Raw genomic sequence first — 72,089 nt, forward strand, 5'->3', positions numbered from 1 at the left:
TTTTTAAACAAAACTTCTGACCAAACTCGTCAGCCATATGTCTGGGTGTTTTCTGACAGCAACAGCATGTGGTTTTTCTGACCTATTTTCACATTAGCAAGTGTGAGTTTTTATACATCTACATGTATGTTCTGTACAAGTATAACATAGTCTTTGTAGCCACCATCACTTTTTCATCCTCTGAAACATTTATACTGAAAACAACACAAATAGTAGAGAATATTTTAGCAATGTTCTTTTACAGTTATGAAGCGTTCTTTCAGTAACAGAGTGTTCATTCATAGTTGTCTCAGTGAGAGGTCCATCTGTTTTTTTTTTTTTTTTTTAATTAAATTTCTAAACTGTTAGCAAAATCAAAAAATGAATTAATCCCTTAACATTGGTATTACCAATAATAATAATTATAATTTTTTTACACTGGATATTTTGAATGTTCAGAGAACATTAAAGGGTTAGTTCACCCAAAAATGAAAATCCTGTTATTAATTATTCACCCTGAAGTCGTTCGAATACCCGTAATACCTTTGTTCATCTTCAGTTGTTTACATATAGCAGAAGTGTGTGCATGTGTCGTAATGTCTCTAAGTTGTTATTTTTGTTTTCTTTGCCCACAAAAAGTATTCTCCATAGCTTAGTAAAATTACGGTTGAACCCCTGATGTCACATGGACTATTTTACTGATGTCCTCACTAGGTTTCTGGACCTTGATCATGGTAGTACCCTTACTGTCTATGGAGGGTCAGAAAGCTCTCGGATTTCATCAAAAATATCTTAATTTGTGTTCCGAAAATAAGCGAAAGTCTTACAGCTTTGGAAAGACATGAGGGTGAGTAATTAATGATGGAATACATTTTTTGGGGGTGAACTATCCCTTTAAGAAATAAAGATTTTATACCGTTTGCAAAACATTGTCAGCTGTGATGCAAGATTGATTTTTCAGAATCCTATTCTTCTTGGACCTGTGACTCTTTTGACTGAACGAATTGTACAGAACTTCGGTAAAATGTAGGCCTAATTACAAAAATAAATGATTGAAGATTTCTGTTATTATGTCTGCAGGTTAAGCCTTCTGAACTTATAAGATGATCAAAGATTTTAAAGAGCCAGTAAGATGAAATTCTAAGTTTCCTATCACTGTTTATAAGTCCTGTACATTAGGTTTAAATCCATCCAAGGTTAAAAAACATTGTCATTTTGTCAAAAGATCATTTTTAAATTACCTAAATTCTCAGAGATCCCCAAACGGTTCGCGCGAAACTGTTAAAAAGATTCAGTTTCCTTAAACCCCACCTTTCGGTACAATACTGTGTTCTGATTGGTCAACTAACATAGTCAGTTTTGATTGGTTGTTCCACATACAACTTCATGGTAAACTATGCATTAGCATCTGTTTGGGGTGAATTATGTCTTATTCCTCTCACCGCAAAGCAAACAGTAAAATAAAAAACTTGAACAGTCTCGCTGCTTTTTCTTCTGTGTGGGTGTATTCAAGGTGCGTGCTTCAGTTTGAATCTGAATAGTGCGTTCAGCGCGGGGGCGTGCTCACATTAGATATAATGAAGGGAGACATGAAAAACAGACATCGCGTTGTTTTGATATGGATTACTTTATCACAGAATATCTGTTTTCAACAGCACTTGTTTAGTTTTAAAGTAGACATGTCAAGCTTTCTATAGATATCTCTCTCATGTCTCTTTGTTGAGTATTCACAGAGTTACACTTCATTTTAATGACGTGTTTGTAAATGAAGATCAGCGCAGAGAAAGGCTGCAGACAGCACACATACTGATAAGATGCTCGGGAGAAAACAGACAGATAACTTCATAATCATACTTCGCGTTGTGATTCGGAGATGCTCGTTGGTCCAAATAAAGTTTGTAATGAACCCTATTTTATGGCCAAACGCTTTGAAAATCCCGCCGTATTCACCGAGATTAGAAAAGCAGTCATCAGTGAAATGTTGTGAAATTATGTAAGAAATTGCACAGTAAAATATTCTTAAAAAAGATATACTAAAACGTTATTTTAAGGGAATATCACAGAAGTTTTCATAGATGTTTTAATTTAAACTTGCCAAAACAATAACACAATTTTTTTACAAAAACAATTTCTGAAAGTACATTTGTATTTGTGCCTATAATGTTTATATGTTTATAATGACAGATGAGAATGGGGGGGGATCACAGTATACACACTACAAAAAAGACTAGGTCTGACATTTGTTCTGTGTAAAGTAAGCTACAAAAGTTAATATAGCATATGTATATATATATATATATATATATATATATATATATATATATATATATATATATATATATATATATATATATATATACTATCTATCATGAAACATAACTGTGACTAAATTCAGTATATGTCTGCCATATGTTGCCACCCCTGAAAAATTTCTGCCCCCTTCTTGACACCCCATCAATATTTTTCTAGATCCGCCCCTGGGTCCCAGCCCTCTGGAATTTAGAATCAATGACTACAAAGTATTTCAAACTACTGTCATAACTGTGCTTGACAAGTAACAGGTGATTTGATTGGCTTATTGTGGCTATGGTGGGCGGGGCATTCATTCTTATCAACGTAAGTAGCCTGGCATACCAAATCTAACTAAACTATTATAATCACCTTGAAAAGCCTGCAACACCCACTATGGTGACCCAAATGACCCTAAGGCTACTGAGGAATGGGTAAAATGTCATCCATGTTCAGCCTGGTTTCATGAGAGCTGTGGTGAAGAGAATGGTATCTGTGATGACGATTTCATTTGTGTGTGTTTGAAAAATGTTTTCATCACACACACACAAATCAGTTATCAGTTATCAATTTTCAATGTGATTTTTTTTTGTTCACACACACACCACTGACATCAGTTCACTGATCTATGTTGTTCTATGTTGGCTTTTTTAATTGCACATTTGAATATGTGGGTTTGCACCCAAAATGTATATTGTTTTAATGGCACATATGAATATGTTTGTTTAATTCAGTTTAAATGTTATGTGGCTGTATAAGCAGTTATGTTTTAAAATAAAAATTAATGATAAATTACTATTTCCCTTTGCAGTTTGACTGGCCCATTTTACCTGAAACTGATCATGCAAAAAAAGTTGGCACAACTGATGTTTCAAGAACTGTAGGGCCTAAATAATTATATTTTATTACATAATTTCAACACAAAATTATCAAAAACAGTCATTTTTAATCATAATTACACATGGAAAAGGCATATATGGTATTGTATTATTGTCCCAAACGATTTACCAAAAAGTGGCCCAATTTAGCTGATATCACCCTACCAATGTATATATTGGCACAGAAATGGACAAAATAATAGCCTTCAAAGGAATCAGGACCGAACTAAACTAGTGTAATTCGAAATAAATTTGGTGTATTGGTGTATCTAAAAAACATAATTTCAATAACATCATTTGTTAAAAATATAATGTAGTCTAAACTATTTTATTGATAAACCTCAGGTTTGCCTCATCAAACTGTGCTACTGAAATCAGCTGATAGAGGGCGCGGTCAGCATTTAAAGTCACTTTTCGATGCTGAACATTCAGAGATAATTGCTCTGTTTGTGTAACATATAAACAAACATATAAAGAAGATATCCAAGTCGACAAACATGAAGGTACTTTTCAGTTAAGAAGCAATCCACGGTTAAAGGAGTAAAAACACGTCTCACACAGTACAATAACATGACTTAGGTACCCTTGAGCAAGGCACCGAACCACCAACTGCTCCCTGGGCGGCATAAATGGCTGCTCACTGCTCGGGTGTGTGTTCACAGTGTGTGTGTGTGTTCACTGCTCTGTGTGTGTGCACTTTGGATGGGTTAAAAGCAGAGCGCAAATTCCTAGTATGGGTCAACATACGTCACTTTCACTTTCACTCATCATGTCTAAACTGAAGCAGACGACAGGTGCGTCTGTGAGTCTACAATTTAGAAAATAACTGTGCCTGTGTATAATAAATCATTTATTTCTTCTGTGGAATACGAGAACACATTGTGGGCAGAATGAGAGTCTCCATCACCATCAAATTTTACTGTAAATGAATAGTGACGGATACTGTCAGACAACATTGTGCTTATCCTTTTTAATTGTGTTTAATGGAAGAAAGTAAAATGGGGTTGTATTAACACAAGGGTGAATGAATGATGACAATTATTTATTTTGGGGTGAAATAATCTTTTAATTTATACTCATTTATTGAGTATAACATATAATAATAATAATAATAATTAATATTATTCACACCACTAAAACAACTTTTAAACATTTAATTATTAAGAATTTAATTTTCAAGACAAGAACAAAGAGAAGCCAAACTGGTAAAAGCTTGAGAATTTTACATACAGATCTACAAACACATCAAGTTGCAACAAACAAGCCAAATTAGGCTAAATATATTTTTATTCAACTGTATAATTTACACTTCTTTGTGTTTGTGTAGGTTTTTTTTGTTTAGGGATTTTTTAAAAAGAATCAAACTGTTGTTAGTCGGCAGGACAGACAAAACTCAACTGAAGCAAACTACAGAATGGATAAAATAACAAAAATCCATCTGTCTGTGTGTGTGTATGACAATATTCTGCATGAAGTACAAAACTACTTATTCTCAGTTCTGTCTGATAGTGATTTCGAGCAGCTTCTGTTAAGAACAGAAAATACAAAGGTTTTGTGTTTTGAAATTTCAAACATGCAAAAATATTGCATAGAGCTCTGATAGAAATAAAGGATAAATACAAATATAATTCATGGTGTGCATTATAACCACTTTAGATCATAGATATATCAACAGATCAAACTGATTCCTCAAGATGATTTTTTAATCTTTTAATCTATCGTCATAAAAAGATGCTGCAGAATATAACATGAAAGTTCTCAGTATCAGCAGCGGAGCGTCTGTCCGTTTCTGGAAAACCCAATAAATATCTCTTACACTAAACAGACTAATCAGTCTAAAGTCACGTTTGCCCTTAAATTCAGTTAAACTCTCTGTAGTTTGACACACCAGCAGACCTGTGAAGATAAAACACAGATCAACTTTTAGAATGTAAAAATGTTAACCGATCCAGCTTATAAAACTATATTCATTAATGACAAAATCATTTAAGTCATAAAAACTGAGTAACTTACCAAAGACTAAAAGCTGCTCTGTCTTCATTCTGTGCTTGTTTAAATGATTGGCAGTAAAAGTTAAACTAATCTGAGCAGAAAGAATTTAAAAAAAAGGAAACCAGCAAAAACACTTTATAGTGTTTCACAGTGTGTGACTTTCACAAAAACTTGAACCAGACCAGAGTTCAAGACAACAAACCCACAGCTGTGAGAAAACAGACCATAGTGAGACAATGAAGACTTTAAATACAAAAAACCAAAAGACTCACTACAGCACACAGCATTACATAAGTTTATATGCTGTCAAATACAGTAGGCCTATTTAGTGACATTGAAATATGTTAATAAACCCTAAAAACATTAACTTACAATTTGGATATTAACATCACACATAAACAAATCTAGAGCAAACAAATAAGCATTTACATTTATCTTACAAGATAAACAAGCAACCAGTCCAATCATGTATATTCTCATATAAAACAGTTCATTGAAATTATACTTTCAAAAACGAAAAATAAAAATCATAATTTTACTTGATTATTTGCATTATTATGAAAACCCTAAGTCAAAGAATGAAGCCACTCAAAATAAACATACAGAATTAAGATTTATGGATTTTATTTACGAGACTTAATTATCAAAAGCAAATAATTCATGCTGAAAACATTTCAATTTTGTATTACATACATGTTTAGGTTACAAATATCAGCTAACAATATTATACTAATTATTTAGCATATGAAATAATCTAGATTATATTTGTCTAGATTTTGTCTTTGTCTTTTGAAAAGGAACAAAAGTGTTGTTGTTCGGGTGAAACAGATGAAACTCCACTTCAGAAAACTACAAAACAAAAGAGAAATGAGTTTCTAATGTTCTTGAAGAAAGATTATATTCACTAAATTTTAGCTGTTGCCTGAAATTTTTGGAAACATTTTGTATTATGAACTTAAATGGTAATTGAATAGCAATATAAGTCTTACCTGTGTGTTGTTTAAGTCCTCGATCTGTTCTGGATGCACATTCTGGGCTTGTTGTCGTCTTTTTCTAGGCTTCTTATGTTTGAGCATTAACAGACCTAAAGTAAAGCGCATTATATTTTAGTTAAGTTATATTGCCATGAAATCAATGTGATCGTGAAACAATACTTGTGTACACTTCAAAGAACATTTTCATAAAGGAATGCTCTAAACCTAATTTACCAGGCAGTTTAATTTGAACATATCATCATGTTCTTCGTCAAGTTTTTGTACTTTCAATGTGAATATATGTCAGAAACCTCACCAATTATTGCAATAATCAGCACAAAATTCAGCAGGATGGATGTAACATTCAGAATCATGTGCATCTCCAATGTTTCCTCACATGACTGTTCCTGATGTTTCTCTTCTGGTTCATTTTGATCTTGGGCCGATTCTGTTTGATTTTGATCTTGAGCAGATTCTGTTTGAGCAGAAGAACTTTTATCAGTTTTATGTTTTATGGCAAATATGATTAAACACCTCTGATAGACTTCAGTGTTAAAGCATACATTTAAAGCAGTAACACAAATAATAATTTTTTATAGTTATAAATATATTAATTCTTTATTTGTGTCAATTGTAAATGTGATTTAGAAATACTTACCATTGAGGTAAAGTCTGGTGCCATTGCCGATCTGTAGAGATGTTGTAGCAGGTTTTACACAATAATATATTCCTAATTCATGAATAGTTATATTAATAATAAATAAACGGCTCTTAGTTAGTGATGAATATTTGTCTTTCAGTCTTTGGTCTTGTATATAAGATGATGTAGAATCTGATGTGTAAGTTCGCAGTAACAGCAGCGGAGAGTCTGTCAGTTTCTGGAAAACCCAATAAATGTCTTTTACATCAATCTGACAGTCTAAAGTTACGTTTCCCCCTAAATTCACCGGTTTATCAGTTAAAAACGCTGTAGTTTGACACACCAACAGACCTGGGAAGATAAAACACACAGATCATTCAGATTATTCTGTAGAAGATTGTAAATAGATTCACCTTGTTAAAATATCCAATCATGACAAAGTTGATAAAATCATAAAAACTGAGTAACTTACAGAAGACTAAAAGTTGCTCTGTCCTCATTCTGTGCTTGTTCAAGTGAAATGCAGTAAAAGAGTTCAGACTAATCTGAGCAGAAATGCCAGAATAAAAAAAAAACAGGAAAGCAGTAAACACACTTGATAGTGATGAAGTGGAACAGATGTAAAGACTTAGATATCAGAGGCCCATGCGCTGATGTCTTCCACGATGTGTGACTTTACACGAACTTGACTTATGAACCAGGCCAGAGTTGAAGCCAACTAAACCACAACTGTAGAAAAAAACTGCAACCATAAAGATACATTGAACAAACACAGAAACCAGTAGACTGTATACAGCAATTGGGATTACACAAGTCAAGTTTTATTCATCAAATGTGCAAAACAGCCTATTGATTGACAATAAAATACATACATCATTTACACAGTTCATAAACATACACCACACACCAACACACAAATGTTTTCTTAGCTATCCAAATGGGGACATTGCATAGAATTTTATATTATTTATATCTACAGAACAGAAAACCATCAATTCTTTTGCAGTTGTTAAAATACTTAATTTGACCTGTGTTTTTAAACCATTTTTACAAATGATGATTTAAAGGGATAGTTCACCCAAAAATGCAAATTTGATGTTTATCTGCTTACCCCCAGGGAATTTTTAACACAAAGAGTTGCAGTCTGTCAGTCATATAATGGAAGTGGATGGGAATCACTTATAAGTGCGATATGCCATAAAGCAAGAAAAAGAAGAAGACACCTCACGCACCTCCTTGAGAATGCGCTCAGGAGAGTTCTAAGGCCGGGTTCACACCGCAAGCTGCAGCAGAGCAGAAGCAGCGCGTATTTTTTTCGGTGCCTATGTTAACAGATGAGAGCGTTCACACCGCACGCAGAAGCTGCGCGGCAGAGCGTTGCAGAAGCAGAGCAGAAGCAGCAGTGCCGCGATCGTTTCGGCGCTGGGTCTATTTCTGCAGCGCTGCTGACGCTCAGTTAAAGTGAAAGTACACCTTTGATGGACAAAATAAATATAATTTCACACAAAAAGTGCTCTAACTGCACAAAAAAACCACATCTAGGGTGTTTTAACAAGAACTAGAGTATGTTATGAAAAGGAAATTAATATAAAAAAATATGTATAGAAGATAAAGTGACCATGGCCAAAATGATCATTATCATGGCCAAAATACACATGTACTTAAACGAAAATTTGCCCAAAATTTGCATTAATGATATCTACTGTGTTCTTAGCAAATTACATAAAAAATGTATGATATTTAAAACCACATATGTTTCTATTTTTTATTATAATTTTATTTTTAATATTTTTTATTTTTTTTTACAAAATCTGTTAAAGTACTTACAGTTCTATCCAAAAATAGACTTTTTTTGCCGAAATACAAAAAAAACTTTAAATAATTTATATTGCTAGCTTAGCCTTGGAGATTTATTTATTAGTAGTAGTTGTCCTATTCTTTTAACTAGGCCTATGTATTGGCAGAAGAACGGATGTCGTGCTAACAATCATAAACAACAGCACGTGGTGTCACAGGCGGTGGTCTTCAGAGTGCACCTGGAAAGACAATAATGGACGACACTCGTCTCATTGTGGAAGTTGAGAAATATCAAGTTCTTTATGATCCACACAATGTACTTTATAAAGACTTGCAGGAGAAGGAAAAAGCATGGGATGAAGTTGCAGCGGCTCTTATTGCAGATGGTAATTAATTTTATAGTGTTTTTGACGCTTTCGCTGGCACACGAGCAAACAACTCAATATTTGATTCAAAATTGATTCAATTGGAACCATTTATTTACAATTTCTAAATTACACATAAGCACACAAATAACAAAAGCAGGTGATACATGCATATATAATAAACAAGTAAATGCTGATTTCAAGATGAGCAGGAAGTCAAGGCTGTGAACCATTTACAATACACACAATTTAAAACCGTTTATTAAATTGGTTTTCAGGGTGTTTTTTGGTAAATTTGATTGCAAACAAACCCAGTGACAAGATGGTAATATGCACCATGTTCTCTCCTACGTCGGTTAATGGGATGAACCCAAAGTCTGGGTCTTTTTAGTCTCCTTAATAACAAATATAGCGCGATGGCCTTTCTTCTATCAACAACACGTACTGCACGGAAAACAAAGACAGCAAAACAAAGATCCAACAAAAGTAACAATTAAATTATTAATTAAAAAAGCTTCTTGCCTAGTCTTTTTATTTAAATGTATTTTAAATGGGAAATAAAGCAATGCGAACGTACCCATTATAGAGCACTCTGACCAAAATCTGCTGTTCAGTTGCGCGCTGCCTCCGCTGCCGGTGTGAAAGCAAAATAGGCGCGCGCTGCTTCTGATCTGCCTACCTGCTGCTAACGCGCTGCGTCTGCTCTGCTGAAACTTGCGGTGTGAACCCGGCCTAACAGTTCATACACTGCGTGAATCAGAGGTTAAAAAACTATGTAAATGCTGTTCAGTGTCTTTACGTTTTTATTTTTTTTTGTTTTATTGTATGTTTTAGCTGTGATTCCCATCCACTTCCATTATAAGACTGACAGACTGCAACAGTTTTCTTGGTTTGAGTTCTAAGAAACAAAGTCACCTACATCTTGGACGTCCTGGGGGTAAGCAGATAAACTTCACATTGAAATTTTTGGGTCAACTCCATTTAAGGTTTTGGGAGGTTTCATCAGATTTAATTAACTTCTAGGGGAAAAAATTGTCCCCAAAATATGGTAAATTTAGAACAAACAAATACAAATGTATCCTGCACCTTATTTTTAGCATAAGTCATTTGTGACTTTAATGTGCCAGGCTTTCAGTTATTTAACCTGCACAGGGCAAGTGTGCCTCACACATCCTGAAAAGTGAAGCCTAAACATTTCCTGTGCCATCTGGTAGCTATGAGGTGCCGCATACGATTCAAATCAAACTTCGCTTATGAATACACACATAAAACACGTGGATACACGGCTATAAATTACTCACATATACATGCATACTATTGGATTTTCAAAAATACATGTATGAAATACACGTGCACACTAATATGAAATTGATACCAATACATATAATGATAGCAATGCATGCATACACACTTGTGAATAATACATATAAGCTTGACACGTACATACACCTACAGACACTCGCGTATATGTATAAGCTCGATCCATGCATATACACCTACACACACTCGCGTATACATATAAACTTGCTGCATACAAACACACCTGCACATACTCGCATATACATATAAACTTGATCCGTGCATATACACCTATTAAACACCCGTACATACATAAAAAACTTGATGCGCGCATCCGTAAAACACTCGCACATACATAAAAAAATACAATTTACTAACGTATCCAGTTCAGATAAGAAAGACGTATGTTTTATTTGTGTACACATATATATGCAAATTATTTCATATGTGGATGTGCATGAACTTTTCAGTGCAAACAGAAGGCAAGGCATTTTAGGAAGTCGCTTACACGTGAACGGAAGTAACCTGTCTATATACCATGAACAATCATGGAATCATGAACAGTGATAGTGCTACAACTGAATTAATTAGCATTTTGCGAAATGTTCTTTCTTCGCCCACTATTATAAGAACAATTACAGATTCAGCTGAATCGAATGTGTTGCCTGCTCAACTGCAGTCAGAAACACATTCTGAATCACGCACTTTGTTTGGACCTTTGACCACTGATATACAAGCATCAATAACACGCAAACAACGCCAACATCATCCGCCGGTGAAGTTCAGACACCATGATATCACACTTGCCAGCAAAAGAAGGTGAGGAAAAGGTGAGAATTTCACAATTTCACTTCTATGCAATCTTCATGAAATAGCTTCCAAACGCTATGCAAATTCCACACACAGAGAGAGTAAAATGTCCTGTCGTTATAGTTACAAAATGTATATATATATATAAAATGGGTTCCCAACTAAGTCCAGTCCCACTTGTGAGCTTAGCCATTTTCAGAATTAAGGATGTAAAGTAATTTAAATGTGGTTAAAGTTTGCTTTTTGTTAAGCTGTGTTTGTTTTTACCAGCCAAGGACACAATACCATTGGACTTTTAATAAGGATGTTATACTGTTGACCCACACCATCCAAAAACCCAGCTACATCTCTGATTTGACTCCCACTCCGTGTAATGTAAAGTAGAGAACAAAACACATTCAATGAAAACTGTAGCATCTTAAATTATGAATAATGTCCATGGCCCCCTCCTGAAACCTTTCTCGACTTGGTTCCAGATATAAAATGTTAGTTTTTTGGCCTAATAGTACTAAATAATATATTACAAAAACAACAATATTAATAGTACTAAATAATACAGAACTATTTAGTACCAATACAGTACTATTATTATAGTAATAAATAATACAATAGTACTGCTGTTTTTAGTTCTTTCACATTTAAATCTGTTTGTGCGTGTACAAAGTTCGCCGACGACGTCACCAACGTCTACTCAAACAACGCGGTTGTAGAAGTGGTGACGGTGAAGACATTTGAAGCCCCTCTGACCAGGAAGTCCCGCTCCATCCTTCAGATCGTAAGTTAACTGCAATAAGCTTTTCTGAAAGCAAACATTTTATATTGGAGCAGGTCCACATTATCAACGTTATTCTTATTCGTCAGGGTACGAGAAGAAAGAATTGTTTCAAGACCCCTTCTGTAAGACATTCAATGTGTAAATTGCTGTTTAGCAAATAGTAGCGTTTAGTTTCATCTCACACTAACCTTTCCAACTCATGACCTTTTGTTGTTGTTCAAAAACAAAAAGACGGTTACAGTACAGTAGCGACCTACTTTTAAACGTTGACCTACATGTAACGCTAACATGTGGTTGTTTCAGAGTAACCAGGGCAGTCTCTACAACCTGGCCTACAAGTACGACTACGATTACGCCGTGGTCTTTAACATTGTCCTATGGCTGATGATCGTGTTAGCTTTAGCCGTCATCGTGATCTCGTACAACCTCTGGAACATGGATCCTGGGTATGACAGCATCATCTACAGGATGACCAATCAGAAGATCCGACTGGACTGATGACATCACTCCCACACCCCACTACATTTTGTGTTTTGTATTTGAGTGCATTTGAAGGTGTTTTAATTTTGATGTGGGTACCACAGAATTGCTTTTGTAAATACTTCGCCTTTATGACGCAATCAAACACAGATATACAGATTATTTATTGATGCCTGTTGATAGATGGACCAAGAAAATTTGTTTGTGATCTTTCTTAATTGATGTATCTTGTAGATTTGCATAATGTGAATCTATTAAAGAGGAAAATCTAATGTTGGGATGTAAAGAATTGAAATGAAACTCTATTTATTGTTTGTTGTTTACGCCACTGTGCTGTTTTCCTTCCCGAATGCTAGATATAGTGTAATTGTTCCATTCCCATGTACATTTGATCAATTAAATAAATGCCATTTTCATTGAATATAACTATATAGTAGAAAATAAGACTTTTATGTGTGTCTGTTTGTTGTGTACAAGGCCATAACCATTTATTGTGCATTGGGGAGACTGTTTTTAATAAAGTAGATAAAGAACAGTGAAGGAAATAGAGCTAATAAATCTAATTCTAGCAGGGAAGTGATCATTTTGAACTAATTACATATAACATTTTAAAATATGCACACCTTTACTAACTTGTACATTACAGCAACTTGTACATTTCGCCTAATATGGCGAAAGCACAAATCGTTTCTTGTCTCACGTTCAATTTGAATTTCCATGAATCAAGTAAATGATACAAAAATTCATATTTGAGAGAAAAAAAAGTCGAGTAGTTTGCATTGCTGATAACTACGATCAGTCGTGTAACTGCTGTAACATTTTTATCACAAACAGATGTCAAATATTAAATGTTTCGCTACTTCTATCTTACCGTGCTCTCTTTAGGGGCCGTTCACATATCGTGTCTTTTGCGCGCGCAAGTTCGTTATTTCAATGTAGGCGCGGCATGCGCGCTCATAATGGAAGCGATGCGGTCGCAACGCGCACGCGCCCTTACGAAAATTAACCATGGTTTTACTACAAATTAAACCAAAAAACCATGGTTACTATAGTTAAACCATGGTAACCACAAATTAACCATGGTTTTGCTATATTAACCATAGTTTAACCACGGTATATGTAGTAAATCTGTGGTTAGACAAATGGGAGTCAATACGCCAAAAAACCATGGGTTACTACAGTTTTACTATAATAAAACCATGGTTATTTTTCATAAGGGCGGTGCGACGCGCCCGTTTTTTCCAGGCACGTCCGCACCGCATCAAGTTAAAAACATCTCAACTTTTCAGAGAGCCGCAAGCGCACCGCGGGTCATGTGACAAAAACTAACCAATCAGCTTCATCCTTTCCCGTAACAACAAAACTCATCTAAGATGAAAGAACTGCTGTTCATAGTTGTTTATGGATTGCCATTTTTAAATAAATTTAGTAGCAGCGCTACTGCGAGCGATTTTAGTGCTGCAAATCCATTTATCCTTTGCTGAAATTTCCGTGTCATCATGGAGAGGGCACGTCATTGTTGCTTAGCAAAGGCAGACGCCTCAGGGGCGCTTCTGCCCGAGCGCTTTGGAAAGAAGGAAAAAAGCGGCGCGCCTAGCGTTTTCCACGCGTTTTTAGGCGCGATATGTGAATGGCCCCTTAACTGTTAAAAATGGTGGCGCTGGAGTTCGCACGCTGCTTCTGTTAAGAGTTAACCTCGCCTAGTTTGTAACTTACATTACATTTACATTTATTCATTTAGCAGTAGAGATGTTCCGATACCCTTTTTCTCTTCCCGATACCGATTCCGATACCTGGGCTCAGGGTATCGGCCGATACCGAGTACTGATCCGATACCTGGGTGTATATCTGTATATACAGCTGTATATACTACTAGCCCTGTGTAAATTGCTAGAATTTTTTTATGGTGTGCTTCAGACAGATCCCTCAATAAAACATGAACAAATACATGGTGAACTACTGTATTTATTACAGTATTTTTATTATCTAAAATGAATTTGACAGTATTATTTATTTTCTTATGCAAAAAAGAACTTCAAATGCAGCCAAAAATCTAACACCGCAAACTAAAAAAGCTATTTAAGTTTTACAATATAACTGTAAACAAATAACAACAAACTGCAACAAATAAGTCTAGGAATATAAAAAAAGATCTATTAATCAGATAATCTCTAACAAGTAAAAAACAAGTAAAAAACAAGCAACCATCTAGGCATAATTATTATTATTATAGAGATGTATTATTATTACTGTAGGCTACAACAGTAGCTTTATATATTGTCAATTTACTCATGTAAACCAAACATTTATTTTAATGGGCTGCCATGAAGATCTTTGAGTGTCTGTGTTTATGATATGACAGTATTCTCAAATGAAACGGTAAATTCTCATGAAGTGACGGTTTATGCGTTCGTGTCCTCATGACACACAGCAGAGACTACAAAACAGCGAGCTCTCGCGCATCTGTGCCAGTCACCCACAGAGATGTAGATTTTGCGGGAGTAATATTTAAATAGTATTTTGCAGTTTAATATTCACAGACACTAGTATATATTCGGCTACTGTCTGGAGCCCTGCGTTTTGACTTACACGGAAGCGACTGAACGCAGTTGCCGGTACTGAATATACTCGAGAGTCTGTAACTACCGGTACTACAGAGACATACTGCTAACCACTGATCTATAATATAGTAGCGGCTTCACTGTCTTTTGGCAGTTTAGAATGTGATGAGTGATCCAGTCATATATAGATAAGGTCTGCTAACGCGTTTTCATTTCTTCTTCGCTGCTCTAAACAGGGGTTGCTTGTGGCAACACAGCACAACTTCCTGTGTTTTCAATGCATTTTGAGCAGCGAAGAAGAACCGTGCAGCGGTTAGGCAAAGCTTGCGGTCATAACTAGGTCTTTTTTAAGAAAATGGTATCGGATCGGTATATGGGTTCATGTACTCGCCGATGCCGATGCCAGAATTTGTTGTGGTATCGGAGATATTTCCGATACTAGTATCGGAATCGGAACAACTCTATTTAGCAGACGCTTTTATCCAAAGCGACTTACAGATGAAGACAGTGTAAGCAATCAAAAACAATAAAAAGAGCAATGATATATAATTGCTATAACAAGTCTCAGTTAGGTTAACACAGTACACGTAGGATGGGTTTTTAACTAATATAATAAATAAAAAGAAAACAGATAGAATAAAAAAATAAAAGAATAGATCAAGCTAGTTAGAGGTCTTTACACATACAAACACACACATACATATACAATTGCATAATAAATGAAAAGAAAATAGAATACAAAAAGATTAAAAGGTAGTTAGATTTTTTAAAGAATAGAATTAGAATAGTGAGTGTTAAAGTTAGAGGGTCAAATAAAGATGGAAGAGATGTGTTTTAAGCCGATTCTTGAAGATGGCTAAGGACTCTAATGACTAACTTAATGTTATAATGGATACATATCTGGTTTTATACATACAGTGTATGATACAGATATGTACAATCCTAACAGACTTGTTTTCCTCAGTGTCTATGGTGGTTACGGCCCTGTGTGTATAGATGTTGTTAATTCCAATGAAATATTGTGTTATCATACAAAATATAAAATAACTGTAGGCTAACCCAAATTATAATAAAACACTCCATCCATCTCTTTAAAAAAGTTTTAATGTCTTTATGAGTCACAAGTGCATGCTAGAACACTTTCCTGAGGAAAAGATGTTCAGAAAGTTTAAAACACTTGCCTTATGTTTTTCTGAAGCAACCCTTAAACCTTTTAACTAGTTTTTGACCTTAATGCATGAAGACATTTCACTGTTGTTCTCTAGTTGTTGTTTTTTTTCTGACCTATTTTGATGGTTTTTGATGTGTTTTGGGTATTTGTTGGCTGTCCAGATTTGGGAAACCAGCTAAACACCATTTTGGCCAGTCTGGGGACAAACTACATCATCCTAATCCAGCATGGTTAAACACATAAAATCAATTACAATCAATACAATAAAACTTATATAATATACTTCATAATAGTTATGTTTATTAACATGAATAAACATTAACCAGGATTAATAAGTTTTTTCCATTGTAATTTAATGTTAATGCATTGAACCTTATTGTAAACCGTAACCACATTAATCAAGATAGATATGTTAACATGTCTTTATAACATCCAAATTATGCATTTTATAAATAAGCGAATAACATGGTTTCATTCAAAGAGTGACAGAAATACACTGACCTTTATAAAACTCACTCATACCGAAAATGATACTCCCAGGGAAGGTGTCAGACCTTATTATAAACTTCGCATGTTTCACGATGTGATGATATCTGCATGTGTTGATCCAGAACGTGGCTTTGGATTCTGAAGAAGTGTGTAAGTGCCGTTTATCTGAATCGGTTTTTCTCTTCGTGAACATGTGGGTAACTCGATTTCAGAATACTACGAGAACAATAACAATGACATTAGCCTCTTTATAAACCTCTCCGTCACACAAGTGAACACATTTTTAAATTTGTAGAACATCTAGTAGAGTTATGTTAGCTAACTGTATGTGTTTCACAGTTACTAAAGATGTTTACATTTCACAACTAATGAGTTTACTAGAGAAATAACAGAATAACTTGAGATGTTTTGTATTATGAACTTAAATGGCAATTGAATAGTAATATAAATCTTACCTGTGCGTTGTTTAAGTCCTCGATCTGTTCTGGATGCACATTCTGGGCCTGTTGTCGTTTTTTTCTAGGCTTCTTAAGTTTGAGCATTAAAAGACCTAAATTAAAGCGCATTACATTTTAATTACGTTATATTGCCATGAAATCAATGTGATCATTATGTTTCAAAGAAACTTTTCATAAAGGAATGCACTAAACGTAATTTACCGGGCAAATGAATTTGAACATGCCATCATGTTTTTTGTACTTTCAGAGTGAATATATGTCAGAAATCTCACCTATTGTTGCAATAATCAGCACAAAATTCAGCAGGATGGATGTAACATTCAGAATCATGTGCATCTCCAATGTTTCCTCACATGACTGTTCCTGATGTTTCTCTTCTGGTTCATTTTGATCTTGGGCCGATTCTGTTTGAGCAGAAGAACTCTCATCAGTTTTATGTTTTATGTTTTTATGCCAAATATGATTTAATGCATCTGGTAGACTTCAATGTAAAAGCATACATTTATAGCAGTAACACATATAATAAATTTTAAGATTATTTATAGTTATAAATATATTAATTCTTTATTTGTGTCAATTGTAAATGTGATTTAGAAATACTTACCATTGATGTAAAGTCTGGTGCCATTGCTGAACTGTAGTTGTTTTGGATCAGATTTTACACAATAATATATTCCTAATTCATGAATAGTTATATTAATAATAAATAAACGGCTCTTAGTTAGTGATGAATATTTGTCTTTCAGTCTTTGGTCTTGTACATGAGATGATGCAGATTCTGATGAGAAAGTTCGCAGTAACAGCCGCGGAGAGTCTGTCAGTTTCTGGAAAACCCAATAAATGTCTTTTACATCAATCTGACAGTCTAAAGTCACATTTTCCCCTAAATTCACCAGTTTATCAGTTAAACGCTCTGTAGTTTGACACACCAGCAGACCTGGGAAGATAAAACACATGGTAAAACACACAACTCTCAACCTTGAAAACTATTCATGTGAAGATCACACAGAACTTAAACTCAGTAACTTACAGAAGAGTAAAAGTTGCACCGTCTTCATTCTGTCTTTGTTTTGCTCATATGAAGCAAGATGGTAAACTTAACTATGAGTCAGAGAGGAAGTGCTACCACACGCCCTTGAAAAAAGGATATCGACGCTGAACTTGCTCTGACCTGACTGTTTACTGATATTAAAGCATTTTACCCTCTATGGCATAGTGTTGCCCTCAGACAAAAAATTTTTTTTTTTATTAAAAAATATATGCATATAATATCACCTGACATGTCTGTTCGATAAAACGATGGGCTGAAGTGGGTGTAGCCTTTTGTTTGGGGATGGAGCAGTCATTTTAGGAAGCAAAGCTCCAGGGAACACAGCGCTACAAATTGGTAAAATAAATAGCACTGTTTAACATTTAAAATGAATATATCTAAAAATATATATATGTATATACATCAACATGTAAATTAGTATGACTGATTATTAAAATACTTATATTGTTCTTATTTCTAAAATGTGACATTAGACTGTCAGATTGATGTAAAAGAGATTTATTGGGTTTTCCAGAAACTGACAGACTCTCCGCGGCTGATACTGCATGATTCTATATTTTTAGAAAGCACAATATCACTTTTCACTGTTATGCAGATGATGTACAGATTTATTTGCCTGTCAATACTAATAACAAAGCTTCGTTTCTTTCATTACTGAATTGCCTGAAAGATTTAAAAATATGGTTGGATCAGAACTTTCTTTGTCTTAATGAAAATAAGACTGAGATTGTTGTGTTTGGTCGTCCTGGGGATTTAAGTGCTTGTGTAGATGCACTTGGTAATTTAGGGTTATATGTTCGTCCATTTACCAAGAATCTCGGTGTGATTTTTGACAGTGCTTTTAAATTTGAAAAACAGATTAGTTCTGTTGTAAAAGCCAGTTTCTTTCAACTAAGACTGTTAGCTAAAGTAAAGCCCTACCTGCCACGTAAGGAGTTTGAAAGTGTAATTCATGCTTTTATAACATCTAGACTAGACTACTGTAACTCTTTATATGTTGGTCTGGATAAGTCATCTCTTCAACGCTTACAGTTAGTCCAAAATGCAGCAGCTCGGCTTTTGACTGGGACTAAAAAGTATGAGCACATTAGCCCTGTCCTAGCTTCACTACACTGGCTTCCTGTCCGCTTCAGGATTGATTTCAAGATTTTATTGTTTGTTTTTAAGATCTTAAATGGGTTGGCGCCTGCGTATTTATCAGAGCTTTTACATGTCCATGCCCCCGTTAAAGCATTGAGGTCATCCAGTCAGGTGCTCCTCAGTGTTCCAAGAACTAAGTTAAAAAATAAAGGTGACCGGGCTTTTTCAGTGGTGGCACCTAATTTGTGGAATAGTTTACCTGTACACATAAGAACTGCTCAGACTGTTGGAATTTTTAAGTCATTTCTTAAGACACACTTGTATTCCTTGGCTTTTATATCAAGCTGAGCTGTGACATTGGTATGTTTTTACTGTATTTGTTTTATTTGTATGTGACTCTCTAGTTTTCTTTTCTAGACATTGTTAAGCACTTTGGTCAACCATGGTTGTTTTTAAATGTGCTATATAAATAAACTGAACTGAACTTAAACTGTGTTTTTTTGTGTGTTGCCTCAGGGCAACATTGTGCAATCAGAGCACTTTTGTTCAGGCAATAGGCCTATCCTGCTAAAGTGTGGATGCATATTGGAACCATCATAGACATCATATATGATCATATACACACGCAGTGACACACACACGTTGACACAAGACACGCAGTGACACACACACACACACACACACACACATTGACACACGTGTAATGGAGGCCAGCAAGTAGGTGCTGTGAAGGTAAACAGACACTAATGGCTGCAGTCATTTAGCCTCCTTGTTAGTGCATCCGCCTCCCATACCGGAGACCCGGGTTCGAGGTCCAAGTCCAGCGGTGAGGACCCGGGAGAGAGGGGTTACACATTCGCAGTGACACACACACACACACACACACACAGTGACAACTGATCACTGAAGGAATGTAGTAGGATGCATTTAAAAGAAAGATATTATATTACACATGTAGAAACCTGAAATCTCACCTATTATTGCCAAAAACATCACAATGATTGGTATGAAGCACACAACTATCAGAAACTGCTGTGAATTCTGACATTGCCAGTTATTTTTCAGTTTTGTCTGATTGTCATCTCGAGCAGCTTCTTCTGAATAGAAAATAAAAGAGCTTAATGTTTGAAATACCAAACATGCATAAAATAAAAGTTTAAAATACAAATTTAATGCGTTATGTAGATTATAATGTTTCCAGTTAAGGAGGCAGATATGTGGTTTTCAGATCAATTCCCGACTGGGCCGATTTGTATAGGGAATTGTGAAGCAGGTAAAATAAATGTTGACTTTGGTGATCTCATCAATTAAGGGCTACAAGTGGAAGAAAGCAGAAAAACCAAAAAGCAAGCGAACAAAGAAGAAACCTGGAACATCTGCACCATATGGACTTCAAATTGAGAACTGTGATAAAATTGATGTGGAAACAGGAAACTTTAAATAAGAGAATAATGAAATTCATAAAATAATTGTCTGACTATGCTGCAACGTGATCTCATGAGAATCCGTGTGTATTATTACGTTAAATGTGGTTCTGCAACATGTACATTTACTTACATTTTCATGCACATAAAAACATACAACTTTGACATATTTATAGCAGTAAAACATACAAATACTTACGTGTTAGCAGCTAAAAAAACGTAAATAATCTAATGTAAAATGTGAATGTATATGAATTCCCATGTATTAATATTAAAATTGTGGCTTTAATTATTTAAATCTGTTGTATTTAATTGTCATATCAATACATGTTTTTATTGAATTTATATTATATATTTATAATAATATTTTGCTGTGCTATTTTCTCCTAATCCAATGACTGACAATACAATCATAGATACACAAAAGCAAAGCATAAAATTACAAATCATATCCATTTTATTTGTTTGCTGTACTCTATATCTTTAGAATCCAGATGTTTGCAAGGAACATATCCAAATTCAGCCCTTTATCAATCGATCGTCATCTTCATTCTCAGAAACAGCGACCGTCACAGTCAAAGCCCACGCTCGTTATGATTCAAATTTGAAAATAGCGCCAGAAATGTTACGACGTGGTTTACGGCACTGATATCGAACGCTCATTGGTTCTCACCATAGACAGTAAAAGAAATGGACACAGTGACCCCATTGGAACTCAACTGAGCCAATTGAAGCCCATTTTTAGCAGTTTTTAGCACATCCGTTTCTGACGCGCAGACTCAAACGAAGCTTGACGACGTCAGCAACCTGTCTGACAGATGTAAATCTTCTAGTAGCTGTGCGTGCAAACTGCCATCGTTAATCTTGCAGAGACGGCGAGATGAGCGGGGAGTTCTTTGACGTGAGTGAGCAGGAGTAAGTATTCTGATTAATTATTTTGTATAGTATTTTAAAATGTAACGCCAGTACGCCATATTAAGTTAATTGCCTGCGAGCTTCTCCTCCTGTCTGTACGGTAATGCGACAGAGAGTCGAGTGGTTATGACGCAATCGTTAGCCTATTTTTTACAAAAACTGTTTATACGGGGCCATAATGTAACATAGAAGGTAAATGAGCCCTTTATACATTGTCGTGTATCTTCAGAAATAAATAATGGACAAACGGAGTCTTTAAACGCCTCAGATGTAAAGTTATTCGTGATAAAATGAATGGGAGTCAATCGGAATGCTAACGCAAATGAAGTTCTGCTACAAGATGGCAGCACGCAGCCGACTTCAACTTCCGGTCGACTTCCTTGCCGCCTGGTTCTCACCTACTGTATATCGTCACAGATTGTGACATGTCGTGTTTCAGTTCATTTGAAATCAGTACTGCGCCTGTGCACCTTCACAGAGAGAAGACAGATACATAATTTCACGGATTAATAAATTAAATTCTGCTCTGTACCCTATAAAAACAATTACCTCCAGAGAGGACTGCAACTGGAACTCATTATCATTTGAACTACTTTTGGTACCACTTTTGATATTTTCGCAAAAAATTTTTTAAATTAACGTTAAGTTTGTTTGTCTGTTATTTGTTTATTTAAAACAGTAACGTTATGTAGTTAAAAAAAATGGTTATGGGTAGGTTTAGGGGTAGGTGTAGGATTAACGTTAGTGGCTCAAAATAACGTTTTAATGTTATATTTTTACAAAAAATTTATTTTATTATGTCTATTCTTTTAACATTCTGTATAAAATGGGTAGGTTTTGGTTTGGGTTGGGTATAGGGATCTTACATTTATAAAAAAAAAATTATAAAAAGGGAAAATATACATAAATATTTAAAAACATTAATCAGATACGCATTGAAAAGCAGCTTCATGAGCAAATTTCTATTCATAACTGACTGGTCAGAGAACACGTCCTATCTGTACGTATTTGAGGTTGTTTTTACGTAAATTTAGATACGTATCGAACCTGTAATTACGTCCAGATAATACGTAAACGACACTGTAAATACGTAAAGGCACATACGTATTGGACAGTTTTAATTTACGTCGAAATATGTACGTTTTGATTGTGAGATCAGGCTGGACTATAATAGGATCAGTCTGGAGCTGCAAACGTTAACAGATGACTTAGAATCATTTCAATTTAAAACTACAGTTAAAAAAAGATAAGAGTTTCAAATGTATGTTTTTACTCACACCTTTTTATACCCACATAGCTATAGGTGTTATTTTTGTGGTTTGAAGTTGTCATTTGCTATGCTGCGCAGAAGATGGAAAAAGGAAGATGATACATTTTGCAACCAGGTTGCAAAATGGAACTTCTACCTAGCTGTGCTGTTTTGCTATACTAACACGCAGGTGTGACCTGTGTGATTAACAAAACTTCTTTGCAAAAAATACTATAGATAATTTTTGTACCAGTGATGTGTGGTTGACAGCCCCTGCAATTTTTCCAACTTGAACTTTTGATACTGTTGTTGTAGCATCTGCTTAGGATCATGTACGATTGTTTGGGCTTTATGTTTTAGGGATTCTTTTAGCCTTTTGACATTTGCATACAAATCACAGACTCTAGCCCCATGGTATACATTTATATGAGTGCTAATTGGCTATGTTTACCCCCATTATCTGGAAGATACTGAACAGGTCTTCCCATCCGACTTCAAACACATTCCAAGATAACTATATAGCCCTCTATGCCAGACACCAAATGGGCCTGCCTGACTAGCCAACTCACATTCTTACAATACACAACACACATACTTTTATTCATTTAGACTATAATTAATCAGTTACAAATGTATCTGGTATATGTATTTATTGTTTGTATGTTTCACTATTGTAGTAGTCTACTTACAATTCTATATTAGTTAGACTCCCAATGCTTATATTCAGGTATATGAGTGTATCTCTGCTTTATGATCTTCTACATGTTTTCGTCCTTGGTATCAAAATGATCTGCTTTTTATTCCTCAGACAATTATGTACACTTGTGATCTAAAATGCATCATATTATTTGTACCATAGTTTGGGTTACCAGTTAATCACGGCAGTTAAACATGCATATGAGGTGTCTCTGGGACAAAGAAAAACTTTCCTGCTTTTTGATTAACTTCGGAGCAGTCAACCCATGGATGAAATAGTGAAGGTTTCCCTTCGAACAGGATTTGACAGGAATCTACGCATTATGCATGCACCAGGACAGATGTAGCATGTTTCCCTGTGTAGTTTAATAAACATCCATATGTATCCACACTTGGTTGTCTGTGTCTGCTGACGGCACAAGGTCTCTTTAACCCTTGTGCATTGTTCAAATTCAGTACCCTTTCAAGTTGTTCGGGATGAAAACATCCACTCAATTAAACTGCTGTAACAATGTGTCAGATTCATATTTTTTCTAATTTTATTTTGCATAAATCTGTTAATCAACTTCAGTCCTGATCAAAACTACCAAATGTTTTTAAAAAATCCAAGATTTTATAACTCTTGAATTGCCAAGTTCATAAATGATGTCACTGATTTGGGGGGGGGGGCACACAAAATTACTTATTTTCAATATAAAAGTAATTGTGGCTGGATTTTTTTTTTTTTTTTACTTTTTATAACAGTCTTGGGCATGTCAAAGATTAGTAGCAACATTGGGTTTGATGCATTTTTTGTTTTTGTGCAGCATTAGATTTACATTTTTTCTCCCTAATTTGTTGTTGGTGGCTGTTTTTGACCCATTGACTTCCATTATAACGACATTTGTCGATTGCAAAGCCATGACACCATATAATCATGCATTCTTGATTGTTTGTGGTTTTCCCTTTTGGGAAGAGGTAAAAAAATTTATTTTTACAGTTGATCACTAGGTGGGACCATTAACCCTTTAGATAGGCCTGTGCAAAAAAAGGCTATACTATATAACACACTATAATTTGCTGTTATACTCCATATAACTCCATACACAAGCCAGAAACTAAGCTTTTTTTGCAGAACTATTCTAAGATCTTTTAGAGCTGCTTGGATTAAACTCACTTTGAATTTTCCCTTTAATTGCAATAAAATTATATATAATTTGTATTTTTTAATAGTCATTTGTTACGACCCTGCGTTCTACTTGCTCGCCTGCTGGTGGCGGTGTTCTTCCAGGAGAGTTTGGGAGATCGCACACCCCTGTTAGCTGATCACCACTTAATTATGGAGAGGATAAGACATTGGACTCAACTACTCCTCTTCACTTCGTCCAGGGGATCGACACCCTCTGGAGAAGTCACTTGTTTTGCGAACCTTTATTTGTTTACAGTCCATACCAACCTTTTCTCCTCCCCATCAGGATTATGATTTTCCCCTTTTGATTTTGACCCCTAGACTTCGTAATATTAAGTTATTTGTGTTTTTGAAGACTAATAAAATCTTGCGAGTCATTTCTTCAGTGTACTTGTATACTTTATGTACGGTCGAAACGAGCTGGCCGTAACACATTATATGCTGTGACAGATATATAATGTGCGTTACAAGCTTCTGTTTGAAAAGTGCGTTCATGTGCAGTGTATGTGTGTGTGTAGAAAAAAAAGCGATTACAATATTATAGAGCAAAACTGAATTAGCTAAATTAGCCTATGCACTTTACATATACATCACATTCTCATCAGTATTGTAAAGGTTTTAACGATGACACTGGTCTTAACAGGACAACATAATCCTTTTATTCTCGACTCTTGTTATGAACTTAACATGTGCCAAACTACCTCTTGGAACAACAACGTAATCACGTTTTCTTAAAGCAACACACACATTACATCTCCCGTTTTTAGTTTTTTCTTCTGAACAGCCTTAAATATTCAAGTATTATGAAATTTTCAACAACATTAAACAAAACAAAACAAAACTTATTTTCTAATTTTGCTTATTCCAACCACATTGAATTAAATTGTTTCTAATGTCTATTAAACAAAATATGACTAGCATATATTCCTTCTTTCTTCTTCCCTTTTTCTCACAAATTTAATCTATTCACTGGTTTGCTTATTCTGCCAGATCTAGTCATCAGCGGTTCTGTTTTTGTGTTTGCGGCCTGAGAGAAAGTTTTCTCAGTGTTCAAAGTAGACTCAGGCTGCTGTTCACATGATTGTTCTTTTTGGACCAGAGTTTGAATTCCTCCAGCTGAATCAGGGATGAGCTGCAAGTGATGACGGTTACACCGCAGAGTTGTCCCTTGATGTGTCTCAATAGTGAAAGATTGAGGAGTTGTACTCATGCCTGTGACCACAGTAGCTGTCCCCCAAGACTTTTGATGGTCTAACTTAGTGAGTACGGCATCACAAGTCCTCAACAATGGTAGGGGCTTAGTTCCATGGTGACGATTAAAGTAGAAAGCTTGCTTTTGCTTTTCCATGGAGTCTTTTCTCTTTACATCTTTCAGATTTGACCACCGTGGCTGAAGATTTGTCTCAAGCATCGGAAGTATCGTTTTTAATCTTTCTGCCTATAAGTAGTTCAGCCGGGCTAACACCTGTAGAGATGCAAGGTGTTGCCCTGTAGCTCATCAGAGCCAGAAGAGGATCTGTCTGTTGCAAAATTTTCTTTGCAATCTGCACTGCTCTCTCTGCATGTCCATTTCCTTGAGCATGGTGTGGACTAGATTTGATGTGCAGAAAGTCAAATTCTTTTGCAAATTCCTGGAACTCACTGCTCACAAACTATATAAATATATATATATTTTCTCCTTGGTTTCAGATATATATATATTTTTTTGGCATAACAGTACTAAATAATATTGTACTATTATTATTTAGTACCAATACAGTACTACTATTATTATAGTAATAAATAATACAATAGTACTGCTGTTTTTAGTTCTTTCACATTTAAATCTGTTTGTGCGTGTACAAAGTTTGCAGATGATGTCGCCAATGTCTACTCCAACAATGCGGTTGTAGAAGTGGTGACGGTGAAGACATTTGAAGCCCCTCTGACCAAGAAGTCCCGCTCCATCCTTCAGATCGTAAGTTAACTGCAATAAGCTTTTCTGAAAGCTAACGTTTATAAATAAATAAAACAAACTTGATATTGGAGCAGGTCCATATTATCAGCGTTATTCTTATTCGTCAGGGTACGAGAAGAAAGAATCGTTTCAAGACCCCTTCTGTAAGACATTCAACGTGTAAATTGCGTAAGCTTTAGAAGCTGGTTAGTAAATAGTAGTGTTTAGTTTCATCTTACCCTTTTATCTTATCCTAACCTTTCCAACCCATAACCTGTTTCTTTTGTTCAAAAACAAAAAGACGGTTACAGTACAGTAGCGACCTACTTTTAAACGTTGACCTACATGTAACGATAACATGTGGTTGTTTCAGAGTAACCAGGGCAGTCTCTACAACCTGGCCTACAAGTACGACTACGATTACGCCGTGGTCTTTAACATTGTCCTATGGCTGATGATCGTGTTAGCTTTAGCCGTCATCGTGATCTCGTACAACCTCTGGAACATGGATCCTGGGTATGACAGCATCATCTACAGGATGACCAATCAGAAGATCCGACTGGACTGATGACGTCACCCCCACACCCCACTACATTTTGTGTTTTGTATTTGAGTGCATTTAAATGTTTTATTTTTGATGTGGGTACCACAGAATTGCTTGTGTAAATGCTTCGCTTTTATGACGCAATCAAACACAGATATACAGATTATTTATCGATGCCTGTTGATAGATGGACCAAGAAAATTTGTTTGTGATGTTTCTTAATTGCTGTATCTTGTAGATTTGCATAATGTGAATCTATTAAAGAGGAAAATCTAAAGTTAGGGTGTAAAGAATTTAACTCTATTTATTGTTTGTTGTTCATGTCATTGTGCTGTTTTCCTTCCCGAATGCTGGATATGGTGTAATTTCTTCATTCCCATGTACATTTGATCAATTAAATAAATGTCATTTTTATTGAATATAACTATATAGTAGAAAATAAGACTTTTATGTGTGTCTGTTTGTTGTGTACAAGGCCATAACCATTTATTGTGCATTGGGGAGACTGTTTTTAATAAAGTAGATAAAGAACAGTGAAGGAAATAGATCTAATAAATCTAATTCTAGCAGGGAATTGATGGTTTTGAACTAATTACATATAAAATTTTCAAATATGCACGCCTTTACTAACTTGTACATTACAGCAACTTGTACATTTCGCCTAATATGGCAAAAGCACAAATCGTTTCTTGTCTCCTCACGTTCAATTTGAATTTCCATGAATCATGTTAATTATACAGAAATGGTCGTATTTTAGAGTCACGGTCGTGTAACTGCTGTAATATTTATATCACAAACAGTTGTCAAATGTTTTGCTACTTCTATCTTACCGTGCTCTCTTTAGCCGTTAAAAATGGCCGTGCTGGAGTTCACCAGCTGCTTCTGTGAAGAGTAAACCACGCCTAGTTTGTAGCTAAACGTTATAGTGGATACAGATTTGTATACAGTGTATGATACAGATATGTACAATCCTAACAGACTTGTTTTCCTCAGTGTCTGTGGTGGTTACGGCCCTGTGTGTATAGATGTTGTTAATTCCTGTGAAATACTGTGTTATCATACAAAACGTACAAATAACTGTAACCCAAATTATAATAAAAAAACTCCATCTATCTCTTAAAACAAGTTTTCTGACCTATTTTGATGGTTTTTGATGTGTTTTGGGTATTTGTTGGCTGTCCAGATTTGGGAAACCAGCTAAACACCATTTTGGCCAGTCTGGGGACCAACTACATCATCCTAATCCAGCATGGTTAAACACATAAAATCAATTACAATCAATACAATCAAACTTACATAATATACTTCATAATAGTTAAGTTTATTAACATGAATAAACATTAACCAGGATTAATAAGTATTTTCCATTGTAATTTAATGTTAATGCATTGAACCTTATTGTAAACCGTAACCACGTTAATCAAGATAGATATGTTAACATGTCTAAGGTACTTGGTAGCATCATATCCATATTATGCATTTTATAAATAAGCGAATAACATGGTTTCATTCAAAGAGTGACAGAAATACATTGACCTTTATAAAACTCACTCATACCGAAAATGATACTCCCAGGGAAGGTGTCAGACCTTATTATAAACTTCGCATGTTTCACGATGTGATGATATCTGCATGTGTTGATCCAGAACGTGGCTTTGGATTCTGAAGAAGTGCATAAGTGCCGTTTATCTAAATAGGATTTTCTCTTCGGGAACATGAGGGTAACTCGATTTCAGAATACTACGAGAACAATAACAATGACATTAGCCTCTTTATAAACCTCTCCGTCACACAAGTGAACACATTTGTAAATTTGTAGAACATCTAGTAGAGTTATGTTAGCTAACTGTATGTGTTTCACAGTTACTAAAGATGTTTACATTTCACAACTAATGAGTTTACTAGAGAAACAATAGAATAACTTGAGGAGACATTTTAGTTGGTTTGGAAACATTTTGTATTATGAACTTAAATGGCAATTGAATAGCAATATAAGTCTTACCTGTGCGTTGTTTAAGTCCTCGATCTGTTCTGGTTGGACATTCTGGGTTTGTTGTCGTCTTTTTCTAGGCTTCTTAAGTTTGAGCATTAACAGACCTAAAGTAAAGCGCATTACATTTTAGTTAAGTTATATTGCCATGAAATCAATGTGATCATTAAACAATATTATGTTTCAAAGAAACTTTTCATAAAGGAATGCTCTAAACCTAATTTACCAGGCAGTTTAATTTGAACATATCATCATGTTCTTCATCAGGTTTTTTGTACTTTCAGAGTGAATATATGTCAGAAACCTCACCAATTATTGCGATAATCAGCACAAAATTCAGCAGGATGGATGTAACATTCAGAATCATGTGCATCTCCAATGTTTCCTCACATAACTGTTCCTGATGTTTGTCTTCTGGTTCATTTTGATCTTGGGCAGATTCTGTTTAAGCAGAAGAACTTTCATCAGTTTTATGTTTTATGTTTTAATGCCAAATATGATTTAACGCGTGACACATATAATAAATTTTAAGATTATTTATAGTTATAAATATATTAATTCTTTGTGTCAATTGTAAATGTGATTTAGAAATACTTACCATTGATGTAAAGTCTGGTGCCATTGCTGAACTGTAGTTTTGTTGTAGCAGGTTTTGCACAATAATATATTCCTAATTCATGAATAGTTATATTTATAATAAATAAATGGCTTTGAGTTAGTGATGAATATTTGTCTTTCAGTCTTTGGTCTTGTACATGAGATGATGTAGAATTTGATGTGCATGTTCGCAGTAACAGCAGCGGAGAGTCTGTCAGTTTCTGGAAAACCCAATAAATGTCTTTTACATCAATCTGACAGTCTAAAGTCACATTTCCCCCTAAATTCACCAGTTTATCAGTTAAACTCTCTGTAGTTTGACACACCAGCAGACCTGGGAAGATAAAACACATGGTAAAACACACAACTCTCAACCTTGAAAACTATTCATGTGAAGATCACACAGAACTTAAACTCAGTAACTTACAGAAGAGTAAAAGGTGCACCGTCCTCATTCTGTCTTTGTTTTGCTCAAATGCGGTAAGATGGTAAACTTAACTATGAGTCAGAGAGGAAGTGCTACCACAGATGTCAGAAAAAACCTTCATACACCTTTGAAAAGAGGATGTAGATGCTGAACCTGCACTGACCAGACTGTTTACTGATATTAAAGGGGGGGTTGAAATGCTATTTCATGCATACTGAGTTTTTTACACTGTTAAAGAGTTGGATTCCCATGCTAAACATGGACAAAGTTTCAAAAATTAAGTTGTACGTTTGAAGGAGTATTTTTGTTCCCAAAATACTCCTTCTGGTTTGTCACAAGTTTCGGAAAGTATGGCTCTGTGTGATGTTAGATGGAGCGGAATTTCCTTATATGGGTCCTAAGGGCATTTCTGTCAGAAGAGCGCGCGCTCCCGTATAGCAGAGAACTGAGAGCACAACAGACATTCACTGATCAAAGCAAGAGCGTCGCGAAATGTCACAAAAGAAGTGTGTTTTTGGTTGCCAGGGCAAGACAACCCTGCACAGATTACCAAAAAAAAAAAAACAGCATTAAGGGACCAGTGGATGGAGTTTATTTTTACAGAGCATCAACGGAGTTGTGCAAGTGTTTTTGTTTGTTCCCTGCATTTCGAAGATGCTTGTTCACAAGGCCCAGTTTGACGACGGATTTGCGTATCGTTTATTTCTTAAGGATGATGCAATCCCAACGAAAAAGGGTCACGATCTTGTGTTGGAACCGCAGGCGGTGAGTAAAACTGCTTAAAATATCTCTGCCTCTTTGTTAGTGCGTCCGCCTCCCATGCCGGAGACCCGGGTTCGAGCCCCGCTCGGAGCGAGTCGTTGCTGCCGCTGCTCTCGTTCAGTTTCAGTCTCTGGATCTGATTCTGGATCATAAATAAACGGCTGAATCTGACTGTTAGCCATGGTTTGTTTTGGTTGGTTTTGTCCTCACGGTGTCACAGCTTCCAAACGCTCTCTACGCAAAAGCCTATTCGCGCTCGTGATTCTTTAGCTCCGCCCACACGTCGCGCCTCCAGCCGGTCGTGTTTTTCCGGGAAAAATCGGTACAGACTATCTTTCTCTTATGAATATAATAAAACTAAAGACTTTTTGGAGTTATGAAGGATGCAGTACTACTCTATACAGTAGGTACTCAAGATTAACAAGATATTGAGTGAAAACGAGCATTTCACCCCCCCCCCTTTAAAGCATTTGAGAAGGTAAAAGTGCATGAGAAAATGTGTTTGTTTTGGTTAAGTCATTTCAGCTGCCAGTAGGTTTTATTAGTGATTAATTCAACTGTTATATTGGTACCTAAAATACATTTTATTTTGAAGCTGAATTTTTTTTTTTTTTTAACAAAACTTCTGACCAAACTTGACAGCCATATGTCTGGGTGTTTTCTGACCTAGTTTCAAATTAGCAAGTGTGAGTTTTTATACATCTACATTAGGGGTGTAACGATACGCGTATTCGTATTGAACCGTTCGGTACGACGCTTTCGGTTCGGTACGCGGTACGCATTATGTATACCGAACGGTTCGTTGGAGTAATTAATTATATTTGAAAAAAAAAAAAAAAAAGAGAGAGAGAGAAATATAATGATATGCGTTCAACAAGGTAGCCCAATAACCCAAACAACGTAACAGGCAACGCCCCTGACACTCCCGAAGAAGAAAAAAACACCATCTTATATGTTTATGTTAGGCTACTCAGCAGGCGCTCGCTCACTCAGTACACGCTGAAGGCTCGTTGCAAAATAGCCAATGCGTTTAACAGACTAGAAATGAGAAGATCCTCCAATAACCAACAGGTCTGGTGTTTGGGTGCACTTTGGATTCCCTTTAAGCTATAATGGTGATGGCAAGAGAGTGGTGGATAAAAAAACAACGGTATGTCGCATCTGCAACATGACAGGGTACACCAGCGGGATTACAAAAAAAAAACAAAAAAAAAAACAGCGGGAATATCTGGGATATATGCGTCAGTACTATCTGGGAAAAGACGAAAAAAAGGAGAAACATGCACGCAGCAAACTATCCCTGCAGCATTTAGACACTACAGCTTACAGGGAATCCAACCCAAACACCAGACCTGTTGGTTATTTTAGGATCTTATATTTCTGGTCTGTTAAATGCATTAGACATTTTGCAACGAGCCTTCAGCGCGTGCTGAGTGAGCGAGCGCCTTAGGGGCCGTTCACATATCGCTCCTAAAAACGCATGGAAAACGCTAAGCGCGTCTTTCTCCTGAGGCGTCTGTCTTTGCTAAGCAACAATGACGTGCTCTCTCCATGAGACGCGGAAATTTCAGCGAAGGATAAATGGATTTGCAGCTCTAAAAATCGCTTGCAGTAGCTCTGCTACTGAATTTATTTCAAAATTGCAATCCATATACAACTATGATCAGCTGTTCCTTCATCTTGGCTGAGATCTCAACGTTGTTACGGGAAAGGATGAAGCTGATTGATTGGTTCTTGTCACATGACCCGCGGTGCGCTTGCGGCATTCTGAAAAGTTGAGATGTTTTTACATTTTGCTGTATCTAAAACGTATCGAACCGAACCGAACCGAACCGTGACATCAGTGTATCGTATCGAACCGAACCGTGAATTTTGTGAACCGTTACACCCCTAATCTACATGTATGTTCTTTGCTGTAGTCTTTGTAGCCACCATTGCTTTTTCATAGGCTACTCTGGATCATGTAAAATGAAAGCAACCCAGATAGTAGAGAACAGTTTTTTTTACTTATATATATATATAAGTGAGTGAGTGAGTGAGTGAGTGAGAGAGGCTATGATGACTTTCACCAGAGCCCATCTACGGAGAACCTTCCCACTCCCTATGAAGTCCTATTGTACCGAATTTTGGTTGCAGTTCCACCAGAGTTCCACTGGGGGCGATCGCCATGAGTGCAAAATGAAGTGTGGGAGTCTATGGGGCTAGACTGATAAATTTGTCCCTTTCACCCTTTTTTGGTGGCTGGCACTTTTATCTGCCTATTGTTATGTATGTACTGTGAAATTTACACGGAAAATAAAATGAATTTGAGTGAAAATGAACTTGTTTTGTTATTCTTGTGTTAAGAAATACCAGATACATGTGGTATAGTATTGTCACCTTAAAAAAACACAAACAAATGTCACGCTCAATAGTGCTAAATATCAATACAAATTGAAAAAGGAAAAAAATGGCTTGCAGGAGTGCAATGATAAATTGTTCTAATAATGGGCAAGTTTTGTCCTATTTCTCATTTCCCAAGGACGAAAAAAGGTAACCCATGTGGACTGTGTTAATTGTCAAAGCCTACCTGAATTTACGGTTGTTCACGTGGGATGGAAGGTTAGACAAATACCAAGTTGGCTAATGTCCAAAATCGGCCAGGTTGCACGGGCTACCACAGATCGTAATGATACGTGTTGTTGGGAGGGGGACTCTTCCCTTACTCGATTTCTACATACACATTGTATGTATAATTAATTTTTCAACAGCTCTGGAAAGCACCATAGACATTCTCTGAAAGCACCAAAGGGACTGACGGATTGCCGTAAAGCAGTATCTCTGGTCGTACGATGTGTATGACGTCACTGACATTTTAAAAATACTTTTTAAAGCAAATAAGTGACTCTAGAAAATCTAACACCCAGCAATGTATAATTTCGTTGCATCTCCTTTCGAATACAACATTCAAATTACTAGACAAAAAAATTACATCCTGAGAAAAGTGGATTTTGAGGAGTATACCGCCATTGACCTCCATTCATTCTGCACTCATCCTGTGAGCACCCTCATAATTTTTTTAAGAAGCTTCTTAACGGAAACCTCAACAAGATGCACGACTCTTTCACACATTCCCCCGTCTGCAGTGCGTATGCAGTCCGTGTACGTTACGTATGTGGTGCTGAAGCAGCATGGACTCATACTCATTGTGCTTTCACACAGGACGCGTTTGCAGTCCGCTACTCTGTACGTAAACAACCGCTGCACTGCTGCAGACGCACCGCTCCTGGAATGCACTGATGGAACGCTGGAATCCGTTAATATGGGTGTGTAAAAAAAATATGTAACTCATACGCACTGCAGACGGAGTATGTGTGAAAGAGGTTGTTTGCACCTTGTGCAATGTGGAATTCGTTTACAGCTTTCTCAAGCAGTTTGTGATGCATTTTGGAAACAGGAGATGAGCCCCTGGTCTAATGCACCACCTGGCTTAAGAAACCCCTTCTCAAAGACTTAATGTTACTTTTAGTCATTATTTTATTTGGGTAGCTAGATTAATCTAGATTAAAATGGCTCATTCGAATTCTGCCGAAGGCATTCAGAATATGTGTGTTACCCAAATAAAATTGTCAAACAGGAAGTCATTGAGAAGTGGGTTTATCAAGCTAGATGGTGCATTAGAAAAGGGGCTCATCTCCTGTTTCCAAAATGCATCACAAAGTGCTTGAAAAAGCTGTAAACTAATTCCACATTGCACAAGGTGCAAACAACTACCAGTGGGCCCTGTTTGAAATGGTTTAATTTGTATGTTTGTTTATTTTTATTTATTTGTGCTATTTACACAATGTTTTAAGTTTTTTTTTTCAAGTTTGTAGGTGCCAAGGTATAGAAACCAAATAATTAAATGTAAAATAGCACTGGATAGTCTTCAATGTAAAAATGAAAAATACAATCAAACATACATTTATTCAGACACCTTCAACATTTCTCACATTATTACAGTTTTGCTATATATATCAAAAATTATTTCTGGTGTCTGAATAATTTTTGGTGTGACTGTTAAAACTTCAAAGTAATTCAGTCAAGAGCAGTGAGTGATTTTCATTTTCTTGGATTAACATTACAGCAGCCAGTAGCTAAATTAGGCTCGGTCCCTTTAAGAGACGATGAACGCATCCAATAAATAATACACATCCCATTTTTTCTCTCAACTGTTTACTTTCACTTAAGAAATCACTGAGTTTTTTCGAGCATAATTTCCACGGTGGATATTTGGACATATTTGTATGTATTTGTCGGCACAAGAGCAAAAATAAGCAAATTCAAAGTTCAAGTGTTTTGAGACGCCTTTCTCTGCGTGAGCCCTGAACACCAGAACACCATGAGTACTGAATTGGGCTCTTTCACATTTTTTTGTTTGTTCAAACTGCGATTTGTATTTGTTCGTTCAGGTGCAGGAGGGACTTTGAGGAGAACTTCGCAGAAGAGAGCTCGGTTCAGTGTCGCTGTCCGTGATACGCGTCGCTCTCTCTCTCGTGCACCGAACACAGCGCGAGTAACCAGCTACTCTGTTCAGCTTTTCCGCGTCTTGTGTTTGGATGCTTTAATGTTCAAATCGACATGCAGTAAGGCTTAAAAACACGTGAAAAAGATAAGCTTTCGTGACGATGCGCAGCAACCGTCAACTGTCCTGAGCATGTTTTTAGGCTGGCCTCATCCAGTCGGTTATATAAAATATCAAGGTGAAAGTCATCATAGCTTGCTTAATATGGACCCAGCTCCCAACCCAAATTTGAGAATAGATTAATGGCGATATTTTTTTTATCGCCCGATAAGAGTCCCACCACTAATATATATATATATATATATATATATATATAAATTATACTTGTTTCAGGAAGTAATGGGAACATTCAAATAATAACTTTTTCTAAATGTTTGCGAAATCAAAAAATGAATTAATCCTATACCTTTTGTATGACCAAGATTTTTTTAAAACACATTTTTAATGTTCAGAGATCATTAAAGGGGCAGTTCATTTCCAAAAATGAAAATCCTGTCATTAATTATTTACCCTCAAGTCGTTCCAAACCCCTAAGACCTTTGTTCATCTTCGGAACACAATTTAAGATATCTCTGCTGAAATCCGAGACCTCTCTGACCCTCCGTAGACAGCAAGGGTACTACCACGATCAAGGTCCAGAAACGTAGTGAGGACATCAATAAAATAGTCCATGTGACATCAGGGGTTCAACCGTAATTTTACAAAGCTACGAAGAATACTTTTTATGCGCAAAGAAAACAACAACAACTTTGTTCAACAATTCTTTTCCTCATCCAGTCTGCTGTTGATGCACACTTCACAAGATCTCACAGCTGGATTCGACTAATTTTGCTAAATTAAATGTTCATTAGTCATTATAATACTTTTTGTATACATTAATTCTTTTGTTTCACCATTCTATCTGATTATTAGACTTCTATTTGTACAAATATCGGCCGATATATTGACCTTGACGATATATCGGTCGACCACTTTTTAAATAAAATGTCTTTTAATATTTAAATAAAACATTTTAATATGACACATTGGCAAACTATAAAGCTTGAATAACTACTGATTTTATTATAGCCCTGCAGTGCAAACATTAATTAGAATGAATTATTGAACTTCGATGGTCCTAGACGATTAAATTACAAGCGAGAGAGGGGTTGGCTCTTCAAATCGAGGCAAACGTTGATTCGTTGCTTCCGCGTGTGTCCCGTCCAAGGGCATTTTTAACTTGAAAGACAAATGGATAAAGAAAAGCATTTGGCAAAAGGACTAAGAAAAGCAATTGGCATATAAAGAGAGAAAAGCAATTGCCAAATGCATTTTTAAAAAGCGATTTAAAATGTGCATTTACAAAGATTAATGTACTTCTTTATTGTTTTATTAAAACAACTTTTTAAAACATGAATTAAATAAACATTTTAAAATGTGTCTATTTATACTTTAAAAAGTGTATGTGTTAAATGTATCTTTAAATATGTATACTAAATTGTCAATTTAAAAAGTGATTTATTAATATACATTTTTATGTTTGAATTATGAAATCAATAAATTGATTCTTCATTTTATTTTTAAGAGGCACTCTTGGCCCTCAGCCAGTCCAGCCAATCAGAACACAGGAAACATTATATGTCACATTACATTACTTGAATATATTGCTACTGAAAATTAAAGAGAAGTAATGCTGAAAAATGTTGATAATATTTCAATACATCTTCAGGTCATACACATCAGTCAATCTTAAACAACAATCAAGCTAACAATATATTTTTTCCTGTGATTATTTATCAAACTATACTTCTATTAGACTGTATGAAATGATTTACTCTTGATTATATTTGTCTAGGTTTTGTCTTTGTCTTTTGAAAAGGAACAAAAGTGTTGTTGGTCGGGTGAAACAGACGAAACTCCACTTCAGAAAACTACAAAACAAAAGAGAAATGAGCTTCTAATGTTCTTGTAGAAAGATTATATTCACTAAACACATTCAGATCTGAATTAAGAGTGTCGCACCTCTTCATCATTTGTGCTGTAAAGCTGCTCCAGTTCTTCATCTTGATATTGTTGGGGTCTTTTTTTACACGCTTGGAGTTTGATCTGAAATAGACCTTAAACAGCACCAACATTCATGATTAAACATTGCACAACTGATCAATAAACGAATGTAGAAAGACGTATTTACAGTTTTTTTCAGTCACTAACAAGCATTTGTCCAAGCAATTGTCACATTTTCAAAACTCTAAACACAATTAGAACAGCATCTGTCTATTGTGGCCATACCATTCACACATTTCATGTTGATTTCACACAATATGGAGTCATTGAACACATTTCCACAATGCTTACATTTTCTGAACAGACAAGCTATACCTTCCAACAAAATTATTCATAGTTTTTGTAGTATTTACAAATGTTAACCCACAACATCCCACAATAGCAAAAACAATGTTCCAAACCTTAGATACAGTATAAAAACCTTTGCTTCTGCAATGATATCAGCTCAAAAACAATATATCTTAGCTGATTTATGTTGTGTAAATTGGGCCAACTACAACTGATTCCAATCTGGCTTAGACTCAATGGCAGGGGTTATTTTTTCTATTACAGTGACACTTATACAATAAAAGGAGGACTTTGAAGAGTGATATTTTTGGAAACAGAAACAGAAAAAGACAAACACTGTAATGTATGGACGAGGAAGAGTAAGAGCAAGAGGCCCAGGGAGAAGAGCACGCCCAGTGAGAGGAGCAGTGAGAGATGCAGTGAGAGGAGCAGGAGCAGTGAGAGGAGCAGAAGCAGTGAGAGGAGCAGGAGCAGTGAGAGGAGCAGGAGCAGTGAGAGATGCAGTGAGAGGAGCAGGAGCAGTGAGAGGAGCAGTGAGAGGAGCAGGAGCAGTGAGAGCAGGAGCAGGAGCAGTGAGAGGAGCAGTGAGAGATGCAGTGAGAGGAGCAGTGAGAGATGCAGTGAGAGGAGCAGTGAGAGGAGCAGTGAGAGGAGCAGTGAGAGGAGCAGTGAGAGGAGCAGTGAGAGGAGCAGGAGCAGTGAGAGGAGCAATGAGAGATGCAGTGAGAGATGCAGGAGCAGTGAGAGGAGCAGGAGCAGTGAGAGATGCAGTGAGAAGAGCAGGAGCAGTGAGAGGAGCAGTGAGAGGAGCAGGAGCAGTGAGAGGAGCAATGAGAGATGCAGTGAGAGATGCAGGAGCAGTGAGAGGAGCAGGAGCAGTGAGAGATGCAGTGAGAAGAGCAGGAGCAGTGAGAGGAGCAGGAGCAGTGAGAGGAGCAGTGAGAGATGCAGTGAGAGGAGCAGGAGCAGTGAGAGGAGCAGAAGCAGTGAGAGGAGCAGGAGCAGTGAGAGGAGCAGTGAGAGATGCAGTGAGAGATGCAGGAGCAGTGAGCAGAAGCAGTGAGAGATGCAGTGAGAGGAGCAGTGAGAGATGCAGTGAGAGATGCAGGAGCAGTGAGAGATGCAGTGAGAGGAGCAGTGAGAGATGCAGGAGCAGTGAGAGGAGCAGGAGCAGTGAGAGATGCAGGAGCAGTGAGAGGAGCAGTGAGAGATGCAGTGAGAGGAGCAGGAGCAGTGAGAGGAGCAGTGAGAGATGCAGTGAGAGATGCAGGAGCAGTGAGAGATGCAGTGAGAGGAGCAGTGAGAGATGCAGGAGCAGTGAGAGGAGCAGGAGCAGTGAGAGATGCAGGAGCAGTGAGAGGAGCAGTGAGAGGAGCAGGAGCAGTGAGAGGAGCAGTGAGAGGAGTAGTGAGAGGAGCAGGAGCAGTGAGAGGAGCAGTGAGAGGAGTAGTGAGAGAAGCAGGAGCAGTGAGAGGAGCAGGAGCAGTGAGAGGAGCAGTGAGAGGAGCAGGAGCAGTGAGAGATGCAGGAGCAGTGAGAGGAGCAGTGAGAGGAGCAGTGAGAGGAACAGGAGCAGTGAGAGGAGCAGTGAGAGGAGCAGTGAGAGGAGTAGTGAGAGGAGCAGGAGCAGTGAGAGGAGCAGTGAGAGGAGTAGTGAGAGGAGCAGGAGCAGTGAGAGGAGCAGGAGCAGTGAGATGAGCAGTGAAAGGAGCAGGAGCAGTGAGAGGAGCAGTGAGAGGAGCAGTGAGAGGAGTAGTGAGAGGAGCAGGAGCAGTGAGAGATGCAGGAGCAGTGAGAGGAGCAGGAGCAGTGATTGCTCCTGTTACTCCCCCCCCCCCCTTTTTTTCTGGGCTTTTTGCTGTTGTTGTTGTTTTTTTTGTTTGTTCAGAATGCTCTTATGTTTTTCATGGATATTTTGTTCACTGAAAGCAACACTGTCGAACCTGTTCTGTTCTATCATACCGTGTTTCTACTGTACCCCCTGCAGTTAAGAGTAAAGGAAAAAAGGAGCTTTTTACTGGAATGCTTTTGAATGTGAACATTACTGTACATTTGGACAAACAGTTCCTAACCAATAAATTTAGTGTAAAACAGTGAATTGCATGTTTTGCATGCAAATACCTGTAAAACTGAAACATAAAAGTCTATTCAGTTTTTGTAATGTCAACAATAGCCAGTATTTTGAAACCTGGTGTACTTTGATTGATTGCGTGTACCTTGTGAGGTGAAAACAAGTGTTATTGTTTGACAGAAAAATTGAATTTTGAGTCAGATTTCCAGTGTTTTGGTAAAGTTGGTGTGTGCAGAGAAAGATGTGTTCTATTTTGAAATGAAGATTTAGTATATATTTAACAAAATGTGTTTTTGAGAAGAAAATTTTCCATTTGGCCAATTGTGTTTTGTACGTAGGTGTGAGTCTGTGTTAAGAGTTTAGAAAAAGTATCTGAAGTATGGTTAAGCACTTCTTAGCGATTGAAAAAAACTGTAAAAGAAAGATATTATATTACACTGAAAGCTCACCTATTATTGCCAAAAACATCACAATGATTGGTATGAAGCACAAAACTATGAAAGGCTGCTGTGTATTCTGATTTTGAGAGTTGTTTTTCAGTTCTGTTTGATTGTGATCTCGAGCAGCTTCTTCTGAACAGAAAATACAAGAGTTTAATATTAGAAATACCAAACATGCATTTATAATTCCTAGACCTTTGATAGAAATAAAGGTTAAAATATGAATTGAACGCAATATGTAGATGATAATTACTTTTAGATCACTGATAAGTATAGCAACAGATCAAACTGATTGATCAAGATCATTTTAAACACACTTACCATTGATGTAAAGTCTGGTGCCATTGCTGATCTGTAAAGTTATGTTTAGTTTTGCACAATAATATATTCCTAATTCATGAATGGTTATATTAATAATAAATAAACGGCTCTTAGTAAGTGATGAATATTTGTCTTTCAGTCTTTGGTCTTGTACATAAGATGATGTATATTCTGAGAAGAAAGTTCGCAGTATCAGCCGTGGAGAGTCTGTCAGTTTCTGGAAAACCCAATAAATCTCTTTTACACCAATCTGACAGTCTAAAGTCACATTTTCCCCTAAATTCACAAGTTTATCAGTTAAACTCTCTGTAGTTTGACACACCAGCAGACCCACACAAAAACACACAGATCATTCAGATTATTTATATGTACACAGCAATTCAACACAAGATGACAATTATTAAAACAGAACAAAATCTTGAATGAAATTAAACTTACAAAAGAGTAAAAGCTGCACCGTCCTCATTGTGTTCTATAATTCATATGCAGTTAGGAGGTTAACTTTACTGTAAATCTGAGCAGAAGTGCTGCAGAATTTAAGAAGAAGAAGGAAACCACTACCACAAAGAAGATGTGGTTAAACTTGAACTGACTGGACAACTTCATGGGGGCCCTGAAGACATATGACTTTTTATTATACAATGAACAAAATTATAAACGCAACACTTTTGTTTTTGCCCCATTTTCCATGAGCTGAACTCAAAGATCTAAGATTTTTTCTACACAAAAGGCCTATTTCTCTCAAATATTGTTCACAAATCTGTCTAAATCTGTGTTAGTGAGCACTTCTCCTTTGCCGAGATAATCCATCCACCTCACAGGTGTAGCATATCATGACACTGATTAGACAGCATGATTATTGCACAGGTGTGCCTTAGGCTGCGGCCACAATAAAAGGCCACTCTAAAATATGCAGTTTTATCACACAGCACAATGTCACAGATGTCGCAGGTCTTGGGGGAGCATGCAATTGGCATGCTGACTGCAGGAATGTCCACCAGAGCTGTTGCCCTGTTAATTTCTCTACCATAAGCCGTCTCCAGAGGTGTTTCAGAGAATTTGGCAGTACATACAACCGGCCTCAAAACGGTAGACCACATGTAATCACACCAGCCCAGGACCTCCACATTCAGCATCTTCACCTTCAAGATCGTCTGAGACCAGCCACCCGGACAGCTGCAGCCACAATCCATTTGCATAACCAAAGAATTTCTCCACAAACTGTCAGAAACAATCTCAGGGAAGCTCATCTGCATGCTTGTCATCCTCATTGGGGTCTCAACCTGACTGAAGACATGTGATGCTCACATTTGATAATGTCTGGCACTTTGTAGAGGTGTTTTCTTCACGGATGAATCCCAATTTTCACTGTATGGGGCAGATGGCAGACAGCGTCTATAGCGTCATGTGGGTGAGCGGTTTGCTGAGGTCAACATTGTGGATTGAGAGGACCATGGTGGTGGTGGGGTTATGGTATGGACAGGCATATGAAATGGACAATGAACACAGGCACATTTTATTGATGGCATTTTGAATGCACACACTGTATAAAATGATATGATGTGAAAGTCATGACAACTTATGTTCTAAATGTACTTTAACTCATTAAAATAATTTAAGCAATTTCATATTTTTATTTTTATTTTTTATAAGTCATACTAGATTCAACTTGGTTTTTAAAGTCAGTTTAATGTTACTGAGCCCAATGTAGTTCAGTAAACTTAAACATGGAACATGGATTCATGCGCAGGAGTCGAATTTGTACATTAATTCAATATCAGAGTACTTTCCAAGAAAAAAAAATATTCAGCATATCTAGACATTAGACTCATGTTTAATACATAAAGACATCTCAGTGCAACATCAAATGAGACAAGGCCAGACTAAAGTATACAGCGACCTAACTAAATCGCAGTGGAATTTCAGACGAACAACACCTGAACTAGAGGAATCTGTCCATTCACTGGACTGGCGCGAAGAATGTGTTGTGGATGAGGTGAGTGGATGCTTACGTAACATAATTTTATGGAGATTAGTGTTCATTTTAGTAGAATAAGCAGATATAGTTATGTTCTGTCATTGTTTTTCAAATTATTTTTACCTTTCAAGGCAGCTGTGGTAGGGATGAGTAGATCGACACCTGCATCCGAAATCGCATACTTCCATACTATATAGTAGGTAAAAAACAGTATGCGAGGCAAGTAGTATGTCTGAATTCATAGTATTCAAAAAACAGGAGACGAGATGTACTCAGATGACCTACTACTAACGGTCGAATTCCGTAGCATGTATACGAGGAGGCGGGATTGGCAACGGTTGATCTGTGACTGGAGAGTGCATGGTAGGAAGTGCCGTAGAGTCCGGAAGCAATCCAGAAATGGAGGATGACATTTTTGATGCGGATGAAGGCGGGAATGGAAATAATGAATTTATAGTGTACAGTATAGTAGAAAATCGGAAAAGAAAGAAAAGCTGGAGTAATGCATCAGAAACTGACCAACTCATCTGACAAGAAAAAGGAAGGAAGAGCGAGTAGTGATACAACTAGAAACTAGATCCTTCAGTGTCATTAACAGGGTTCTAAATTAACACCCGCCAACCCGCCAAATGCGGGTTAAAATTCATTTTGGCGGGTGTTAATTAAAACTTACTAGCCAGTTTGGCTGGTGATGCATGACATGAGGCTCTGTTCTCGATCATTTATCCCCTGGCAACACTTCCTTCATTTCCCATGAACACTATGCTGTAATCCTACGTGATGACGTTTCATATGCCCATTGGTTGCACGCAGTTTGCAGTGAAACCAGCGCGAAAAAACAAGGAATAGAGCTTCCATCAGAAAACACAAGGAAGAAGAACAAATGGAGCCAGAGCATGGACCATAGACTGAAAGAGGAGGGAGTAAGCTATTAAAGAAAAAAATTAAGATTAAACTAAATGCGGCTGTGATTGGGACGGATTTCTGGGGGCGAAAAGAGGAACGAGGCAGGGGATGAGGATATTACGGAGCCCCGCACGTCACCTGTAGGAGAAAAAAAAATCAATCCGTGACGACGGTTTTCCAATCCGTCCCCACAGTTTATAAACCGTACTCACGAATTCATAAACTTTTCCCTTGGTTAAACAAACCGTACCCACAAATTCCCAATCCGTGCGCTCAGATTTTGTAAACCGTACTGTCAGCTTTTGAATCCGTAAACACGGTTTGCGCATGCTTTCGTAATCCGTTCCCTCGGATTTGTAAACTGACGTGCATTTGTAGCTCCGCCCCCACCTGCAGATTAATTTCTGTTTATTAAACATTATTTTTCATAGTATCCAATGAGTCTTTGAGCGTTTATTTTACATTAATCACCAATAGGATAAGACACAGCCGCCTGTGTTTTATGGCCAAAAAAATAAACGCTAAAAAGAAGAAGAAAATAAGGGTAAAAAGCAAAACAAAACAAATAATTTGCCGGTTATGTTTTCATTCCTTTTCTCTCTAACTGAATGCAATGTTATTTTTGGCCTCATTATTTAATAATAACATTAACAGTGAAACTTGCATCTAACTCAGGCAGGTGGGGTGGATGGAGCTTAGTATAATAAAATCACAAAAATAAGTCTTCATGTATATTAAGAAAGAATTGTACACAAGCATTTACAAAACTGTCAAAGTTTATTTAAAAATAAAGCAATTAATGAATTATTTTCTTGTACTCATTTATTTAGCCTACAAATTAAAATTATAAAAATAACTTTATTTTTATTTTTATCATTATTAAATATTATTATATAGGTTATGCATAAGAATCTTTAATCCAAAACAATTTACAACCAAGGAAATAATTACTCCAGAGTTAGTCACAATGGCAGGTTTATTGTACAATAATAATCAAGTGCTATTATAAGATTATTCCTTTATTATTATTAAACCTATTCCACATAATAATATTCAATAAAACTGTATGTTAACAGGAACTTGCTGCATGAATCCATGAGTACGGTTTACAGATCCGTGGGAACTGATTGCGAAAGCGTGCGCATGGATTATGAATTTGTGGGTACGGATTCAAAAACTGAGGGTACGGTTTACAAAATCTGTGCGCACGGATTGGAAATTCAGTGGCACTCATCATTTGTTATTTTTACTGAAAAAAAAATGGCTAGTGGAAATTCTGATTGGCTGGTAACTTTAGAAAGTTACCAGCCACATTGGCTGGTCATCAAAAAAGTTAATTTAGAACCCTGGTCATTAATCCGCTGAAGTTATCTAAAACTATTAAGGAAGTGAAAGGATTGATTGAAAGTGTTAAGTAGTTGATGTATGGTAGATTGCTAATATATTGTAAGGATAGTAGGCAACAAAAAAAAGTCTCTAGGAGTTAAATTGATCATGGTAATCAAGTGTGATGTGTTCGTTACTAGAAGAAAATTAAGGGGTGAAAGTAATTTTAACAGGTATTCCCACAGATGTAACAGTTGAAAAGATTAAGAGATGTATTATGGGAACAACAGTGATTGATGTGAAAAGACTAAAATGCAATAGGAATAATGAAAGGAGAGACAACCTCTCTGTCATGATTCATTTTGATGAGGATAAGCTGCCTAGTAAAGTCTTTTTGGGATGTATAAGCTTCCCGGTTAGGCCCTTTGTACCCTCTCCTCTAAGATGTTACAAATGCCAAAAGTTTGGGCATTTAGCGGCTGTATGCAGAAGCAAACAGAGATGTGCAAGATCACGAGTATGGCAAATGCGGGCAAGGAGTTAATCCCAAATTGTAATTGTGGAGGGGATCACAGTGCGGGATATGGAGGATACATGGTGAGGAAACAAGCGGCTCAAATTCAAAATGTTAAAACACAGGAAGGATTGTCATACTCTGAAGCTCTAAAAAAAGGTAGGAAAGAATTTGGAATCATGAGACAAAAGTAAAGAAATCTTTCCACAAAAGAATGAAATAGCAAACGAAAAAACGAAAGAGAAATTTGGGATTAAGAACAATGGGTCTCATTCACCAAATATGCGTAGGCACAGATTTTTGCGTGAAGTGTGCGTACGGACGTTTTCACAAATAAATCATGATTCATCAAAAACTTTCGTACTAAAATTTATCCTAAATGTACGAAAAGATTCAAGAACAACTTATACCACACGTACGCTATAATCATGTACAACCGGGGCCTTATAAGCATGTGTTAAAAACCCTATATAATTAGATGTTATTGATAAATTATAATTACAGTTCCAATTTTTTATATATATATATATATATATATATATATATATATATATATATATATATATATATATATATATATATATATATATATATATATGGACCTCTAATATATATATATATATGGACCTCTAATATATATATATATATATATATATATATATATATATTAGAGGTCCAAACAACAATCACCTGATCTATCCTTATATAAACGGTGATTAATGTGTCTCATCTTGTGTTTAGAGGCATGGCACACTTGGTACTGCTTGAAGACATCGTGGCGTGTGCTCTAAGGAAAGAACGCGTCTTTAGAGAGTGCACAGAAATGTTCGCTGAGAGTGACGAATGGCTGTTCAGTCGCTTTAGGTTGCCCAGAGAAGTCCTCATTGATTTATGCAACTCACTGGAACCACACCTAAGCCACATCACCAACCGCTCTCACCTTATACCAGCTTCTTGGATACACTTATAAATAAAAAAAATTTCCTAGCTTCCACCTCCGACAGCAAAACCTCACGTTCATTATCGTTAAAGTTATTTTTCTTTGTCTTTTGTTTCAGTGCCATAATTGTCTTTCTCTGTACAAGTGCCTCGTTGTGGAAAGCCCTTATATGGAGCTGGTTTGGGCGTGAATTACGCTAATTACTGACCTCGTGCACGCGGGCGCTCATTTAGAAGACTCCAAATTCACTAACAGAAGAACAAGTTTGAGAACAAGCTCAGGTGCGTACGCACGTATTGTGAATTAGGCAAAAAGTTCTCGTGAGAAGTTCAAATGTGCGTATAAATAAGAAAATTGTACGCAAAAATTAGTGAATCATACCCAATGTTGCATTTGTTACTTTTATGGCTGAATTAGTGAACTGTTCAGCGCAAACTGAAAACAGGACAGAAAGAATCAAAATTATAATCAAAGCAGCGTAAAAGTATCTAGAGATTGTGAGGGTATTTTGGTGGATATGATTAATGAGAAATTAAAGATGCAAACTACATACTCACAACCAGGATGTGGTGGTACATAATGGTGCTTTTAATATTTCAGTGGAATGCGAGAAACTTAATAGTTAATGGGCAAGAATTAAAAAAATTATTTTCTGATTTGGAAAATAAACCTGATATACTGTAATAAGTGTTCAGGAATCATAGCTCAAACCTCAGTTGAATTTTGTTTTGCAAGGATATGTGGTTATTTGGAAAGACAAAAAACAAGGTAATGGAGGTGGGGTAGCAAGGTGTGGGATATAGGAATGTTGAAGTGAGTGTGGACCAAGAGGTGATTGTGAAGGAAGTCTGGCAAGAGAGTCTTAGTATTAAAGTAATTAATTTTTACAATCCATGTGAAAAGCTTACTTAAGAAGTATTGGAAAATATAAGAGGTTTTACAAATCCGAAAGTAATATGGTGTGGTGATTCAATTGCACATAATACACTATGGGGGAGTATTAAAACAGATTATAATGGGCTGATTGTAGAAGAAATGTCAGATTAGGGACGGTTAGTGTGTAGTAACAATTGATGTTTTACAAGAATAGATGTAACTCATGGGCGTACAGTAGGTGGCCAACCAAAATATAGTTTCTGCCGCCGCCGTGTCTGCAAAGTGCATTTGCTCCTTTTCCTCACCGATGTGTTACATTTGACGGCTGCAGTCGGGGAAAATGAAAGAAAAACACTGTAGTTAAAATATTTAATTTTCACAGATAAAAGTTTAGTACTTGAAGTTAGGCTATGTGTGTTTCTTAGAATTAATTCAAGCAGGATAAATGTCAAGCCTATGAGCTTGTGCTTATATTTTCTCTAAGTTACACAGTATTACACCATATTTTAGATTTGACACATTTAATAGGTTTGCAGTATTATTTATATAATATGAATTATGTGTTATAATATTCTAAAGAAATTGTGGTTTACTTTTCATCAGAGCATTAAAAGTGGTAGCCTATTTCAGTGAGCTAGGATACATGGATTTATATGCAAAATGTCAATATTCTCACATATTAGGCCTATATTTTAATTTATATTTTAAAATTCCTTTAATAAAACAGATTTTTTTACTATGTAAAAGTGTAATTTTAATTTCTACTTTGTTATTCATTACCTTTGACAAATAACTTCTTGGGAAAAAGATATTTGTCTGTACACTGAATAAGATTTGTCACGTTTTATAAATAATTTCCTTTATTTTAGTAAAACTTTACACTGTTCACTTCATAATTTCAGTAATTATAAAAAGAAAAATATAAAATAAACCTGCATGATTTAGCTAAATCCTTGAAATTGTGAATGGACCGATTAATAAAACGTCCTCGCGATTAAACTCCAGTTCTCTCATTATAACCAACAAAATGCATATGATGTAAAAAAAAGAGCTCCATTAACTGACAACTTCAGTGATTTTAAAGAGAGCCTTCTTTACTTGCTTTCATATAATTTAAGTAAAAAATAAAATAAAAAAATAAATAACTGCAGCCACATTTAACTGCAGGTATCTGTCACACTGTCTGGTCTCTGTTTCCCTGGGTGTCCAATAGTGGTCTCACTTCCCCTTAGGCACCTCACCGTAGGCACTACAATTCCCACAAAGTCTTGTCCCTTCATCACAGTAATTGCACTCCTGTTAATTGCACCAGGTGCCTTCACTTATTAGTCATTATCCTGCCTATATTTACCAGTCTTTTCTTGTTTGTCTTCATGGAGTCCTTACCTTCCGTTACCCAGTTTTCTCGTCTTCTGAGTTCCTCGTCGTCCGAGTTCCTGTTCCTGTTCCTTTTCCTCTCCTGTTTATTTCTTTGTTTGTTCCCTACTGCAATTGGATCTCTCGTTTCCTGCGTTTCACTGGGTCTCCGATCGTCACAGAATAATATTCATAAAAATAAAAGATTTGCGCAGCGCGCATGATGCTGAGTGCATGCACAGCATTTATACTTATTTGTCTACATATTTTATCTTCATTACAAATCTTGTTGTTTTTTTATTTTGGATAACTGCATGTAAAAAAATATTTACTTTGTAATGCATATGCAAAATGTGAATTGTTATTCATATTCAAGTGTTTGTGTGAAAATTATTCATGCGCATGCATGACAGGGAGGCACCCTCTCGTTCACGTGAATTTTTTCCTGATAATAAATTAACTTAAAATTTGGGTGTCTCACATACATGAGAAGTATATCTACAGAAAGCTTGAAAAAGTATTTTAAACAAATCAATTCAAGTGCCTTATGGTAAACGTAATGCATGTGCTTGAGCATGGAATATATTAAGGCTCATTATGGATTATAGATGTAAATTTCATATAAACCTGGGATTAGTTGAATAATGAACAAATGAACGATTAGACTAACTAGAAAAATCTTACGTGGGGACAGACCTATTAAATAAGTTTTTTAAGCATTTTAATATGCGTTTACATATATTCTGCTTTCAGAACGGTCTGTAATTGAGAGATGCCTTAATGATTTTTCCTCTGAAGCTCAAAAACGAAAATTTAAATAAAAATGATATTTAATGTTATGAGAATGGCCAACCCTTCTCTGCAGATATTGTTGCTTCTGGTTTGTTCATTGTAAAGCAAAAAAAAAAAAAAAAAAAAAAGTCGACAAAATATATTGTCTCCCAAAAACTTTTTTTGTCACGTCTGTAACGCATGTGTATTTCCCAAATCTAAAATAGCCTATAAATCATGTTCATAGACGGATACTTTACTGATGTCTGGACTATGTTTGGGATTTAGAAAAACATAAACAGATGGTTCACTATATTGGTAATGAATAGGCTAGGCCTACATTATGTGAGAATTTATATTTCACACTACAATATTTCCACAAAATATAATATGGATTTTTTGGAGTAAAGGCAACTTCCTCTGAAATTAAGTTATAATAACTAATAAACTATATTGCGCTATACAGTAGTCAGCATTTGAAGGTGATCAGAAAACTTTCTTCGAAGTTGTCTTACAACTAGGGGTGTGCCGGTTTCAGAATTGGTGATGACGGTTATGACGTGAGTCAAATGTGACGGTTCATAACATAACTGCCTGGGGGGGGGGGGGGGGATGGGAGTGGCGTGTTTCATTGTCTCGCCACCATGCTAGTGGATCTGCCGTAGAGTCAATTGGTTGTTCTTGGAGATAGCGGGTTAACTCCGTGTCAGCGCGCGCTCTGATCGGTAAAGGGGCAGAGATTTCAGACCTCCGTTTATTAAGGAGATCTGTCACAAAACTCATCATCCACGCCAAAGTTTTTTGAGCAAATTTCAAAGCCGCACCCGCCCGCCATCCGCTGATTGTTTTGCGGCCTATGGACGATGCAATGCTTTGCTGATGCGAGCCGCAAAAAAAAGAAAGGTTTTCTACAAAGCAAAATTTTATGAAGTGGTAAATATAATGTCTGACGATTTACAAAACTTCATTAAGTGGTAAAAACCATGTCTCCCGATATATTGCGCATCTTATGATCCTATCTAAAAAATGAAAATAATTTTTGATAAAAAAAATATTTTAATGACACGGTATATTTTTATATACTAACCGTCACACCCCTACCTACAACCAATATGACGATGCAATTGCCCTACTTTGTCTAAGGCTATGTCCACACGAAGCCGGAGCTTACCCCAATCCAATCTTTTTTTCCCTAGTGTACATGCCAGATCAGCATGTGGCGCTGTAATTTTGCGACAGATATACACTAAAAATGAAGAAGAAGACTTGGAGCATGCCCATAAACCTACACAAACCATTGTTGTTGTTGCTCTTACGTGACATAGCGGTGTCTGACTCTGACTAGGGTCGACACACTGGGTGATGACATCATTGTTTCAGAAAATATATGGATGGCCCCATCCACATGAAAAATATATTTTAATATATATACATACTTTAATACGGTTTCTTGCTCACCAGTGTAATGTAAACATGTAAATATCCACACTTAAATTTTAGAAACTTTGATAGTTTTAAATATTATGTAAAATACAAATACTAATAACTGTGACAGTGTAATGGTGTGTTACTATATTTTTATAACACTACTATATTTATAACACTCCTACCACTTGGAGGACTGATAGGTCAGGCAGATCACTGGTGACACCACTGTAAACATTCTCCTGAGATGAAAAACAAAGGTATAGTGTAAATTGACCATTAAGAAAAATAAAAGATTTTCACCATCATTACAAGTTGCATGCATAATGAATGGAGCCATAATCAATATGATTGTGTTTTGTTTTTGTTTTTCTGCTAGGGCTACCCAAATAGGCATGTTATCTGCCTACAATTGTCATTTGTGTATTGTCATTCACTTTCTACTTGTTTGTATTTTTTATTCTTTTATTATATGTTTTATGTTCTGTCTCTGTCATTCTGTTGTACTGCGGAGCTCCTGTCACGAAAACAAATTCCTCCTATGTGTAAACATACCTGGCAATAAAGCTCATTCTGATTCTGATTCTGATGTTATGAAAAGAGGATGTATCAATATTAGACACTCTACTCCTACCTTAACCACTCAGTGAGTTTCCTCTTGAAAACAGGACCACCATCCCACTGACAGGACATGGCTCAACTCTCTAGGCACACCATTGGGGTATGTTAATATTATTAATTAAAGTTTATTAATAATGTCATACATTAAATAATTTGATAATTCTCTTACTTACCATTGTTCTAGGTTTGTGCCAGCTCAGCTCCCTTCAGTGCAGCTCTGTACAGGAGGAACTGCACTGATTCTCAGCTCTGAATTGTGTGCTGTCTGCTACAGTGCTGCAAAAGTATGGATGGCAGTCCTTTAAACAATCTGTGAAGATAATTACATTGATTTACATATTTAATTGATTTCAGATACATTTTGAACTACTTTCAGTTGCATTTTAAATTATTACATTGTAAATTACACTATATTTAATATAAATTATGAAGAATAATTAATATTTTATATAATGTTACAAACATGCCAATAGACTGTAAAGAGATGTCCCTATCTCTCTTAAATAATTCTGATCTTGTTTGTTTTTTACTGAATAGCTTTATCATGTTTGTGTTGAGGATCCCTGGAAAACTGCTATATAAATGTGAACAATTAATTTACTAATAATAAAATTTGAAAATACAACAATAACTGCCAGAAACTGTCAGACTAAAGCCCCGTTTACACAATGAAAGATAACTATTAGGATAACGAAAGCGTCCAAGCACCCTCGTCCTCTGATTTAAATTCATGAGCTCGCTATAGCAGGATTCCGATTGGCTGTCAATGTTTTTAATCATTCATCAGCTGGAAAAAAATGTTCTGAAAGTGATTCCAATGATATTGTTTCTCTATGTCTTTATCATTATAGCTTTGGTGTGGACTCTTTTTTTTTAATACTGAAGACGATTTATAAAACTATATATCTTTATCGTTATCTTTATAGTTTGGTGTGAACGGAACTTTAAGGTTTATTACAATACATGGCAATCTAAAAATGGCAACAGTATTAAAAATACTTTTGTCAAGTGAAAAAGTTCCTATCACAGCAAACACCTATCAGAACCACCGATGCAAATAAACATGGATTACCAGGAGCCATGCTGCTATTTCTACTACTTTGCCCTGCTATTTTTGCACTGATCAAAGCGGTGCAGCAGCGTTATCCAGCCTTATTAGCTGATTTGCTAGAAGACAATAGAACAATACTCTCCCTAAAGTTGTTGATGTAACTTGAAACTTTTAATGCCCTTCTCTGTGCGATGAAATTCATTTACAGTAATCAGGGGAAGTTCTTGTAAGATGAAAAATCATCTTCTCCTTTTGTCAATTTGAAAGCTCTATGAAAAGAGCAATGGATTCCCGCACAGCACCGAAATTAAATAAGCCCCCTGAGGAAAAACATTGTGTACAAGAGCTGAGGTTACATTACAGACAGTACCGCCGCTCCCTATACGCAGAGTACGCAGTCTGCGTAGGGCACCAACTCCCAGAGGGGGCACCATCCCAGTTGATCAAAAAAAAAAAAACTAACAAACAAAAAAAACCTTCCGTCATTCTCCCATATGAGCTCGCGACCGCTCGCACCCACAGGTTTGCGGCTGAATGTTCATAATTGATGGATGGACATCTATGCCCGGTAAAGGACATCAGCAAACTGGCGCAGAGAAAAGAAAACTTAAAAAAAAAAAAAAAAAAACGGCATAAAGTTGGCTTGACGTTGGACGTTCAAGAGTCTCAAATTTAGGGTCTGTCTCTAAAGTTACATACGATATTTACATTTCTAACGTCAGTAGCATTTTAGGAGAATGACTTACAGTCATAAAATCAAACTGTAATTGTTCATCTGGGTGTCAGCTATAATGCACAATTGAATTGAATGTTTGATATTTATTAAAATATACTGTAAATCGTATGTAAATTATGCTACTTTTTCACATGGCTCAAGGCAAATTTGAAGCTCAAAAGCTTTGAGGAGAAAGACTTGCAGTCATAAAACAATTGTAATGTGTTCATTGTAGCTGACACCTAAATGCACACCTTATACATTTTTTATATATATTAAAATTAATTTAGAAATCATTTAGGTAAAAAAAAGGCCCGTCTATCACTTTCAGGCACATTCCTGTGAAATATATATATATATATATATTTTTTTTTTCAGGTTCCCTTATGGAAATTAGCCATGGTTTTAACAATAACACCCCAAATCATCGTTCTTGTAGCCATGGTAACTGCAAATTAACCATGGTTTTGTTACTTCAAATAATAATTTACAAAGAAGTATAAATATAGGCCTACTGCATACTAATATTTTTTGTTGTTGTTGTTGCTATAAAACAGACCTAAGCCATCAATAGTCTTTAAAATGACTTAAAATGCATTATATATATATATATATATATATATATATATATATATATATATATATATATATATATATATATATATATATAAACAATGAGGCAATAATGATTGGTTAATAATAACACTGTTAAAATACATAATCTAGGAAAATATAAATAAACAATTTATGTAAATGTTATTATAAATGCCTGCAAAGGGAGCCAAATGCCATGTAATTGCTGCTGTTACACTTACAGGACAATCAAATCCTTGTTTAGGCTAATGACCAAACATTTAATTCAAATATTCAATTAATCTTTCATTTTTGGACACCTTTTTCTATAGATGACACAGCCTTTATAATTTCTTCAACAAAAAACGTGCATATCACAACCCTTACAAAAATAAACCAAAACTGCTAAATTTTCCTATTGCATGATTTCTGAATGCTTGAGACTATAAAATAAATTAGAGTCATAATAAAGTTACAGCCATAGGTAAATGCCGAGAGCTACAATTGTAACTTGTAAATAATACAATTTATTCATTTACTTTTTTATTTGATTAAAGTTCTATTTTCACCCCTATAGTAGGTGTTTTTTTTTTCATCATCATATTTGAGGAAGTGGGGCACAACAATACAATCCTGCTTAGGGCACCCATTTGGCCAGCAGCAGCCCTGATTACAGACCTCTACAGCCCTGAAAGACAACATAGACCAGGACAACTAGAGCCCCAGATACAGATCCCCTGTAAAGACCTTGTCTCAGACGACCACCAGGACAAGACCACAGGAAACAGATGATTCTTCTGCACAATCTGACTTTGCTGCAGCTTGGAATAACTACTGGTTTCGTCTTGTCAGAAGAGAGCTCTTAAAAAAATATATTGTTAAGAGTGCTTATATTATACATGTGGAACTCTGAAATCTCACCTATTATTACCTAAATATGTGACAATATTCTGCATGAAGTACAAAACTATGAGAGATTGCTGCACTGTAAAAAATGACTGTGAATTTAACGGTAAAACTCTGTAAAAATGCTACAGTAAAAACCTGTTAAATGGTTTATGGTAAATTCCCCTACTATATATGGTGAAAAACTATATTGGACTTTACATGTAATTTTATAGTTAATGACTGAATTTAATAGTAAAAAACTGTGAAAATGTTACAGTACAAACCTGTTAAATGGTTAATGGTAATTTCCTGTAAAATTTACAGGGAAAAACGTAAACTGCCATTCCCAGAATTCTCTGCGTTGCATTTCAAATTTTGTTTGAATTTGATGTTTTTTCTTTGAAATAACTATGTTTCTTCTTATTTTTTTATTATCTGTTATGTGTATGAGGGTTGTATGTTACATATAATGATGTACAATTAATGTTTATTGTATATTTCAATTTAATGATTCTCACCATGATGGTGTTTAGTGTTTGTGTGAATGACACTGTGCACTTTCTATGTATCTTATTATTTAAAAGCTGCTTGATGGGCTTTGTTTCATCACGTGACTTTCTCATCACTACCTGCTTTTGGTGGTTTCCAGTGTATAACAAAGGAACAAAACAGATGTCAGTACTTCAATAAGTTGGTATATTAACATTATATCAGTTAAATTACAGTATTAAATTGTACATTTAAGATAAAACTGTTAAACCTGATCCTAAAATGGTGTTACCGTATGTTTTACGGTATAAATCCATTAATCCTAAAATGGTGTTACCATATTTTTTACGTTCTAATTCTAGCAACCACAGCTGCCAGTTTTTATCGTACCGTACCGTATATTATACGGATTATTTTTTGGACATTGCATGTTATTCTCAGTTCTGTCTGATTGTGATTTCGAGCAGCTTCTGTAAAGAACCAAAAATACAAAGGTTTTGTGTTTTGAAATTTCAAACGTGCAAAAATATTGCATAGACCTCTGACAGAAACTATATCCAATCATGACAAAATTATTGAAAACTGAGTAACTTACCAAAGACTAAAAGCTGCTCTGTCTTCATTCTGTGCTTGTTTAAATGATGTGCACGTGCAGTAAAAGAGTTCAAACTAATCTGAGCAGAAAGAATTTAAAAAAAGGAAACCAGCAAAAACACTTTATAGTGTTTCACAGTGTGTGACTTTCACAAAAACTTGAACCAGAGTTCAAGACAACAAACCCACAGCTGTGAGAAAACAGACCATAGTGAGACAATGAAGACTTTAAATACAAATAACCAAAAGACTCATTACAGCACACAGCATTACATAAGTTTATATGCTGCCAAATACAGTAGGCCTATTTAGTGACATTGAAATATATATTGAAATAAACCCTTAAAACATTTACTTACAATTTGGATATTAACACCACACATAAACAAATCTAGAGCAAACAAATAAGCATTTACATTTATCTTACAAGATAAACAAGCAACCAGTCCAGTCATATATATTCTCTTCTAAATCAGTTAATTGAAATTATAGTACTTCATAATATTTATTTTCCTGTTTTACAACTTTCAAAAACATAAAAAATCTTAATTTTACATCATTATTTACATTATTATAAAAGCCCCAAGTCAAAGAATGAAGCCACTCAAAATAAACATACAGAATTAAGATTTACAGATTTAATCTACAAAACTTAATTCTCAAAACAAAAGCAAACAAAATTATGCTGAAAACATTGCAAATTTTGTATTACATACATGTTTAGGTTACAAATATCAGCTAACAATATTATACTAATTATTTAGCTCAATATTCATACCACTATTAGACAATATGAACTAATCTTAATTATATTTGTCTAGGTTTTGTCTTTTGAAAAGGAACAAAAGTGTTGTTGGTCGGGTGAAATAGACGAAACTCCACTTCAGAAAACTACAAAACAAAAGAGAAATTAGTTTCTAATGTTCATGTAGAAAGATTATATTCACTAAACACATTCAGATCTGAATTAAGAGTGTCGCACCTCTTCATCATTTGTGCTGTAAAGCTGCTCCAGTTCTTCATCTTGATATTGTTGGTGTATTTTTTACACACTTGGAGTTTGATCTGGAATAGACCTTAAACAGCACCAACATTCATGATTAAACATTGTTTTTTTTTGCTTTTTATTCATTTAGCTGACACTTTTATCCAAAGCGACTTACAATTGCTATACATGTCAGAGGTCACACGCCTCTGGAGCAACTAGAGGTTAAGTGTCTTGCTCAGTGACACATTGGTGTCTCACAGTGGATTCGAACCCGGGTCTCTCACACCAAAGACATGTGTCTTATCCACTGCGCTAACACCACCCACATTGTACAACTGATCACTAAACGAATGTAGAAAGATGTGTTTAAAAGAAAGATATTATATTACACTGAAAGCTCACCTATTATTGCCAAAAACATCACAATGATTGGTATGAAGCACAAAACTATGAAAGGCTGCTGTGTATTCTGATTTTGAGAGTTGTTTTTCATTTCTGTTTGATTGTGATCTCGAGCAGCTTCTTCTGAACAGAAAATACAAGAGTTTAATATTAGAAATACCAAACATGCATTTATAATTCCAAACCTTTGATAGAAATAAAGGTTAAAATACAAATTGAACGCAAAATGTAGATGATAATTACTTTTAGATCACTGATAAGTATAGCAACAGATCAAACTGATTGATCAAGATCATTTTAAACACACTTACCATTGATGTAAAGTCTGGTGCCATTGCTGAACTGTAGAGTTGTTGTAGCAGGTTTTACACAATAATATATTCCTAATTCATGAATAGTTATATTAATAATAAATAAACGGCTCTTAGTTAGTGATGAATATTTGTCTTTCAGTCTTTGGTCTTGTATATAAGATGATGTAGAATCTGATGAGAAAGTTCGCAGTATCAGCCGCGGAGAGTCTGTCAGTTTCTGGAAAACCCAATAAATCTCTGTTACATGAATCTGACAGACTAAAGTCACATTTTCCCCTAAATTCACAAGTTTATCAGTTAAACTCTCTGTAGTTTGACACACCAACAGACCTGTGAAGATAAAACACATGGTAAAACACATAACTCTATTCATGTGAACTATTCATGTGAAGATCACACAGAACTTAAACTCAGTAACTTACAGAAGAGTAAAAGTTGCACCGTCTTCATTCTGTCTTTGTTTTGCTCATATGAAGCAAGATGGTAAACTTAACTATGAGTCGGAGAGGACGTGCTACCACAGTCAGAAAAAAATGAGAAGGAAACCATACGCCATTGAAAAGAGGAAGCAGACGTTGAACTTGAACTGACCGGACTGTTTACTGATATTAAAGGATTTAGGAAGGTCAAAGTGCATGAGATAAAGAGTTTTTTTTTTTTTTCATTTCAGCTGACAATCAGTTTTATTTGAAAAAAATAATACAATTGCTATATTGGTACCTAAAAAAAATGTAATTTTGAAGCTGATTTTTTATTTTTTTAAACAAAACTTCTGACCAAATTTGTCAGTCATATGTCTGGGTGTTTTCTGACAGCAACAGCATGTGGTTTTTCTGACCTTGTTTCACATTAGCAAGTGTGAGTTTTTATACATCTACATGTATGTTCTGTACAAGTATAACATAGTCTTTGTAGCCACCATCGCTTTTTCATCCTCTGAAACATTTATACTGAAAACAACACAAATAGTAGAGAATATTTTAGCAATGTTCTTTTACAGTTATGAAGCATTCTTTCAGTAACAGAGTGTTCATTCATAGTTCTCTCAATGAGAGGGTTATTTATGTTTTTTTTAAATAAATAAATAAATGAACATATAACAACTTTGTTCAATTCTTCTCCTCCTCATGCAGTCTGCTGGGGCTTGCCTCCATTTTGGAGAGTATCATGATGCATGCGCACACTTCTGCTTCATGTAAACACATGTGCGTGCTGACATAGGTCCGTGTTGATGTAAGCACACTCTTAGCCCAAATAAGTTGACTTTATTAGACATTTGCGTGGAAACCCGTTGCATGAAACTTTTTTACACAAATAGAAACTAAAATGCTATAGTTGAATTAATATAGAACCTTACGTTTATGCAGAAGAAAAATCAAGTTTACATTATCAGTCTTTACTCAAAATCTTAAGTTCACATCAATTATTATTTGGAGTATTCTGTAGGTTGCATAAATTAACTATTGTAAGTTACAACTACAAAAATACATATAGCAAATAACATTTACAAATGTTTTAAATAATGATAAATGTTATATTTATGTAATGTCAATGTAATAAAACATAGATTGAGATTTATTCTATGAAACATTTTTTCAAATAATTTGAAAAAAGAAAAGAAAAACAGATTTCAGTGCACAATTGTTTTTTTATAGTTTACCAAAGAAATGGTGACGTGACCATGCATTAAACTTGTCAGCCACAGGACAAGTAAAAATAAGCTTTGAAAATGCTTACTAACAATTGTAACTAGTTTGTAGAAGAAACATGATCACACAGTATTCAACAATATACAGTATGCTATATGCATTGTGAATGCCTGGTTATGCATTAAAAACTAGGCATTAATTAAACTTTAACCTGGGCTGAAGAATTGTGTGAACACACATTAACTGAGCACTAACAGCACTAATATGCATTGACAAAACACACTTTAATGTCTTATACAGCAAAACACAAGTGGCTGCTCATGGAAGCTTCTCGCATTTCCTTACATTGTAAGCTGTTTTTCTGTGTTTGCAACCTGATTTTGGTCCAACATGAGAAGTACCTGCTGATGAACTGGAACGTGTTCTTCATAGATTTAAGGTAGTTGAGATGCAGTGTGTATGCAAGTCCATACAGAATGCACATAGCTTTTTGGCAAGGCGTCAGTATTGTCCATTGATCTTCATTGAGGCTGGACTGAGATGGAGAAAACATGAGAGCCTTCATGCTCAATGAGGAGGATTCCAATGTCATCAGAGTCCTAACAACATAAGAGCACAATCATGAAATGTCTCATCACATAACCATTAATAATGTTAAGCAATTGTTATGACTGCTGGAGTTCTGTCTTCACAATAATTATTTTAATTTTGGTACATTGATGTTTAATTAAAATCAGTTCACACAAAAGTGAAAATCTGCTGTTAATTTACACATCCTCAGGCCATCCAAGTTGAAGCTGAGTTTTTCTTCAGTAGAACCTTAAAATATTATTAACTGAAACAGTGGTCTTTGGTGATTGATACAGTCAATGGAAGCCATTTTTGATAGTTAAAAAAACATGCACAGGCAAAACAAAATTAATACCTGTGGATACTCCTGATCATACACTGAGTAAAAAAATTGTCTGAGAAACATCCACAAACTCTGCAAACGGTCATGAGCGCATTCACAACAGTCACAACAGTCTTCCTGAAGTTGATTGCACAACCAAATGATCATTTTAATTTTAATATAGCTTGTGGGATCCAAGAGAAGTACACGCAAGTACAATTTTGATGATGACCAATACAACACGCTCAGGACACTGCGGTACAGTTGGTTTTATATTCACACAATCGGACTTCCGCGTTCAATAACTTTCTAATTGAATGTATAATAAAGTAAAGTTTTGCTAATTCTATTCAGCGACATGATTCTCAACCTACTATATTTTTCACAATCGATCAAAATGGCCAAGTATTGTTTTTAATGGCATACTTATTGGCGAACTTCCACTGAATGTCCAACTTTAGTGTGGCAAACAAGATAGGGACCATCTAAAAAGTTATGTTTTTTCATTGTGTGCAAACAGCCAACTACATTTTAGCCAACTACAGATGTGACAGCTAATATCACTCACATTATATCTTCTAATGCTATAGATTTTCCTTTAGCAACAATAGAAATTACATTATAATTATGGTTTGAAAAGATGTTTAGTAAAGGAAAAATGTAGCCTACATGAGCTGTAATTTGGTAGCCTTCCGGATAAGTGGAAAATGACATGTAATCCCCTGGACTTCATTGTACAAATGTTTTTATTTATTTATTTGCCTCAAAATGCTTAAAAAAAAATATGTGATTGAATAAATGTGAATGATTTTTTTATCCCCAAGCTTCCATTTAAAAATAATTTTGGGTTGAAAAGGTTCTGAAGGTCTTTAGAAACAATTTCTTCAGAAAATTCAGGCCTATTTAAAGAGATTTTTGTCTTGTTTAAAATCTCTTTTGAAACTTCTGTTCAATTTAACTTTAACATTAACCATGACACATGGTTAATGTGTCATTGAAGAAACCAAAACAAAATGTCACTAGAAATTTCTGAGTAAAAAATTATTTTATCCCTGCTAGGCTTATTTTTTTGTAGAATCATGTTCTACACCCTAAAGATATCAAGGTGTTTGTGTTTAATTATTGTTTAGTTTGTTACATAAATATACTGTTATGTTACTTGTGCATGTATTGCATTAAAAAAAAAACATGATGAAAAACAGCATGATTCTGAAATAGCTGCTATCCCTAGAATGTACTGATTGTACAAATGCTTGAACCTAATTACATTTGATTCTGATAATTTTATGAAGAAATAGATGCTGTCTGTCTGCATGGTGCTGCTTTTACAAAGTGTCTCTAAATGGTCTGATAAAATACTATTTAGGAATTTTTAGTGTAGCCACTTTTTACGGTGGCCCAGTAGTACACACCACTACGAAATCGCCACAACACAACACACAGGACTAATTTAATGGCTTTTCATTGTGTTGTGTTGTGGCATGAAAGCTGAATGTCCATGGTCACCAGGCCTTATGATGGAAGTAAAAGGGGGGTCTGGGTGAAAAGGTGAATCTTTTGGACCAATGAAAATACCCTCTCCTGGGTGATGGGATTACCTATTTTGGCCAAGCAGGATGTCTGGTAGTTGTCTTAGCCTCCTTATCTGGTAGCACTGGACTTTTTTGTATTAGTTCATTGGCATCCAATCAAATTGTAGCAAACCATTCTCCACTATTGTAGTTAGAGATGGCTCATTGAACTGGACCTCCTGAAAAGTCTCCTTGTTTGCTGGTGCACTACACAAATACTGTATGTTCACATTTCAGCAAAGCATGCAGATTTGCATCTAAAAACTTGCTTCCATGACATGTTGGCCAAAAATGTAAATCAGCTATATCATCACATGATCAAGGCTTACTTAAAAGCTGTGAAAATGTTAGTCTTTCCATAACAAAAAGGATCTGATGTCAGATCTTTGTGCTGTGGTAGGCAGGCTATACTGAGTTTGTTTTAGGGCAGCTATAAAAAGCAAGGCATCTTATGCATTTTATCAAATTACAAAATCTCTAAAACAAATTTTTCAATAACTTGAAAGATTCAGAACCATGGACAGTGACAATTCTGCAAGACTGTAAATATTAATCAGTGAGCATGGATTATAATATTAAATGAGTTTAATATTAGATGAATACTGAAAACAACAAACATAAAACAGAATAATATACCTTTTTTTAATTCAACACCTGGACAACGTGTTGTATACATCATTATAATGATCACAACTCTGTATCACACAAAACTACAAAAACAGAAATGATAAGACAAGAAAACCTGGATGGCAGTTTGTTTTGTAAACTCCTTATGAGGATTTCCAACTAGTTTGATAGCAGTCGGTCACTCCTTTTAAAAGCTTTTGTTGTGGATGATGTGTGATTGAGAAAAAAAACAATTACAACTCATGGCTACTACAACTAGAACATAAAAGGCAAAGATACGTACATTGAAGAGTAGTCTGCTCTATAGGGTGAAATAAACAATTTTCCAACTCGTTCTGGAGCACTACGACCCTTCTTTCTAAAGCTACTGAAGTGAATCATGTGTCAATGGAGAAACCCATACAAAATGTCAGTAATAGGTATAGAACATATAAAGCAAAAACATGTACAATAAAGGTTTGTAGCATGGTCTTTGAGACTAAATAAAGATTTTACCATCTTCCTTGGATGACTTGATCTATTTTTTCCAGACCCATTAAACTGTGTAAAGTGTCAATGAAGGTACCAATGCAACATGTTGGGAGCATAAATTGACCATATAAAGCAATAACTCGTACAGTAATGAGTAGTAGTATGTTCTTTCAATTTAGCTAAACATTTTACAGTTTGTCCCAGAAGAACGAGTCTGTTTATTTCAGACCTACTGAACTGTGTAATGTGTCAATGATGGAAACCATTGTATCATATAGTTGTAATAGAACATATAAAGCAAATAACTGTCAACTGAAGAGTTCTTCAGGTTAAAACAAACATAATCCACCGTGCACTGTAACAGTCCACAGAGCCTTTTAAAAGCCATTGAACTGAATAATTTAGCATTTAGGAAACCAATGCAACAGGTTATGAGTAGTTATTGACCATACAAAGCAAATGATTGCGAAATAAAGACTTAAAGTATGTTAATTAGGGCCAAATTAAGGTTTTCCACCATGTTCTAGAACAGTCCATCGAGCCTTTTGAAAGCGAATGAACTGGATGATAGAAGAATCAAATGCAACACACTTGCAGTTTCAAATGTACACATAGAGCAAATAATAGTACATTCAAAAGCTGCAGTGTGTTATTTGCCAACGTTTTTTTTACTAAAACAAGGAAGAATAATTCATGACGAGTGAAAATGTTTATTTAAAACAAAATCCAGGTTTAGAGTGCAGCAGCGCAATGCACATGAGTTCCTTATGTGACGGGATGGTAAGGTGGATAGAAACTAATAACCAAAATTAACAAAGTTCACTGTAGCCATCTACGCCACCTCAGGACTTTCAACCAAGGATATATATATAAACTTACAGGTTTGTTCTACCCAGAGAGGACTGAGACAGTTCTGTCAATTAAAATAAATTTTTATTCCATGTTCTTGAAAGCAATTCACTGATAAATACCTTCCAGACAGTTACCTCTTAATTACCATCATATATATTTTATATAGAAGGTATTGTAAATCAACAAGGGAAAAAATAAATATATATAAAAACATAAAACTGCAGGGGAAACCCAGATTGCCAAGGACACTGACAGAAAAAGAAAAGAATCCCCTAGCCCACCCAGTGAGCAATCACCGCAACCACACTAGTGCTCCACACTGAAAGACATTGTAAAACTCACACTCAAGCGTGTTTAACACTCCACTCGGACCCAAAGTACTACAAAAGTTATAAATCTCAAATGAAAAAAATTATATATACAAGATACCTGGGGCAATTAGCATATACAACTGCTGGCAGAGGTTTGTACAATTGCTCACCAACAAATATCTGGGCTCAAAATTATCAAGAAAATACAAATGATATATAAAAAACAAAAAACAAAACACAGATCCACAAACAATTTCCCACATGGGACAAGAGTACCAATAATAATAATAATAATAATAATAATAAACAAATTTACAATGCCTCCGATTAAGAACTGGAAACAAGCTGTTAGGCACGTCCCCTCGACCTGCACACACACACGCACATACATACATACACACATACATACATACGTACATACATACATACTCGCAGCCATGAGAATTAAGCATTTAAAACAAAACGTAAAACAGTGCACCACAAAGGGGTCATACTGACATATCTATTAATTTATTTGCAACGCTGCCTTTATTTTGCGTTTCAGTTTAGTTTGAGCCTGGGCTTCATTTTTCTGCACATCTCGCTTTGTGGCATTATTTTGACATGGGGGTGAAGTCAAGAGACAGGGGCGTGTACAACATGCCTCTCTGGAAGGGACGTTATCGGCCCGAGACGCAGCTCACTGATCCAGGTACTGTCATGATGAGCAGATGCTTGTGCACATATCAATCTCATCTGCAAAATTTTAGTCACACTATCCCCTCCCAATGCAATAGACTCGTCCCCAAGTCATACTGAAGCCATCTCATAATCTTGTGTCCACCCAGGTGGACATCGCTCTCGTACTGGACGCTGCAACTTTGACTGGTGCATCACCACTGTAGAGCCATTCTGTAGTCCATCCTGCTTCTTCTCTTGTATGTCAGGCTCTTGGACAGGTCGCTGTGTAGGGCCGGCAGCCACTGATACGGATCCTTCTCTTGGTCCTTCCAAATAACGAGGGAGCTATTAAATGTATTTTCAAATATAAGTTATGTCTGTGATGGACAAGCTGCATTTTTAGCTGCCAATACTTAGTGTTATGTGTCACATCCTTCAGAAATAATTTTAAACGCTTATGTTAGTCATCTTAACTAAAATATATTGTTTGTGAAAGATATTTCCTATGTACATTTAATATTTCAAATTTAATCACACAAAAGAAGGAAGTGAAAATTGGGTCTAAATTTCAAATCAAGCTTATCTGAAGGTTGCACGATTGTGAATCATGATAGATCCTTTATTTTCAGACACAATGGAACTGAGTTGCGTAATTTTTCCTAAAAAGACATTTGTCTTAGACTAAACAAATTATTAAAAATAATGGTGCTTCACGATGCCAGATCAGCCTTTTTTAGCTAAATAGTTCCACAAAGTGAAACTTTCTGTTTCACATTAGGTTCTTTGTGGCGAAAGAAGGTTCTTCAGATTATAGAAAGGTAAGAAAGGGATGGTTCTTTAAATAACCTTTGACTGAATGGTTCTATGTGGAACCAAAAATTATTCTACTATGGCAACGAACCTTTTAAGCACCAAATTTTTTTATAAGTGTAAGTTTAGCTTAATTCTGTGTATAAAACCGCTTCTTGTTGATTTATCACTGTTTCCTTCAAATGATCGAAATACGAGCTCTACACTGATTTTGAGTGGCTTTATTCTTTAACCACTACTCAAGAAATATGTTTGCTTTTAACATTTTATTAACATATTTATTTAATCACTCGTAGAGTCCCGTTTACCTCAGTGAGGCTCATCAAATGTTGGTTCTTGTATCAGCAGATAGATGGCGCCCTTCCCACGTAAAACTGATGTTTGTTAAACTTATACTTTCTACTGAGAAGACTTTACTGTGTCATTAAATCACCAATAACTTAATGAAACCTTATCAAAACTAATTAAAATAATTCGCTAACACTGAAAATCATCTTCATGTAGATTATTAGTTTTTTGTCTGTCAGCAGTCCTTGTGAGAATCGTTCCCGGTTACTTAACTGTAACCTTGTTCCCTGAGAAAGCGGAACAAGATGCTGCGTTGCTCAGCACATTGGGAAATGTGTTATTCGTGACCAGCTATGAATAATGTTTGTAACACGTCGATAGAATTGACCCGGTGGTAATATAGCCTCGGTTGATGACGTCATCGGGGCACGCGTCCACAACACGGGGCTATAAATAGATACGCCACAGGTGCATCCACAGGAATTTTTGTCTGAAGAGCAGTCCTGGGACATATTCAGTATGGTAGCACTAAGAATGGTATTAATAACATCCGGCGAAAGCCCTGTGTTCCTCAGTTGGTACCCTTCAGGGGCCAAACATGAAGGTTCCACAGGTCAGGCCTGGGATGGAATATCGTGCCCCCTGCCTGAGACAGAAGGCCCCTCCTCTCCGGAATCGCCATGGCGAGCCGTCGAGGAGAGATATTATCCCCAAGAACCATACTCTGTTCGGCCAAAGTGGTGCTATAAGCAAGAGGCAAGACTTTTGTTGGTGAACTCAGGCTAGGACTTCCGGGGAGCAGGGAGACTGGAGGAAACTCATACAGGTGCATTTTGAGCCATGTATGCGCCATTGATAGTGTCATGGAATGTAACCTGGTGTTGTATCCTGTATCCTATCTGTACTGTGCTCAATACCCACGCAGAAATGCCCGGCAGCAGTTCCACGCTGCCAGACTCTCTGAGAGTGGTACCAAGTTGGATGTTCCGTGTCCTGAATGATGGCAAGAAACACTGGAACATCCAACATCTTGCTGGAAAACCACCGCCCCCCGAAGCACAAGAAGTGGCGAGGATGGAGGGGTTTTGTGAGGGTAATGGGAAGGGGCGAATGCTCCCTTGTGTGCCTAGAGCCACTAGCTCTGTGCCCTGAATCGGCGGACCAGCAGGGGAAGACCGTACTAGCAGCTCTAGAGACCTCCGTAGAGTTAGAGAGCCTCTTAGCACCGCTAGTTTCCGGGGCGATAACTAAGAGAAACGCTTGCTGGAGATCATTGCGCCCTGAAACACTGGCAGGGTTGGCAGTACAGTCTCCTGAGGACACTGAGGAGAGACAGGTACTGTGTAATATGGTGCCAATGGCCCCTCCCCATGAGACAAATTCATGTCTCGACGAAACTCAGCAACTGCTTCCTCGTGTGCCCAGAGCCACTAGCTAGGTTTTGTTTCAACACAAGGGTGATTTATTTATTGACATTTTCCATCATTTACATGAGCAAGCTGTATTGGCTCATTTATAAGACTTTGTCATAACAATATTTTTGTTATGTGATTGTTTTCTTAAGTCACATTTTGGCCTAACCCATTCATCAGTTAAAAAATCTCTGTAGTTTGACACGTGTGGCTGATAAAACACCACAATATTCAACAACACTCCAGTCCATCTGCTAATGTCTTGTGAAATGAAAAGCTGATTTGATTCAAAATAGTTTAAAAATCATGAATGGTGATGGCGCAGTGGATAAGACACATGCCATTGGTCGGAGAGACCTGGGTTCGAATCCACTGGTTGATACCAATGTGTCCCTGAGCAAGACACTTAACCTCTAGTTGCTCCAGAGGCGTGTGACATCTGACATGTATCGCAATTGTAAGTTGCTTTGGATAAAAGCGTCAGCTAAATGAATAAATGTAAATTTAATGGCTTAGCACTTGACCAATAGGTGGCACTGTTTTCAAATCAATGTGGTATTTTCTGGATGAGGTGACAATGGCAAAAGCATATTTCAAAGCTTTGCAGAGATACTGCTTCAGAGTCATTTCGGCATTATGCCTAGACTTTGTTGTTTCATCTATTGACACAAAATGCATAACTAGTTGTCAGCATACTCAAATTTGACTCAAAATTGGTGACAATCAGATAAACGATCTAGGAGTTCAAAAAGTAGGTTTTTAAGAAAAATCTAAATGGTGGACAGAAAGTTCAGTCTATGTCCCTTTAAGACAAGTCATGTCACTCGGCGGCAATATTTGAACTTCTGGGTATTTTATAGGCCTTGGTTCGGTTGACTATATGGTATAATTGGTATCTTTGTTCTTGGCATGACCCAAGGAATATTTGAGACCTGTTTCATTACAATAGGCCAATGTATTGAAATGTTATTAGCATTTTTAGAAATTTCATTATTATTGGCTAAGGAATGTTTTATCACTTTTGACCACAGATGGCGCTGTCACCAAACTGATGTGGCGTGGTCAGTGTGAGGTGTCAATATGTCAAAGCTTTTAAATGTCAAAAAGTCTTTTAAATGTGTTAAATGAGTTAAATTTTTGTGAAAATCAGAGCAACATCCTAGGAGGAGTTCGAAAAAGTAAGTTCTTCATCAAATAATGGGAAAATAACAGAAAATGACATCATATAGTGTAACATCACAATGATTGGTATGAAGCACAAAACTATGAGAGACTTCTGACATTGCGAGTTATTTTTCAGTTCTGTCTGATTGTGATCTCAAGCAGCTTGTTCTGAACAGAAAATGCAAGGAGGGGGAGGGGGGTTGGAGGTATGGGTAAGTTTAAGGGTGGGTTAAGGTGTAAAGTATGGGTCAACAGTGTAATTATAAATGTAATTACAGAAATTAAATACAGATGTAATTACATGTTTTTTTTTATATAAGTACAATGTAAAAACATGTATGTACACAATAAGTACATTGTACTAAATTATTAATTAAAATGTAAGTATATAGTAGTTAAAACCTCTTAAGCACAAATGCTATTTTGGGGATTTTCGTTTTTCATTTTCCTACCTAATTTTGAATGCCTGCCTATACTAATGCTACAGTGTAAGCTCAGAAAGTTTGGTATAATTTCAAAGGAAACCCTTTGAAATGACATAAAACACTGTTGAAATTGATAAAAATGACAATATATGCTGTCTGTGTTATAATAAATAGGGAAAAAAACAAGGCGCTTTTTTATTTTATTTGTGTAACCTGAAGTTTGAAATAGAATAGCTCAGGCAATGAAAGGCCTAGCAACTTCAGACCAATGTCATTTTTTTCTAACATTTGTCTGCTATTAGAGGAAAACAGAAATTTCTTTCTATCCTAATCTATGCTAAAGTTATTCTATTCCAACTGAAGGAAGGAATAATACCATTTTTGTATAAAATTTTAGTCTAAATAAGTATGAAGTCATCTTTTGCACACTTGCAGTATGGAATAATGTGATCTCTGTATATTATTTTACAGAAAACACTCAGAAGTTACATAAAAAGCTTCTGTTTGTGACAAATAGTATTATTTATCTTGTTTCACATATGATGAACCATCTCAATACAATGTGCTTTTTTTGTGTGTGTGTTTTCTGAACAGTCTTTGAAAGAGAATAAGTCAAATTACACAATAGCAACATGCATAAAATTATAAAAAATATCTGGTCTATCAAAATCTAAAATAGAATCCACAATCTCCAGCTTCATATCATTTCATTTATGTCTATTCTGCATCGTGTAAAGATTGGGAGACCTCGCCTGTCTCATTCATATTTAATATTTTGATGTTTTATCAGTGTGTCTGTTTGTTTTGGTTCTGATTCAGCGTAAACACGCTCCCCGAAGCTTTTGCGCGAACTTTGGAGCGTCAACAAACTAATTTATGTTTATTCCCCCAGTACTGTACTGATTACTGTACCTTCACTGAGATGCGGTCAAATACTGTACGATATTGAAAATAAACAGATTAGCTTATTGCTACCGGAGCTTCCAGGCCTCAGAATAAAGAATCATATGTATAAAAGGCAAGTAGCACGCGTATAGGCTTACCAGATGCGCGTCCTGACCTCTCCACGGCGAAGGTGGCCACCCATAACTTGTTTTATGAATATTATGCATTATAAATCCGGAGATTCGGCCGCTTGTAGTTTCGCCTCGCGTGGCCTTTGTTTAGAAGCAGCCAAAAACTCGGTTTCCCAGAGACCAGCGCGTCACACCGGCGGAAAGGACTGGGCAGTCGCTGTCCAGTTCCTGTCCCTCCCGCGGTGCTGAATCACACCTTTGATTGGAGGGAACGACTTGTGAATGGCAGCTATTAGGACAAATAGCGCTTCACAAAAGAGGTCAGATGTCTATAGCAGAAGAAAGGCTTTTAGACCCGTCTATATGAGTTGAAGATCTTGTCAATCATACAGCTCTTGGAGCGCTTTTGCGCACTTGTACAAAACGCTTCATATCTCAGCAATGGAAGCACGCAGAAACGTAAAAATGGTCTTGTTTGAAAGAAGAGATTCTAATCTAAAAGATTTTATCGAGTATATAGGTATGCGTGGCTGTTTGCGGCTGACTGAAGCGGTGCAAAATGTATAAATAATAATTTGCAATAATTTACATCGCGATTCTGTTGAAGATCATTCGATCTGTGATTGTCACACAATAAAATCAGATTCATCATCAGATTCCTGAGAATGAGAGCTTTCTTGTGATATATGACTTGACTGTTTTGTGAAAAATATTTTAAATACACATTCTTATGAAAACGTATTCGCAATCGTTAGATGGAAATTTATGGGGGGGGGGAAATATATTTCTTAGCTTAATTTGACTACTTTATGTATCATAAAACCCCAATTAATGGTATTCTTTGTAAAGAAAACACTCTAAGCTTTCAAATGAACCCACCATATACCATATACCATATAAGGAAGGATATGCAAATGAGACACAAACATCTGGCATGCTATTTTCGGACCCGGTACCGGGTCTGCAGAGTTGTTAAGGCCACTTAATATAAAGTGGGTCAGTTACGTTCCTAATAAAATCAGCTTAAAGTCTGTGATGAATGTTTGTCTTTCAGTCTTTGGTCTTGTACATAAGATGGACAACTTACTGTTATTAATGTATTTAAGGGATGTAGCGGAATTACAGTTAAACCCTAGAGGGAGAACTAAAGACCGAATTCTACACATTTCCAAAGACTGTAGAAAATGAGTAAGAGAAGCCATCCTCGAAGTAGATTTATTGCACAAGAAAACTTTATTTGAAATCTTACATGACATTTTAATTTCAGATTTCAGTAATTTTTATTACAAACAGGCAAAAGCAAATCCTGTTTTAAAGTCCTTGAAAAAAAAGTTTTTTATCACAATTCTGATAGCAAACAGTGATAAATCACCACAATCTCTCAGTATGAAGGTGTTTCATACACAGAGTTTGACTGAACTTCAGGATCTGTCGGTGGATCTGAGGAGGAACAGTGCTGCTGATCTGAACAGATCTTACTCCTCTCTAATGCTCACTGAAGTTCACCTAAACAATAATACAACAATAATGATCATTTAAACAAATTAAGCAGATTTCTTATAATTGTTTAATAGAAATAAATTTTATTAATAATAACTAAAAAATAATGTTGATATTTTAATAATAATCAGATGTATTGACAGTGATGTACAGGCTTTGTACATCACCGTCCATTAATGTATTGCTTAAACTGGGCATTCATTCTTGCCACTGAGATTGCAAAACAGTTTTGCCTAAATAATAATAATAATAATAATAATAATAATTGCAGTTTATCACTTACCAGCGGTGTGCAGTCTGATACCATCACTGATCTGTAGAGAAAAGCCTGGTTTTATACAGTAATAATGTCCTAAATCATCAACGCTGACATTATCGATTACTAAACGGCTTCGGTCTCCTTCTGAATATCTCTCACGGAATTTTTCATCGTAATATTCAGTCTTTTTTTCTGATCCAAAGGTTCGCAGAATCATCTCTGGACGAGCTGGTAGTTTCATCACAAACCAGATAACACCTTTTAACCTGAACTCACAGGCTAAAGTCACATTGTGTCCTAGAAGCACCTGCTGATCAGTTAAAGCTTCTGTGGACTGACTCCACACACACAGACCTGAAGAAACAGAAAACAGATGATTGAGATCATCTGATCATGACAGAATCACACTCAATCACACAGAAATAAACTTACAGAGCAGAGACAGCAGCAGTGTCTTCATTCTTCAGCTTGTTGAACTGTGTTCAGGTTAAACTTGTGTTCAGGTTGAAGTTTATAGTGTCTCTTAGAGGAAGTGCTACTGCTGAGCTGCAGAAAAGATCAAATGAACCAAATGACTCAGTGACATGAAGCAAGTCCAACCTGATCATTTTACTGTAAGTGATGCATCCTTCAGAAAAGAAATCAGGATCAAATATACATAATTGCTGTTTTAATTAACAAAAACAATTCTAATACAGGACAAAATAAGTTTGGAGAAACAGCTGTATAGGACGCATCATTTTCTGCAGCTTCATCAAATTATGTTAAAAATAACTTTCTGGTTGTGATTTCTGCTCATTCCAGACCAAATAAACAGGTACATGAGGGACAAAACTATAATACAAATAAATAAAAGCAATCATCTGTAGGCTGCAGGTAATGAGTTTTACTTTTTTTTTTATTTATTTTTTTACAGTGGAAATTGAAATTGTTAAAATATTATAAAATGTAAA

General features: G+C 36.0%; 4 protein-coding genes across 6 annotated transcripts; 2 read left to right on the forward strand and 2 right to left on the reverse strand.

The window, feature by feature from the left end:
• The first annotated feature begins 11,004 nt into the window (after positions 1 to 11,004).
• LOC113040554 (renin receptor-like) lies at positions 11,005 to 12,727 on the forward strand. The gene is made up of 4 exons (XM_026198861.1): positions 11,005 to 11,043; positions 11,294 to 11,403; positions 11,636 to 11,798; positions 12,102 to 12,727. Exons 1-4 carry the CDS (start codon positions 11,005 to 11,007, stop codon positions 12,294 to 12,296), a joined length of 507 nt encoding a protein of 168 aa, XP_026054646.1. The 3' UTR covers positions 12,297 to 12,727.
• Positions 12,728 to 15,640: 2,913 nt separating this feature from the next.
• On the reverse strand, positions 15,641 to 18,154 carry LOC113040220 (uncharacterized). Its single transcript, XM_026198541.1, has 5 exons — positions 17,988 to 18,154; positions 17,562 to 17,894; positions 17,230 to 17,361; positions 16,955 to 17,049; positions 15,641 to 16,715 (listed from the first exon to the last, which is right to left on the reverse strand). The coding sequence occupies exons 1-5, from the start codon at positions 18,013 to 18,015 to the stop codon at positions 16,587 to 16,589; spliced, it is 717 nt and encodes a 238-aa protein (XP_026054326.1). The 5' UTR covers positions 18,016 to 18,154; the 3' UTR covers positions 15,641 to 16,586.
• A 1,637-nt stretch (positions 18,155 to 19,791) lies between these two features.
• Positions 19,792 to 27,335, forward strand: LOC113040555 (renin receptor-like). Its single transcript, XM_026198862.1, has 4 exons — positions 19,792 to 19,805; positions 26,350 to 26,497; positions 26,605 to 26,640; positions 26,850 to 27,335. The coding sequence occupies exons 1-4, from the start codon at positions 19,792 to 19,794 to the stop codon at positions 27,042 to 27,044; spliced, it is 393 nt and encodes a 130-aa protein (XP_026054647.1). The 3' UTR covers positions 27,045 to 27,335.
• A 1,034-nt stretch (positions 27,336 to 28,369) lies between these two features.
• On the reverse strand, positions 28,370 to 57,741 carry LOC113040221 (uncharacterized). 3 transcript variants are annotated; one of them, XM_026198544.1, is made up of 5 exons: positions 30,035 to 30,134; positions 29,609 to 29,941; positions 29,320 to 29,451; positions 29,023 to 29,117; positions 28,370 to 28,760 (listed from the first exon to the last, which is right to left on the reverse strand). In XM_026198544.1, the coding sequence occupies exons 1-5, from the start codon at positions 30,060 to 30,062 to the stop codon at positions 28,710 to 28,712; spliced, it is 639 nt and encodes a 212-aa protein (XP_026054329.1). In that variant the 5' UTR covers positions 30,063 to 30,134; the 3' UTR covers positions 28,370 to 28,709. The 3 variants fall into 3 exon arrangements, with proteins under 3 accessions (XP_026054329.1, XP_026054328.1, XP_026054327.1); XM_026198543.1 differs by lacking the exons at positions 28,370 to 28,760; positions 29,023 to 29,117; positions 29,320 to 29,451; positions 29,609 to 29,941; positions 30,035 to 30,134 and adding exons at positions 55,647 to 56,416; positions 56,508 to 56,601; positions 56,916 to 57,035; positions 57,227 to 57,559; positions 57,652 to 57,741; XM_026198542.1 differs by lacking the exons at positions 28,370 to 28,760; positions 29,023 to 29,117; positions 29,320 to 29,451; positions 29,609 to 29,941; positions 30,035 to 30,134 and adding exons at positions 55,647 to 56,416; positions 56,508 to 56,601; positions 56,916 to 57,038; positions 57,227 to 57,559; positions 57,652 to 57,741.
• Positions 57,742 to 72,089: the final 14,348 nt, after the last annotated feature.

Source organism: Carassius auratus, chromosome 22 (assembly GCF_003368295.1).
Source record: "Carassius auratus strain Wakin chromosome 22, ASM336829v1, whole genome shotgun sequence".
Classification (NCBI taxonomy): Eukaryota; Metazoa; Chordata; class Actinopteri; order Cypriniformes; family Cyprinidae; genus Carassius; species Carassius auratus.

What these genes read in the sequence shown, in the direction of transcription:
- LOC113040220 (XM_026198541.1), bottom strand. Translation starts at nt 18,015, where the DNA reads ATGAAGACGGTGCAACTTTTACTCTTCT. An exon ending in GGTGCAACTTTTACTCTTCT is followed by an intron (nt 17,895 to 17,987) that starts GTAAGTTACTGA and finishes TTATCTTCCCAG; the next exon opens with GTCTGCTGGTGTGTCAAACT. An exon ending in CACCAGACTTTACATCAATG is followed by an intron (nt 17,362 to 17,561) that starts GTAAGTATTTCT and finishes CTGCTCAAACAG; the next exon opens with AATCGGCCCAAGATCAAAAT.
- LOC113040221 (XM_026198542.1), bottom strand. Translation starts at nt 57,679, where the DNA reads ATGAAGACGGTGCAACTTTTACTCTTCT. An exon ending in GGTGCAACTTTTACTCTTCT is followed by an intron (nt 57,560 to 57,651) that starts GTAAGTTACTGA and finishes TTATCTTCACAG; the next exon opens with GTCTGTTGGTGTGTCAAACT. An exon ending in CACCAGACTTTACATCAATG is followed by an intron (nt 57,039 to 57,226) that starts GTAAGTGTGTTT and finishes TTTTCTGTTCAG; the next exon opens with AAGAAGCTGCTCGAGATCAC.
- LOC113040554 (XM_026198861.1), top strand. Translation starts at nt 11,005, where the DNA reads ATGATATCACACTTGCCAGCAAAAGAAGGTGAGGAAAAG. An exon ending in CAAAAGAAGGTGAGGAAAAG is followed by an intron (nt 11,044 to 11,293) that starts GTGAGAATTTCA and finishes TGTTTTTACCAG; the next exon opens with CCAAGGACACAATACCATTG. An exon ending in CCCGCTCCATCCTTCAGATC is followed by an intron (nt 11,799 to 12,101) that starts GTAAGTTAACTG and finishes TGGTTGTTTCAG; the next exon opens with AGTAACCAGGGCAGTCTCTA.
- LOC113040555 (XM_026198862.1), top strand. An exon ending in CCCGCTCCATCCTTCAGATC is followed by an intron (nt 26,498 to 26,604) that starts GTAAGTTAACTG and finishes CTTATTCGTCAG; the next exon opens with GGTACGAGAAGAAAGAATCG. An exon ending in ATCGTTTCAAGACCCCTTCT is followed by an intron (nt 26,641 to 26,849) that starts GTAAGACATTCA and finishes TGGTTGTTTCAG; the next exon opens with AGTAACCAGGGCAGTCTCTA.